Raw genomic sequence first — 72,089 nt, forward strand, 5'->3', positions numbered from 1 at the left:
AAAAAAAATGCAGACATAAGACTTGTTGACCTTGCAGCATACAAATAAGTGACTGGGCCTTAACAGAGGCCTCTACCTTTTTTTTATAAGGTTATATTAATATATAATGTGTTGGATCCCCGAAGGAAACTGTGCAGGATTGAGACTAGTTTATCAGCACTATCCCATATAAACATTCTCCACTCGATTATATGTCCATTGCTGTGACAAAGGCCTATATTATGACCATAGCCCTTATCACACTCTCCTGCTCATTTCCTTTTCTTCCTCTCCATCTCCCCCACCTCCCTCCGTCTCAGTCTCCCTCTCTCTCTTCTTTCACTGCACCAGCTGCTGCTCCAGAGCCAGAGTGAAGAGTCCCCTCACCCCCCTGCACAGACAGACAGAGACAAAAGGCCTGATTCGCCTGCTGAACACTGCCCCCTTTCTCCATCCGTCCCTTCAATGCACGGCCGAAGTGGTGGTGGTGGTGGTGGTGGCAGCGGTGGGGGCTACAGGAAAAACCGAGGCCTGGACTGGGGCTAAAATCTAGGACTGACCCAGTGGAGGGGAGTGGGTAGGAGTGGTGGGGAGGAGGATGGGGGCCAAAATGGATGGGGCTTAGTAAAGGCAGGTGCTGAGGCCTCTTCAGGAAGACGGTTTCTGCCTGATTATCTCTCAGAGAGGAAAAAAAAATCTGACAAGGGTATGCCACATTTACCTCTCTATAGTATGCATGGACTTGCATGGACTTGCATGTTTATGTTTACGTGTGTCTCTGTGGCGGCATATGTGGACAGGGGTGGCATGTGTGTTTGATGGAAATCTGGGGAGGGAGGTACAAGAGTGGCCTGTGTTTCGGTCCATGTCAGATTGTCTGTATTCCTTGTCTATATTTCCCAGTGCAGGGTGTTATGCTGCTGGCAGATGCATGCAAGTTTTTAAGTGTGGGGAGACTGGGGGTGAAAGCATTAGGGGGATCTGGTTGATAAAACAGCCAATAGGTAGCATATTGAGCTTCTACTGCCAACATGGCTACAACCTAAAGCTTTTTCCTAAAATTATGTTTAGATATCAGTTGGTTTTATGTGTCATATTTTTTTACTTTAAAATGTACCTGCTTTTGTTAAAATTGTATGACTCTAATTTACTTTACTGTGTTTCTATTTTAGTATAATGTCAAGGTAAATATGCTACCAGAAAGATTATCTTTCTGTAGCTTGCATTTTTGTGGCCTAATTTTAAGGCAGTGTTAGCGACCAGAATCTGCTTTAGCCATCTCACCACCTGTCTATAATATACTGTGTGTTCTCTTCTTATTTCACTTTATCTGAATGTATGTAGTTTGGTGAAAAATGCTGCAGTGTTTGATGGGAAGTGGGCACACTGCTGTGTGTTTCCGAGGCCGTATTGCAGCATAGGGCGTTATGTTGGGTGACTGGAACCAGATGAAACCGGTTTGAGGCAGACAGGAACAATGCTGTCTCTGTGCTCCTGAGGGATAGAGATAGCCCAGACTACTCCATGGCAACCCTTCACAGCTCAGCCACTGGCTACCATAGCACAGACCCTGCTGCTGCTGCTGCTGCTGCTGCTGCTACTGCACACTGCAGGCTTGATATCGGTGCGCTATGTAGCACGACTCATAGCGAAATGGGGGCAGGGAGATCTAGGAAGGGACGAGGGCAGGGGGACGTGGCTGGCTTGGAGTCTGTGAATCTGCAGCCTAGGGCCTGCCTTGCACACACGCATACACACACATACCATCCTGCAGACACACACACAGCCACACACACACACACACACACACACAGGAGACTGATCTAGCTGTCTCTTTGTATGTCTGTGTGTTGCTAGTGGTGCAGAGAATGACTAAGGAGGATCCCTACCAGGACCACCAGCGCTCACCAGATCCTCGGATGTAACCTGACCCTGTGTTCTAGGCTTCTAGGCCTTAGCCTGGTTGTGAAGAAACAGCACTTTTTTCCCAGGCAGGGTGGGGTGGATGGCATTTTGTGGGTTAGTAGTGTTGTGACTGTGTTTGCCAAGGGATGGAAGGAAGGAGGGAAAAAAGGTTTGGCTAGTGGCTGGAGAGGGACGAAAGCAAGAGGGTGAGGAGTGGCCGATTCTCTTGCATGCTTCCACCATTGATATTGTACATTCACTTTACTGAGATTTTAGTAGTCTTTTTGACAGTGAGTGAATTTCAGGTGGTAAAGAGGCATGTATTAAACTGCCTTTGTTGAGAGGGATTCTGTGTTGTGTAGTTTTCATCTGTGTCTGTATTTAACCTTCATTTACTCTCTATGTGAAGCTGCTGTGGCTGTGACTATAGCTGTTCTTTCCAGCCGGCCTCTCTCTCTCTCTCTGCTGCAGCTTCACACAGCTCAGCAGCCATTTTCCCCCTCACTGCATTACCTGCGTGCCCTCTCTCGTCAATAACATTCCTTCCTCAGTCTGTCATTTTATTTACGTTTCAGCTTTTTTTTCAACCAGTCCCATCATCTGGATTGTATTGAGAGCAGTTGCCCTTTTGAAACCAAAGAGGAGGGACATACACAGACGCATCTATAACGGTTGCCATGCATTTGGATCAAAGAGCAGCACTGGTTTAACTGCTTGGACATGTACAAGCATAGCAGCACCAACACCCATAGTGCATACGGACATAGTTCATCTCACCACCATTCTTTTTCGTTTGCAGAGCACATTATTTCAATAATAGAGACTTGTTTGTTTCTAAAGAGGTTTTTTGATATTACACAATACTATGTAAGACATTTTGCTTGTTGAACACCAACAAATACATATTTCATTAACATAGGTTATATTTAATAAACATTGTGTCTGTTTGGAAGACAGTACCCTTGTCTGCCTTCAAATCTTTTCTCCTGTCACCATGTTCCTTCACTTCATAATTTATGAAGCTGAAAACATTTTTTGACATGTTTTATACATCCCCCAAGTGCCAGTACACTGAAAACGACTACAATTGCAAGTACACTTGTGTTCTATATTGCATTTATAACTTGGACAAGATCCATCTCTGATGTGGTCAGGACATCATGTATAGATCCTTCACTTGTTACCAGAAACTTTTTAAGGAGTCAAATGGGTCTCTTGGCACACTCGTAGACTATTGCGCTTCTCGCATTTAAATACGTATAATTATAGCATACCAATAGTATATTGATGGGTAAAAAGCTTTCCTTAGTAGCCACATTTAATGTAATCAAAATGTCATATCCACCGTGGGGACCGGCATTTAGTTCCCTGCAATTGCTCTCATAATGCGAGGAAGAATGTGTCATAAATACTAATTGCATACTTGTAAGAAGATACTGTTCACAATTTGATTTGAAGGTTAAGGAGGAGAGACCCTCAAGCTAATTTGGCTAATGCATACATTAAACATCAAGCACTGTATGTAGACAGACACATCATGTGGTGACAAATACTCATATTAACCAAGAGAAAATATATTCCACTAAAGATATTAACCAATAAAATGTTGAAACCCTGGCCTATCGATATTATTAGCTTTCCTTCTGTTCAACCCAAAACCAAGCATCACCCTCAAATGTAAGGCATTATATAATTCTAATTAGATTTCCACCTAAATGAATAGGAATATTCAAAACCAGATCATAGACTGATCTGGTATACAAATTTAAGCGAACCTTTTTCTGATTTCTCTTTCCTATTTCATAGAAGACAGTATTTTGCAGCAGCATTAAACATGTGATAAGTAATTCAGTTTTTACTTCTTCATTATGTTAATACATGAATCACAAACAAATATTTCTAATACACATACAAAAGACAACATGAAGAGTCTGAGTCCAAATTGTGATACCAGCAAGCTGAAGAACTCACCAAAAAAATCTGAAGCTAACATACCTAATTATTTTTCAATTGTATCTGTACTCCCCAGGTCATCTCCTCGTCAGGAGCAGGAACATGGGAGATATGAAGACACCAGACTTTGATGACCTGCTGGCGGCCTTTGATATTCCTGACATAGTGGATCCCAAAGCCGCCATAGAATCTGGCCACCACGATGACCATGATCGACAGCCTAAGCAACCAAGTTGTGCAGTGACTACCAATGAGGATGAGGCCCAAAACCTATCAACAGGAACTGATGTTGGTGTTAGTGTCATTGTCAAGAACATACGAAACATGGACACTGGTGAGCATGGTGGAACCATATCTGAGAAAGATGGACATTTCCCCTGCCCTCTCCAATCCTGTTCTGTTGGCAATGGCAATGTACTTCAAAATGGCCTTTTGCCTGCAATACTATCAGGTACTCACTATACCAAGAATGGATGGAAATCTTCCAGGGAGGAAGGTCAAACTGTAAACAACCAATCATCTACCTTCAATCAGTTCAGCCCTATTTCCAGTGATGAAGAGTTTGATGATGATGATACAATTGAGGTAGATGACCCCATGGACAAGCTGGGAAGTCAGTCATTATTTAGGTCTGCTAATAAGAGAGAGGACCAGAGTCATACATCTCCTGTATCAGTAGACAATCTAGCTCGGGCAGGTTCCAAGTCAAACAAATCCCCTCTATCAAGTTTACCTGAAGAGACTGTACTCAATGAAAATGATTGCAAGGAGGCTGGAGAGCCATCAGGGCTTAATGCTTCCAGTATGTCTCACATCAAAGCAAAGTCCTCTGAAAAACTTTCATCCTGTATAGCAGCCATAGCAGCCCTCAGTGCCAAAAAGGCTAGTACTTCTGACTTGGGTGTTTTGGATTCTCCTTTTATACAAAAAGAATACATCCGGCCAAATGAAAATCCCAGAGCTCCGGAAAAGCCATGCGAGCCGGAGACAGCCCTAGAGTTCGCAAAGAGGCTGCTTGCTAAACAACCCGACAGCCCCTCTAGTGTCACTAGTGAGGGTAGCAACAAAGCTGCTTTAAGCACAGACACCACCCCGGTCATTCCAAAAGTAAGAATCAAAACAATCAAGACTTCATCCGGCCAAATCAAGCGTACTGTCACTCGAGTTCTAACACGTTTTGATCCTGAGAGTCTGAGAAAAGGAAAGAATAGCCCTTCTGTCATGGCAACTACCAGTGCAATGTTCTCATCTCCCACAAGGCCCTCTCTGTCAACCACTGTACTAGCGACCACTAGAGGTCCTCCGATTGAAATAACCAAGCAAATGACTATTAAACCTGTGGCAACAGCTTTCCTGCCTGTCTCTGCAGTCAAAACAGCTGGCGCCCAGGTCTTTAACCTCAAGCTAGCTAACAACACCACAGTCAAAGCAACAGTCATCCCAGCGGCATCAGTGCAAAGTGCCAGCAGTGCTATCTTGAAAGCTGCTAATGCCATCCAGCAACAGACTGTCATACCTGCCTCGAGTCTGGCTAATGCCAAAATTGTACGAAAGACAGTCCATCTTCGTAACCTAAATATTCTGCCTCAGACTGTAACCTCTGCAGTCTATGATCTCAAACAGGCCCTTTCCTCTTCCAAACAACCACAGCTACAACAATCACAACAAGTCAAACAGCAGGCAATTATCGCTGGTCGGGCCTCAAAGAAATTCTCTAGGGTCCAAGTGTTCACCAGCTCTCAAAGTTCTGTAGTGGATGCCTTCAATAAAGTCCTGAGTAGTATAAACCCTGTTCCTGTGTATATCCCAAACCTCTCTCCACCAACCTCAGCTTGTATCTCTTTACCGTCACGTGGCTACAAGTGCCTGGAGTGTGGAGATTCATTTGCTCTTGAGAAGAGCCTGACACAGCACTATGAACGTCGCAGTGTGCGGATCGAGGTTACATGCAACCACTGTGCCAAAAGTCTAGTGTTCTACAACAAATGCAGCCTCTTATCTCATGCCAGGGGCCACAAGGACAAAGGGTTTGTCATGCAGTGCTCACATCTAATCCTAAAACCCATACCTGCAGATCAGATGATAAGCACATCACCTTTATCAGGCCCACCCAATATCACTGGGACCATCTCCACCACCACCTCCCAAGTGCAAGCACTTCCTTGTCAAATCTCAGGGAGAATTGCTGGTGGTGCATCCCAAACGGCTGTGATTTCAGCTCCATGCAGTGCTCCTCTTGTGGCAGCCATGCCCTTGGAAGATGATGTATCAAAGCTCTGCAGGCACAACCTAAAGTGCTTGGAGTGTAACGAAATGTTCCAGGATGACAGCTCGCTAGCTATGCACTATCAACAGGCACCAGAGTCCAGTGGGCAGGTGTGTGTGTGTAATTTCCAATTCTGAACGTGATCAAGTTCTGACTTCTGCTAATTTTATTAAACTGTGCTATAGAGTTGGAAAGTGTGCGTGAATCATTTTGGGCACCTTGGGTTCCACAAGTAAAAGTCCCATTCAGTTTTCCAATTGACAATGTTACGTACCCTTTATATTCTTGGTGCCACCTTTCCAGTGCATGATAAATTGCCTGTCTGATTTTCCTTATCTCCTCTTCTTTGTGCCTGTAGAAAACATGCACCATCTGCCAAATGCTTCTCCCAAATGAGTGCAGCTTTCTGTCACACCAGCGAATCCACCAGCACAAGTCTCCTTACATCTGCCCTGAGTGTGGTGCCAGCTGCCGATCTGTCCACTTCCAGTCACATGTCACCAAGAACTGCCTGCATTACAGCCGTAGAGTTGGCTTCCGGTCAGTCTACCTAAAATCAACACTATTAATTTTAATTTATGTTCCCAAAGTCTGAGAGTAAGTTCATCCACCTTTAATTAACAAACATTTTCTGTTATAACAGATTTTTCGATAGTCAATTCTGACTTTTTCATTTATTTACAGTTGAGCAGTGTTCTTCATTTGTACTTGGCTGTACTCAGACTTAAATGTCACTTTTCATTATTGTGACATTATGTTTGACAATCCCTTCTCACTGAAAGATATATTAATCATGATGAATCGGTCACAATTTTCATGTGGAGTCACTATACAAAATATAGGTAATTTAAACTGGAAACTCAGGATCTGAACAATTATGGATCAATTATAAGGCCTTTGGTCTGTTTTAGCAGTACTTCTGAATGGATGGATGTTTAAGTGAGATGCTTACTCTCCCTGAAATGAGAGATTAATACAGTATGCATGCATCTTTGAAGACCTATATTTTCTTATTAAAGGAATAGTTTGACGTTTTACGAAATTCTGTTACACAGAATTAGATGAGAAGATTAATACCATTCACAGCAGCCAACTTGTGAACGTTTCTGTCCAAGGAATCAGTTAAATTGACTTTCAGTTAAAATATTCATAAAATAGGACTTTTACAAACTCTTATTTCTTCTCCCTCCAGCTGTTTTCACTGTAGTGTGATCTTCCCTGATGTTACAACTCTCAAATCCCACATCCAGAGTTCTCACTGTGAGGTCTTCTATAAGTGCTCTCTCTGCCCCATGGCTTTCAAGTCTGCGCCTGGAACACACTCTCATGCGCACACACAGCATCCAGGAATGAAGTCAGGAGAGCCCAAGTAGGTCTTCATCTATTATTATTCTTTAAAAAAAAACTAATATAAACCACGTATATTTTAGTTATTTTTTCCATTACACATATAATTCAGCATATTGCAGTTATTGGTGAAAGTGTTTAAGATGAATTTAATTCAAAGTACATTTACATATAATAAACATAGAAAATAGTATTAAAAATAAAATGCACAAGCAATTTCCTCCAAAAATCATCAACACGTACACATAAACACACATCTACTACACAATTTTCCTTTTACACAGTCACACACCAATGTCACCTCATACCTGTGTCTAATCTGTTTTTTGAAGGGAAATGACCCTCACTGCTTCATCAGTGACAGGATTTGTGAGCATTAGACATGGTGGCTTAACTTGGGTTTGTTTTTTTTCCATTGGCAACCTTTCACTGTCAATATTTAGCTCTACTTATGAATGACAGGTGCTCAGGAACATGTGTTCCACCATTGGTATGGTTTGGCCCGTTTGCCATCCAAGCTTAAAGCTAAACAAACATCTGATGTGAAAGAATATTCAACATAATGATTAATTCATTGTTTGTCACAATCAAAGGGTTGCATTAGAGATACTGTATAGTCATCAGGTGCCAGAATACAAGTGCAGCTGAAATGTTAAACAGCTCCTTGGGAACACTGAAGCTTTCACATTTATTTTCTTTGTAAATATTGTATTTTTTTTGTATTTCAGGTTGATCTATAAGTGTTCCATGTGTGATACCGTGTTCACTTTGCAGTCTATGCTCTACACACACTTTGATCAGCACGTTGTCAATCATAAAGTTGCTGTTTTCAAATGCCCCGACTGCTCCATGTACTACGCACAGAAACAGCTGATGTTGGACCATATCAAGGTGGGCAAAAAAGAAAACTTATTTTAGGCTTCTTTGAAAATATTATCAACATTTAAATTTATTTTATGAGCCTGTTTTAACAATAATTAACTTTGCAGTAAAACGCATGATGCAAATGAATTAGTATCTGTGACACAGTATAATTATCTTTATTTAATTTTTATTATAAAGATTAATTTTATCTTTATATTAATTTTTTAGGGCTGTTAGTAATTAGTTTAGCCTATAAATGTTTCTCAAACCATTTACTTATACTTCCAAGTTGTAATTCAAGTATGTGAATCATTTCCAGGCCATACATGGAACCCTGAAGACCACTGAGGGTCCACCAAACTTGGGCATCAACCTCCCTCTCAGCACCAAGCCAACTAACTCTAACAGTTCCAACAGCCACAGTAATAATAACAACAAAGATGTCAATGGCCAAGACAAGGGTGAAAAGAAGCCCTCACCCTCACCGCTAAAGAAAACCATCAGAAATGGCTCAGCAGACCTCAAGAACCGCCCTAGCTCAGAATACATGTGTGGAGACTGCAATACCCTCTTGGGTTCCAGGGATGTATTTGTGACTCACATGAGGCTCGAACATGACAAGGTGAATGTTTGTAACCATTATAATTAGGAAGAATCCAATTTGCCACATGGGGTGCTGCGAATGCTTCAGTGGTTGACATATTTGATAATACATTGACACTTTAGTTTCATTTCAAGTCAACATGGCATCACTGCCTATACTTTAAATCATCTATCATACATTTTCCTTATATTGCAGATACTGAAGAAACACCCATGCCGACAGTGCGATAAGTCCTTCAGCTCTTCCCACAGCCTTTGCCGACACAACCGTCTCAAGCACAAGGGACTGCGAAAGGTCTACACCTGCCTGTGAGTAGCAACAAGCCCTCGCCACAGGTCATGACTTGGTTTCGGTTTAGGTGGTCTGAGCTCCTACACTTTGATGCAACACTGAACCAATTATCAATAAGGAGCCATGCGCAGTTGGCACAGCCGCACACTGTGATGCATCAGATTTCATAAGGCAAGCGTTGGGTCCATGCTAGTGCTAGTTTGCAATGTCCATTGTGAGAATCAAGCTTTACATTGACCTTTCCTTATACAGGGTGCACTTGAAAGTGAAGCTACTGACAAAAACCTCATGCAAGGGTTTATAATTGTTATTTTATTGTCTTTTGACAGGCAATGTCCAGCTCTCTCTCAGCCATTCACTAAAAGAGTGCTGCTGTATCAGCACATTCAGCTGATGCATGGAGTCAAAGACCCAGAGGGGAAGACTGCCAACTCCAATAATATGGAGCCTTTACCAGACAAGAAAACGGTAGTTTGTCAGACAGAAGGAAATGCTCCTTTTATAATTTACTTGACCAAAAGGATTTCATGGTTCTCCTGTACTTGCTAACTGAACATTTTACTCTCCTTCACAGATCCCCAGTCCTAAAAGGAAGCCAGAAGGCGAAGAGTGTTCTCTAGCCCTGAATTCCAGGGATTCTGCTTCTCAGCCATTGAAGAGGCTCAAGGTGAATATCCTTAAAATTCACAAGTGTGCTGGCTGCGGCTTCACCACAGAGGACATCACGGCTTTCCACAAACACATTCCTCAACACAAGTCTAATGGCTCATCCTACCAGTGTCAGGAGTGTGGCCTGTGCTACACCTCCCACCGCTCGCTGGCCCGACACCTCTTTATCGTCCATCGGCTGAAGGAGCCGTCGGGTCTTGCCCGATACAACGGAAGGGGCAAGGATGACCATGAGAGTCAAAGAGAGAACCAACTGGATGTTACAGACGAGAACGATGGCGGGACACCCAATACCAAATGCAAAGTGTGTGGAAAGATGTTTGAGACGGAGGGCAACCTGAATACTCACATGAGGACACATGGGATGGCGTTCATTAAGTCAAAAAGACTGACCGACGCAGCTGAGAAGTGAGACTTTTAAACCATTCCATCTGAAACTAATACTGTTTTAAACGTTTACTGTTTGTTAAACTGTTGCAGAAAAACTACAGTGTAGGAATACTGTACATCTGGGGTACTACAAACTGTATACAGTTAAAAAAAGGAATAAATGTCAAGTTCACTTTGTGTTTTTAAGTAATCTTGTTAAAGTAATTTTAATGTTTTTTGTTTTTTTAAATATATTTTTTAGATGTTTAACCTTTATTGGATAGTTGTTCAGAGCAATCGAGTGGAAATGGGGAGAGAGAGGGGGGATGACATGCAGTAAACAGCCGCGGGTCGGTTTGGAACCTGCGGTCCACTGTTGGATTGCCCCGTAATTTTTGTTTTTGTTTTGTTTTTACATACATGGATGTTTATATAGACCTTTCATAAATATTTTTTTACAGACCAGCATGTCTTTAACTGTTTCCATTGTTTTCTTCTCACTATAGTAGGTAATGTATGGATATATTGTTCCAATGGGATTAATCCTCATACAGTCAAGCAGTGTTCTGAATGTAATGCTTATGCTGCTAATGTCCAACGAATGTCTGAAAGAAAAAATATGTATGTAAAACTTTCTCCACTACAGGACATGGCTGAGTACTTCAATTTCAACTTAAAAGCATACGATTGGCAATGGCAACAAACTTTCTTCATGCTTTAGTTTTCATGGATAATATATTTCCCTTAGCTGTCCTTGGCTTCTTCAATGATAAACCCTGGTTATGGTCCCTACATTTTTTTATCCTAAAACAATATTTTTGTATTAATTTTGAGCTGAAGATTTCAGACAATCAGAAAAACAGAGCCTATTTTCAGCTGCATCTCCTTACAAAATGTTCAAGTTGTTATCATTTACATTTAAAATGTTGAATAATTACACATTTAATTACATTTATACATTTGAAATGAGTTGTAAGCTCACAGTTTTGTGGATGACATTAAACATCAGAAAAACAGTCTTTTGAAGATAAATATGTGGGCCAAATTTGAATTTGTATAAAAAAAATATTTTGTAAAAGATTGTAGGACCTTTTTTTTACATTTCATTCCAATCTTAATAGATATGGCAGCTCTTGTAAAGTTGTAATGACTGCGCATTTTATAACAAATAACAACATTATCATTTCATGTGTTGTTCCTTTAGTTTGTCGTTCTTTGGGTAAATGTGAAATCATAGACTTAATGAATGTTTATTAACAAGAATATCACTGGGAAAAACATCAAAACAGAGGAAAAACTCTATGAATGTAAAACCTGGCTGTGAAACTGAATTATTCTTTCACAAACTGAAAGTTGTGGGATCTCATGATTGTGTTTTCTTTTTTCTGAGCTGTTCCAAAATAAATATCATTCAGTTTTGCACAGTAGTTATTCTACTCCGACAATAAGACTTTAGCAGTCTCGCACTGTTAAACAGCATGTGAGAAGCAGTCAGTGAATTGTTTATTGATTACAATGTGTCTTTCTGCTGTTTTGAGACAAATGTGTACAAAGCTGTTATCTATGTCAATAAATAATAAAAACCTGCCAGGGTTGAGATCTGATGTTGACTGCACATGAGACATCAGCTCTTCTCTACATGTCAGAAATCCTCTATTGGTCATTTATACTCTTGCTTTTTTAGTGCTGTCTGTGTCACATTATTATTGTGGAAAGTTTGTAGTTACATAGGAGTGAATTCAACCATTGGCAGTGGCCGTCTTACGAGTAATATATTCAATTATAACTTTACACAAATCCTACATAAGATCCTAAAACCTTTTCCATTGTACAAATTCATGAGAAAATATAGACCAAAATTCTGGACTATACTTTTTATCAATGAGGACATTTATTTTGAAATTGAACACATCTGCAAGGTTTCAAAACAGGTGATCAAGGAGTGCTGCATATTCATAACATATAATAACCTCCTTCTATCAAGAGCACACAACATATAATTGATCAAAGCTGCATATCAGTGGGTGTGTAGATAGTTTCTTTCACTGCTGCATGGTGAAGTCACTTTTTGTAGGTTTTTAAGAGAAGTTCCCCCTCTAGTGGCCGTTGTTTTATTTAAATTACTAGACTGTCTGTGGTGTTGATTTTCACATTTTTAAAGCTTGAGACAAATGGTTAAAATAAAAATAAACTCAGTAAATAAATTGATTATAATGGTTGTAAATGTGTAATTGGGGTTTTCCATTTCTTCTTATCCAGAACAACATTATTATCAATTCCTTATAGGACCAGAGTAGGAGAGAACAGACAATGTGGCTATTGTGGCATATTTACATGACTGCTGTTACAAGGTAAAGTGAAACATCTGTCTGTAGCAGGGATGGGACAACAACCTGACACTGATTTGCACTCTCAAATGTTAATCCTGTGCCTTAATATAATCCCATCCTGGACCTTTTTTGTGAGCCTCATCCTCAAGTAACCAAATCTTGGTCACACCTGATATAGAAAAGCAGGTGGCGACGGCCTGCAATTGCAAGAAGTTTTAGATTTTCCTTCCATCCCATGACAAAATGAATTTCACGCTCTACCTTCTTGATGATGACGTGTCCCCCTCTTATGTTATTTAAACACCTGCTGCCCTAAAACGACGCAGTGAGTCCTAAAAATGGCCCTGAGTTGGGTGGCATTCCTTGTTTTTGCAGGATATAGTGTAGCGCTGAAAAATACGCAGGCTTTATCTGTGTCTCAAAGATGTATGGAGGACACCAACACTTTCCTCTGGGAAATGAATCAAGAGAGGCCAAAGGAATATGCCATTCTCAGTAAGTGTTGATTGATTTATTACAGTATGTTAAGTTGTGCATTTGCAGTGAGTTTGGGGTCGTGGAGGTCCAGGCCCATTTAAAGACGAGAGGCGAGACTGGGACAGGTGTTCTTTTAAAGGACGGGGCCAGTAACTTTAACTTTATACTAATTGCTCATTTTAGCCGTGGAGTGGATCAGAAGCATCTAAAGTCTACTCTAGACTGTATAAGAGCCAGACCGGCCAAGGAAATGTTGAGATTTGTAGTAGGATATTGTTCCTCTGTGATGTAGGCTAGGCCTAAAGCAACACAAAAACAATAGTCTACTACAAAGCTTATGTCAGGCCTACAGCTGTACAGCATAGCATTAAAAAATGTAAATTAAAATAAAAACAAGACTGAATGAAATCTGACGAGGAACTAGCACACCTCATTCACACATATCATAACAGAGTTTTAGAAATGACAACTTATATAACGACAACACAGGCAACCAAAGACAGACATATTAGCAGCATGGAAGATAAATAATGAGCAAAGAGACACAGAGAGACAGAAAGACAGAAAGATAAAGGGTGTATCTGACTCACGTTATTAACAACGAAGATGAAGTTGTCCATATCCTTCCAGCTGTTGCTCAGATGGTCTTTCAGTTAATTTAATTTTTTAGCTAACATCTCCCTCACAAGCTGCAAGCTAACAGGTTTCACAAAAACATGTTTGCTAGCAACACTGAAAAACAAGCTAGCTCTTGTATCATTTAAATATGAAATATTTTTTGTTTATCGAGAGGTTAAGAGTAAAATTACTATATTTGTACTTTTGAGTTCCTGTACCGGAGATATATTCCAATCAATGATACAGAGTTGCGCATAATAGTGGCCCTTATTTGTTATTTGTTTACACTTCGGTAACTTGAAAACAAAGGACGCAGACTTCACCTGTATTTTCCCTTAACTGAGGGTGCAGTGCCGTTTTTGACCACACAAACCAACTGTCATTGACAAGCCGTTATACTCCAGAGGGGGCGCTGTTTCCCGCAATTCAGGAGAATAGAGGAATAATTAGAGAGACGGATAGAGGAAAAAATGGTCTTCTGACCTTTTTATTAAAATAACACAAGTAAATTTATAATTCATGAAAAAATTATTATAGTTTTACTTACTTGGATGTGTATTATTTGATATTTGTCTACAGTAAAACCATTAAAAAATATATTTCACTTTTATATAATTTTAAACTGTTTAATCGTTAACAGTGAAGGGCCTGCCCTACACTGTAAACGATTGGCTTTGCTATAGCCTACAACTTAGGCTAAAGCAAAGCAGTGTATAATTGTGCTGAATTACAGTAAGGGAAATCAAGCACTTGGTTATGGTGAAACGTATAACATCAACATCAATATGTTACTGTATAGTCTAAAATGTAAATTCCTGGCCCCACTTGTATGCTTATTTGAGGGTGGTGGGGTGTTTAAATCGGTTGCTCAACTTGAGTTGAGTCCTCCAAAGGATTATTCTAGAATCAAGGACATATAAAATGCATATTGTTCGGTCATAATTAATCATCAATATCTTTGTAGGCTACATGTTTCATTTTTAAGAATACAAAATCGATGTTTGCACTAACTTGCATTTTCTCCTGTGTGTGTCAATTGTCAGTGTATGATGCCTTTGGAAAGATGGGTAGCAATGTTGAAGGAGGCAATGCCAACCGGCCCGGCTTGCTGCGAGAGTGTCTCTCTGCCCACGGTGCTACCTTCTCTGGCCAGTACTGCCAGGTGTTCATCAGGCAGGTAACAACAAAAGAATTCATGTGAATTTTTTAGGAGATGCCTAATCAGGGACAGGGGTTGCAAATTAGTTTCGACTAACACCTGTATGCGTGGCATCTGTTTTATGTTTTTATAATATGAAACAATGTTTTTAATACATTTGTCCTTAATAAATAAAGAAATAATAAAGTAATTATAGAAGATTAAATCCTCCTGTCAGTTGGCTATTGTGTGAACATTTTTTTTGTATCCACTGTAGGGCACAGTACAGTACTTTGTGGGTATGTGTGTTCCTGAATCCTGTGAAGAAGGAGAGGTGCAAATGATGGTGCTGGATGGTCAGTTACTTTAAAAAAAAAAAAAATTTGGACTCTGCAATATCATTAAGTCCTTCCATGCTTATTTTTGTTTAACTCGTGAATTGTTATTTTAACAGACAGACTAAAGTTTGGTGAGACATCCCTCATTCCTCCTCTACCTCGTATCCTGGTCAATCAGTCTGCTCAGGAGGTGATCATGACCCACTGTTTGTCCGACACCATTGACCCTGATGCATCAGACATCACCTGTTTGTCAGTATATATTTTTTTTACCCTTTCTACTGGCCTTTCTACACATGTTGTTGAAACTTTAAATTGGACTGGAGAGATCTCTCTTTACACACACACACACATACCATACTTCCTCTCAGGACTTTAAAGGAAATGAAGATGTATGAATCTTAAGCTAAATCCGATACCTTTCTTTTCCTGCAGGTTTGTGTGTTGTGTGATGGTAGCGATTCCTCTTGCTGCTACCTTGTTCACAGCCGTCATAAGGTGGCGGCGGAGTAGAGAGGTCATTCCAGCAGCAGAGTCTTCATGTTTAAACACCGGCCTAAACCTTTATGGGACCCTGAAGACAAATGGCTCCTCCAATAGCGAAATCAATAGCAGCCCTTCAGAGGAAAATAGTACCAGTAAGTACAATGTTTTATTGTGTGAGTAAAATATTTCTTACAAATATTCTTCAGATGACACACCAGAGCATGATGAGAAAGAAAGTTTTACTGGACTGGTGCAGTATTATAAATTATATATTGTGTATTCAGATTCAGATTCAGATTCAGCTTTATTGAATATCGTCTTTATGCAGACAGCACCAGGAGCTGTGTGTACCGGTGCCTTCAGATGTTCTCTCTACAAACGACCAGCCAGGGCGTCCTCAGCACCTCCTCATTCATCCCAGGAGGAGGCTACTCCTCCCTGAATGGCATCCGTGTTCTTAGCCTGTTGTGGATCATGTGTGGACACTCTGCTCAGTTCCCCGTAATAAACAACCTGGGTATGACAACAGGACTCACAGCCACTCACTCTTTATTGGGTTCCCACAGGTCCTGGAGATCGTTGAAAGTTGAGAATCTGAAAGAAGACATATATCAAGGCATATAAACATAGGGTCAATGAAAGTGACTAAATGTATGTATATTGTGAAAGAGTAGAAATAAAAAATAATTTGTCTATGTTTTGCAGATAACTACAAAAACTGGAAGAAAACGGTTGAAAGGAGCCCCCTGTATGTGCCTACCATCAGTGGACCAGTTTTTCTAGCTGTGGATACTTTTTTACTGCTGGGGTGAGACTGAAACAACATGTATTTAAAAAAAAAGTGGTGGATTTGTCATGTGTGTGTGTAAGAAAAAAAAAGAAGGAACATCGAGATATACGTTGCCAGTTTAAGCCATTTCTAGAGCTTTTGTGTTTTAGGGGTGTGCTCAGTGCACGGTCTCTGCTGGGCTCTATCGACAGGGCTGAAGACAAACTGAGCCCCAGTTTGGTGGCAAACTACCTCTTCAACAGGATCAAAAGGTATGGTTTGTTGATATTTTCCAGCAAAAACAGTCAGCAGGTTATGATTATCTGTCTGTGCTGTATGTGTGATGTAAAACCCATTGATGTAAAGGCAAATTCTTTTTTTGTCTTTCCTTTGCTACAGGATTCAACCACTGCATCTCTTTATTATGTGTCTAACCATTGGCCTCATCTCTCTGGTGGAGTGGGGACCCTACTGGTTTCCATTTATAGATACAATGATGGATTGTAAGACTTATTGGTGGGCTAATTTACTGTTGATCAGCAATCTCCTCCCAGTCCATGAAATAGTAAGTTTAAGCAGCTATCCAGACCTATAAAAGTAGCTCTGAAGCTTTTCTGACATGTTTCTACTCTATACTGACTTTTTTCTTAATTATTTTATATTTCCCTATCTGTCCTCAGTGTATTCCATGGACATGGTACCTGTCTCTGGACTTCCAGTGCTATGCCACCACTCCTGTGTTGGTCTATTTTTATAGACTGTATGTCCTCTCATATGATTTTAAGAAAAATGTGTCCTCAGTTAAATCAAATTTCTACCATGGAGAAAGTGTAAATCAGATATACTGTATGTTGCTATACAATCTTAGTCATCCCGTCTTTCGTTGATCAGAAACAAAGGTGTGTTTGCAGTAGTTGCTGGAAGCCTTCTGCTGATGACCACCGTGGCCAGCGCTGTTATAACTGCCCTCCTGCAGCTGCCAGTTTTTCAGCCGTCTACACTGTAAGGCTTAGTGATCGTGATCTATTACTAATGCAAACAGCTTAGGAATCAAATGCACAAAACGTAATGTGCCTTACATGTCAAGCAATGTTTTTATATAAGTTAAAATGGTTAACTCACCATTACAGTACTTTAAAAGTGTTTTTTTTATTTTATTTGCAGGACATCAGAGAATTATGTCTTGTATTACTATGTGAAACCCTACACAAGATATGGGCCGTTTTTAATCGGGATCTTGACTGGAATATACTTGACAACAAAGAAAGAACAGCTGTTAAAGCAGAAGGTTAGAACATCTAATCCCTTCCCACAAACACTACAAACAGCACATCATATGATCGTTTGTGATAGTTACAACCCAAACATACTCAGTCAGTATACACACAGGAGCGACACTGATATGTCATCGTCTCTTGCTGTTTCTCCAGTGGCAGGCAGCACTCGGTTGGTTCTGCTGTCTGTCACTAATGGCCTTAATAGTTGGACTGGCCTATATCCTCAGGGAGACCCCAGCCTATCCATCTGTATCACACGCCCTCTACCAGGGACTGCACAGGCACCTCTGGGCCCTGGCCGTTACCTGGATCATACTGGCCTGTGAGGAGGGTTATGGAGGTAAAACACACGCAGAGATGTTCCAGAGACCAAAAAAAATTTTCAGTGAAAAAATTAATTGAGGATTTGTTTCTTCTGCATTTCAAACTGTTGATCAATGATCGACTACACCATAGCAACTTGCTGATCAATGATTTCATACTTCACTGAGAGCAAGGGAAAAACATACTGTACAATGGGGAGGATTGTTAACGGTTCAACTTTTTAAACCCTCACCTACACTATACAAAACCAAATGAATTACTTGGTTAAACAAATATGAATACAATTTAGAGGAGCATCTGCGTGTTTCTTGTTGCTTGACATGTGAGTAAAATACTTTTATACATTAAAGCAGAAATATGTATGATTTGTCACTCACTGTTTCTTCAGGTTTTATCAAGACCTTCTTGTCACAGGGTTTCTGGGTTCCTCTTTCCAACATAAGTTTTGCCTGCTATCTGACCCATCCTGTCTTCATCATCCTCTACATCGGCTTGCAAGAGACCCCAATCCACTACATAGACATCAACTTTGTGAGTACTACAGACAATGCATTTTATTCAATTTCATCAAGCCTAATGCAGAAGTTTTTAAGGTTTTACACCAGTTGACCGTGCCCTTTTAACTTATATTTTATGTCTACTTTTCTTCTTTAGATGTACATGTTCCTCGGCCACCTGGTGCTCACTCTGGTGGTGAGCTATGTGTTGACTGTGCTGGTTGAGAAACCCTACCTTCTAAAATGGAGTAGTATATAGAGACAAGTCAGCACACAAAAAAACCCATCCATCCATCCACATAACACCCCCTAATCTTGTATTCTGTTTGTTTGTGCCTTGTAATACAGTGCTCTTGTTCAATTAAAAATTGTTGAAAACAGAAATGAAAAAACAAAAGCTAATAAAAGTAAAGCAGCTTTTTATGGTGATTGCTTTGGTAACAACTTTTTCATTGTCACTATTAGTTTTCGGCAGTTTACAGATAGAAGGTATAGAAAACATCCTCCAGATCACACACACAAAAAATAAATAAAACGGGGGGTTAATAGTTCCAGACAGATAACATAATGTCATCTGCATATATAGATATTTTGTCTTGATTTGATTTAATATATTGAACTGATTATAGCTATGACAAACAGGAGATTGGACTATTGTTTTGTCAACAGCACTTTCATGTCACAACAATAAAACTGCCTTGTAGAATGAGCAGTTCTGTCATATGTTGGCATCAGTGATTGCCTGTGATAGCGTGCCTGTTTCAGAGAAGTGAAAAATAATTTCCAACCGTGAGCTTACAAGAAAGTATTTACATTTCTAATAATTTTCATTCTGTCTTGAGGGCCTACAGAGTCATATTTTTTTTGAATATTTGGAGATGATAGGATTTGGTCAAATAAATAAATTATAAGAATAGATACTGCTCTTAAAGAAATCAAAATACATGGCGGTGAAAGCCTTGGGCTGAAAGCTGTCATCTTTTGCCATCTCTTATAATTATATGACAAACTCTTAAGCTGTGATATTATTACAAAAACGACATAAATTCTTCAAACTTCTTTCTATGAAAGATTTAACAGGTCAGAAACAAGGCATGTAAGTGTTCCTTTCATGTAATGAGAATATTTTGGATGATTGAAGTGAGTCAGAATTTACCAGCATCACTGACTCAGCTGATGAGATCATAACAAAGGTTTTCAGTTTCTTCTGACGTTAAAAAAAAAAGCACAGCTACATTTCAGTTATAGCACTTGAGTTATGCTGGGCATGTGCTCTGTTGTGCTTTGCATTAAGTCGGGTAATCCTTGATGAGCAGCCTCAGAGGAATTCCTTGATCCCTCTGACACTGTTTATCTCTGACACTCTCACAGAAACTCCTTATGTGATCATTTCCGCTGGAGTGATGTTTTAAAATCAGTGTATAACACCAGGATGGAGATTTTTTTTTAACAATACCAGTATTTTTGCCATAGTTTCAATATTAAACCATGTTTTATGTCCAAGTTTAAGCTATAAATGAATATGTGTCTAGCAAAAGAATGACAAATATGGTTTGCTGTTTCCTTCATAACACTTTGGAACCGTGGAGATGTTTTTAGTATGTGTCATTTGCACGCTTTGGCACTCCTTCCCTTAATTGGTTGTCCAAAAGCATCCTTCAGCTGACTCTAGCTAAATCTCCCACACACCCACACACAAACAAAACATGGTTGTGACGCACTTGTTACATGTGCAGCACCATTTTCCACCTGATGCCGTCCTGGGAATTTAAGGGGAAGGAAGGTAGACAGCAGGCTGAGGCCGACTGTGCAGCAACATGGTGTAAAAATATATCTTGCTTTGGTAAGATGACACTCCTCTCACTATGACTTCAAGAGTCCAAGGGGGCCACGTCCAACTCAAAGCCTCACAACAACATGCTCAAGATGGTGTAATACAACGCAGTTTCAACTGAAAAAGACAGAAAAAATTTAGTATTCTTATAGTTCAAGAAATACTAAACTGGCTGAGAGAGACAGTAAATAGTCTACAGATAAGTTTTATATAGCCTCATTCCATATTAGTACCTGCTTTTAAATGTACACACACACACACACACACACACACAACCATGTTTCCTCTAATAGGTACATCGTATAAAGTCATGCCTTATTAAAGTTCTGTCCAAATGCTGTTTGTGACTAATTTAATGTGAAGGTTAGTCATGTAACACATTATGAGTCAATCTTTATTTTAGTGGTTTAACTACAGCACTCCAGTTGTTTATCTTTAAAACAAAGTAATTTATTACAACAATGCTGTGCTACAGTTATTTTATTTTTATTTTTCCAAAGAAAGAAAGCAAGAACAGCTCCCACACAGATAGGCATGCACACAATATTAGTCCAATAATATTCCCTCTGTTCCATTGTGGACTTACCAGGCACCACAAGAACAGGTGTGCGGAAAGTAGAGGAAAGACATGATTTTATTAGTTTGTGTTCTCATCCTCTTCTGTTTGTTAAAAGGGGGGTGGGGGATTCATTCACGAAACATGTCACTGGCTTCTTGTCCACACACACACACACACAGACACACACACACACACACACACACACACACACACACACACACACACACACACACACACACACACACACACACACACACACACACACACACACACACACACACACACACACACACACATACTACACACTAACAATGGAAATCTCACACGGTGCTTTCTAGTAGTTTGGGGTGTCAGTGTTCTCTTTGAAGTAGTAGCTAAAAATAGTCATAGTCTGATATTTTTATTTATTTTTATAAATCACACTTACGTCAGACATTGCTGTTTTATTGAAGGGACTCTGTCGTTAAACCACTATTTACAATGTGGTGTTTCTAAAGCAGTAAAGGTATCCACACCTGTCACAGCAACACTGATGTAAGTAAATTACTCATGGTTACAAAACTGTCCTTCATGCTCGTTATGAAACAACATTTACAAAGCAGTTTGCTGAAAGAAATACAGGAAATTTATTTAAATTTTTTTATTTATTTTTTTTTGACCTGCCATTTGAGTCGAGCTTGTGTTCACTGCTCAGTGAGTCATAAAACATTTGACCAAATTAGAGGCAAAGTCACATTTAATCTGTTATGCAAGGGTGGGATAATTGACTACTAATCATTTTACATAATAACAAGAAAGGTCCAGCCTCATTAGTTTGTTTTGGCCTCTGACAACATTGCATTGTTGCTTTGTCACAGTAGTTAGAGGGGCATCGATGATGCCAGAAATGTGACCCTGAATATCACGGGTGCACTGTAAACACCTGTTTAGATCACAACAAGATCTTACTCTAGTGATAACATTCAAAATATTTTTAGTTTTATTTGGATTTGTAAAAAATACGGTCTTAATACACAGCCTAGGCTCTGTAAACGGGCATGTTGCTAGCTACGTTGGCCCCTTAGTTCACATACCCTTTGTTTACTTGCCAGTTTTCAGAGCCTACGCTGTGTAAACACCAGTCTTTCTTTCAGCATGCACACAGCACAGACAGATAACAAACTGCGAGGAGATATTCACTGATTTTGCCAAAAGCTATTTTGCCAAAAAGCATTCACCAGACTCGTTGACTCCACCTTTAACTTGCTTCTCAATGCCACAAGGTTTTCAGTGTGGGGTTGCATGACTTGTCATACTATGGCAAGAGTCACAAACATTAAATTACGACATCAAACACAAGATCAGTCAGTAAAGTAGGCCAAAAGTAATACAGGCCGTAAATATAGATATCGAGGGTTAAATGTTCAAGATCGACACATGTCTACAATATCAGGTAACCGACTTTGTACTTGTGGGGGACAACACTTAAAAATAGACTCACACCCCGAGACCTGCCGTCTCTGCCTGAGCTCATACTGAAGACCTACATCATAAGTCTATATCCTCAACCACACGGCTAAGAAAAGGGTACGTACCGCATGCACAGCTTTTTTAATCCTAAAACTTGTATCATGTGTGAGTCAGCTCTGTGGGAACCTGTCAAGCACTTTCTTGTGTCCTTTCTTTGTAAAGCGATAAATGTTGTCACATGTTACAACACAGCTGATAGGTGGACAAACACTTTCTCTGCTGTGCTGTCTGACACACGTGATACACTTTGTCAAGCATCAGAATTATTTTTTTTTTATTTACAAGTTTGGCAAATACTTGTTAAGTTTCCAACTTTCTCATTTGTAGCTATCAGACACAAACGTGCAAGCTGAAAATGAGTTGTAGTGTTTCCTTTTAAAGGCGGTTCGAGTTATTATTACAAAATTTGTTCATATTTGAACTCGGGTCTTTCATGTACATCTTGTTCAGCCCTAAGCTTTGAAGATCCAGCAGGCTCTCGGGGGTGTTGTCTGGCAGATGCTTTATCTATTTTGGCACGGAGAAGTCAATATGAAATTGTATAACACTTTCTCACCCTCTGTCACAACGGTGCTGACAGCTTAATTGTTTTTTAATTTAGTTACAGATCAAACCATATCTCATGTGCTAATCAACGAACCCAGCAACATTGATTTCTGGTCAATTTTAAACCTCCAAGTGCCTTGATAAATAGGTAACAACTAAAGTTTAAGGGATATTACTATGCATGTGATAATCAGATATAAATATGGAGTCAGTAAATTTGACGATGGTGAATGAAAAGCCTGGGTTCATTTAAGGATAACTGAAATGAATCTTGGAGTTAGGATAAGTAAGTACGTGATGCTATTAACTGTCGTATGGGAACGTAAGATTACTGACCTTTCACTCTAAGTTTACCATTTAGTTTGAGTTTTAATGTTTTTGGAACCTAATAATTGTGTGAAATTGGGTTCTAATTTAAGGTGCTTGTCAATATACCTTTTGAAGTTAGGCTCTGTATTCATAGTAAACATTTCAGGCTTGAGGGCTGGACTAGGTGTCCTTCACAAGAATGTGACAAATGCAGGTCATGGGGGAAGATGTGCTGGTATTTTTCCAGAGTCTGTGCCACCGGTTCCCCTCTTGCAATCTTGTATATCACTGTGCATGTTTTGAAGCCTCCACTTTCAACACTTCATATCAGCCCTCTGCAAATAAGTAAGGTAGTAGGCAACACGGACAATGTTTCAGTGGTGAAAAGATTACCTGTTAAATATATTTCAGTAGAGTTAAGATACTTTAAAAATGAATCGGTCACAAGTTACATTCACCTATTAAGATACCTATTGAGTACAATTACAAAAGTATCTGATTAAAAATTATTTAAGTATCTAGAGTATAGCACTTATGGAATGTAAACATGCTCAAAGATGCACTATGTAGCTCTTAAGCAGGGGTGGAGGAAGTATTCTGAAAATGTACTTAAATAATAGTACACATTCTAAGTTGCAAAAATATATATATACAGTCATATGAAAAAGTTTGGGAACCCCTCTCAGCCGGCATTATAATTGACTCTGCTTTCACAAAAAAAATATAAAAGTGGTGTGTCTTTAATTTACTAGGAACAGCTAAGTACTGGGATGTTTTCCAAACAAAGATTTTTTGAAAAGCAGTATTTGGTTGTATGAAATAAAATAAAATGTGAAAAACTGGCTGTGCAAAAATATAGGAACCCTTGTGCTTTTGTTGATTTTAATGCCTGTAACAGCATGTAAAACTGATGACTTTAAACACAAAGTTGGTTGGATTATGTTGTTAAGCCTTGAACCTCATAGAAATGTCTGTTTAATCATGAGAAAATTTATTTTAGGTGCCTAAATGCAAGTTGCACTTCTCTTTGACTCTCTGCTGAAGTGAGACAGAATGGGATCATCAAAACAGCTCCCAAAAGATCTGAAAAACAAAGATTGTTCATTGTCATGGTTTAGGGGAAGGCTACAAGAAGCTTTCCCAAAGGTTTCAATTGTCAATTTCGACTGTAGGGAACGTTGTCAGGAAATGGAAGGACACAGGCATAGTGGCAGTTAAACCCAGGCATGGCAGACCAAGAAAAAAACAGGAGTGGCATAGGTGGAGGATTGTGAGAATGGTTGCACACAACCCACAGATCACCTCCAAAGACCTGCAAGAACATCTGGCTGCAGATTGTGTATCTGTACATCGTTCAACAATTCAGCGCAATTTGCACCAAAACATCTGCTTTTTATAAAGACCAAATAACTTAATTTTTGTCTCATCAGTCCAAAGCATTTTCTTCCAATATGAAGCTGGCTTGTCTAAATGAGCTTTTGCATACTCCATGCAACTGTACCTGTGGCGTGGGCGCAGAAAGGGCTTCCTTCTCATCACCCGGCCATACAGATGTTTTGGTGCAAATTGCACTGAATTCTAGAACCATGTACAGATACACAACCTGCAGCCAGATGTTCTTGCAGGTCTTTGGAGGTGATATTTGGGTTGTGTGCAACCATTCTCACAATCCGCCGCATATGCCGCTCTTGTACTTTTCTTGGTCTGCTAGACCTGGGTTTAACTGCAACTGTGCCTGTGTCCTTCCATTCCCTGACAACGTTCCTTACAGTAGAAATTGACAATTGAAACCTTTGGGAAAGCTTCTTGTAGCCTTCCCCTAATCCATGACAATGAATAATCTTTGTTTTTAAGATCTTTTGGTAGCTGTTTTGATGATCGCATTCTGTCTCACTTCTGCAGAGAGTCAAAGAGAAGTGGAACTTGCATTTAGGCACCTAAAATACCTTTTATCATGATTAAACAGACCTTTATATGAGGTTCAGGGCTTAACAACATAATCCAACCAATGTTGTGTTTAAAGTCCTCAGTTTTACATGCTGTTACATGCATTAAAATCAGCAAGACCACAGGGGTTCCCATATTTTTGCACAGCCAGTTTTTCACATTTTATTTAATTTCATAAAACTAAATACTGCTTTTCAAAAAATCTTAGTTTGGAAAACATCCCGGTACTTAGCTGTTCCTGGTAAATTAAAGACATACCACTTTTATCTTTTTTGTGTGAAAGCAGAGTCAATTATAATGCCGGCTGAGAGGGGTTCCCAAACTTTTTCATATGACTGTATATATTAAAAGCAGTGGATCCTCAAAATTGAGAAACTGGATCCATGACATTTTTGGCAAATATGGAAATATTATGAAAAAAGTCAATAGCCAATTCATTTGGTCAGTTTGTCAAGTTATCAATAAAATCGACTAATGTGCTTGTAGGTGTACAGCCAACAATATTTTATGAACTCTTCATATGTTTCGTGTGCAATAATCCAAAAACGTAAAGTAACTAGTAACTTAAGATTTCAGACAAATGTTGTGGAGTAAAAAGTACAATATTTCCCACTGAATTGTAGTGGAGTAGAAGTAGAAAGTAGCATGATCAGAAAGTAATCAAGTTAAGGACAGTGCCTCAAACTTGTACTTTTGTACAGTAATTGGGTAAATGTACTTAGTTACATTACAACTCTGGATTTTAGGATAGGTGTGTATAAGACACAGCTATTCTTTTACAGTTCAGTTTTGATTACCCAAATTAATTGCCCCACTAATCTACTTGAAAAATAAGAGGGAACACCGTCTAAATATTAAAAAACATCCTTGGTATAACTCACCAGGCGTGTCATCATTTTTGTCACCGACATTTTACAATTGAAACTCCTCCAGTTTAACTAAAATGATTATAACCAAATTATGAAACTGAGAATACCATTGATGTTGTTAGCAACATTGATAGCAAAGAAAACTCCCCACACTATAGTTTCATGAGTATCAGTTATCAGGTTGGCATTCATTTAGAGCTTTTAAACTTTAAGAAGTAAAGCGACCTGAAATGTAAAATTAAGCATTGCTTGCTCTAACCGCAAAATAATTTTCTAAAAATAATCTTTGAATCCGGAAATTTAACAGTATTTAGGTATAATGTGTATAATTTTAAGTTTTTCAGAACAGAGTAGAACTCGAACATAATAATCATAGGTATGTTTTAGATAAGATAAGATAGCCTTTATTGTCATTGCACCCATACAACACAATTAATTAGTGTATAATAATTTGAAAATAAAAGTAATTTTTACCTTAGAATGAGCATTGTATATCATGTTGCATGGCCATGTTTCTACAGAAACACAAAAGGGGCAAACTTAATGGCCTTACCCATTTTTTATAGTGGATGCCTGCCGAGAATACACCTGTTGGAAGACGAAGAAAATGTATTATAGGATAAATATCTAAATACATCTACACCTCATCACTTATGGTGAAAAGGCTTTAGGCAGTGGTGGATGATGGCCATATTAAGTTACAAACTTCTTGTCCTAGAAGGCCACCATAGATGTTTTATGGTCAATAACAAAGTTGAATCACTTTGAAGCAATAGAGATGACAGTGGAAAATAAGAAAATTAACCATTATATACAATAAAACACTGATATTATATTATACACTGTTCAAGGTAACAGAAACTTTAGAGTTTAGTCTGCAGCTGGTAACAAAACAACCATCACACACCAGACGCTTTTATGAGCTCCAAAAAACAACAACAGGAAGGCTTTCTGTTCACAAGGTATGTCTAGTGTCCTTTAAAAGCTTCCGAAATAGATGCGACATGCCGTTTTAAGGGGCATCTCCTGTAAGTAAGATAAACAGCTAGAAGATGATAGAGGGCCCTTCTTTAAATACTTCAGGTTGAGGAGGTAAATATACACATGCCTCAGATTAGATTGTACTAGACTGTCTAACTTTCTTGGTTTGAAATATAACTGTAAGATATGTTCATGTCATACTTCATGCAGGTACCGGATCCTATAACACAAGGATACAGTTGGAAACCAGGGGAGGAAATGACACCAAAAAAGCCTGGCACAATCATAGGTGCACAGAACTTCATGTCTTTTGGGCCAAAACTTTGCCAGAGGTTGCTGTTTGACAGCTGGACTCCTGCTGCTGACTCTCTCCTCACAGCACAGCTAGAAGTCTAGATGGATCAGGAATTACAAACACCACCAGCCCTTAGAGACAGTCAAACAAGGGATTTAGACTCTCTTTATCATCTGCACAGTCCCATGGAAAACACGTTGTCTGCATATGAGACAGGAGCAGAGATGGTGTCAGATCTCACAGACCCTGCTGAAAAATCCACAGAGACTTTATCAAACGTTTCAGTAGGCCTGTCTCAAGAGAAAATAACTGACTCAAACTTTTCATCCAGATATAATATGCCACTTTGCTTAGAGTCAGCACCAAATGATGAGGATTTCAGGGTTTGGAGCTCTTTTGGCTCATCAGATCATGTATTACCTCCTTTACCTCAATTCTCTCATGACCTTATTTCCTCCCCATCTGAATCTTTCTCAGACCTTAAACATGACGCAGCCCAATCATTTTCTATCATACAGGAAAAGCATACACTACCATGTTTTGTGGCCATGTTATCTTCTTCTGAGTGTTTGATAGAGCCAACTGTCACTGAACCTCTATCCAACCTCAGTTTCAGATCTAAAGACAGTCAAGCCACTTATCTATTAAGGTCGGTATCACCTCAGTCAGATAGTTTGGAGAGTGATACAGCTGAAGAACTTGTTTCAGACCTTTTTATCTTTGAAAGTGAGACACAGGACTTCACCCTGACTCCTAACGTGGAGATTGAATGTCCTGATTACCAGACATTACCAAAAACAGGCAGGGGAAAGGAAGAGTGTGATACATATGTCCTGATGTCTGATCAAAAAAATGTATTGACGCAACGTCCTCAAGGCTCTAGTGAGGAACAAGCAATGGCGGAGTATGAGTCAGATTTGAGCCATCATACAAGGACACGACCACCTGCTGTGGATAACTGTGAGGAAGGCTTGATGTCGGTAAATGATGGGGGACGAGGGAAAGCAGAGGTCACTGATGTAACCCCCCAACCATGGCGAAGTGACAGCCCCATCGAACTATGGCTGGACGCCTGCCAATATGTGGCGGGTGAGGATCCAAGAGATTGGGATGTTTCGGACAAGACAGGTCATGTTGTGATGCAAGAAGTACTCAAAGCCACTAGTGATTTGTCTTTTCCCACAGGAGAGACACAAGTGTCTGATTACGACCCTGATGGGAGCAATGTGATTGGCTGGTCCAGAAATGAGACTAAAGGTTGGGGGCCACCAGTTGAGAGGTGGTCATCAGTGGACAGCTGGGCAACTGCACTCTCAGACTGGACTGGGATCCTCACTTCTTCCCCAGAAGACTTTACAGCTGCCTTCACAGAGATAGGAGCGGAGATAAATGCTTTGACACAGGCACTAGCGGAGGTACACACTCATATAGATACAGAGATATCTAAAGAGGGAAAGGGTCAAGAGCCAGCAGTGCAGGCACAGCCGCAGCCACCCATGGGTGTCCAGGAGCAGCTTCTAGAGGCACAACACATCCCAGAGGACTCTTTCCTCTCTGGTGAGAGCTGTGTCTCCTTGTGTTTCCAATCTGCAGGACCTGCACGCCAAGAAAGCGAAGTTTCCCAGTGCAAGGAATCCTTCAATTCAACTCTAACCACACAAGGAGAAAAGAAGACAGAAGAGATCCAGAGCAGCCATCCAGAGTGCTCTCCATACCCCACACACAAGTGCTCATCCATGGGATCATCCGTTGCTATGGTGGCCTCTGCTAGAGGATTTGGTTTAGCTTTGATCCCTGGCTCTACTTCTTCTGCTGATCTGGACCTCTCTCCATTTGGTGGATTTGTCGACTCCCCGGAGACTGACAATTTAATCAGCAATGGAGACGATCCAATTGTACTGAATATTATAGAGGATACCGAGTTGGAAGGACAGAATGTACCTGCAGGGCTTATAATTGAAGAGGTAAGATGACTTATTACGTACATTTATATTTATTATAATATCTTGTATTGTAAAATTCAGGCTTATTATCCAATATCCTGTATGGTTTAGAAAAAGGTTAGAGAGGTGCAAAGGTTTTGCTCTGATTTATGTGAAAACCATGAAATATGAGATATGTTATTGTCGTGTCTGACATATACACACATGCCTACCTTCACACTTTCAAACACACACTACAGGGAGAGAGGTGTGGAAAGATTCACCCTTTACGATAGAGAGAATAACAGCGATCACCTTCACATCAGTCATGCTGGCCAACAGATAAAGTCATGCGCTTTGGAAACATGGCCAGAACGTAGAAAGACATTCCAGCTACTGCCCTTGTCGTTGTTGTCATACCTAGAGTACTGTTAGCCAGTCCTGAGGTACGTAGAGAACTCCTGAGAGTGAAACCAATGTTTGTCACCACACATCAATCTCACGAGTATTGTCGCCTTGCTTTGGAGTGGCGCCGTTCATTTTGCACCCAAGGATTGTCACCCACGTTTGATGCTGTATTATCATTAGATAAGTCCTTTGGCTCCCATCTCCAAGAATGACAGCTGTGCGTGCTTTAAGAAACAGCATTGGCTGAGAGGAAAAGTTCAGATGGACAGAAATGGCATCTAATAATAACTGAGAGTTCATGATAATAGCATGGATCCGTGGCATGTCAGGGTGGTGGGGTGAGAGGAGAGCACAGCTGAGGACTGAAACATGACCCTCCCTTGCTCTCTCTCTCTCTCTCTCTCCCTCTCTCTTTTTGTACACACCCATTCCCACAGCATCCCCTTTAAAAACCCAGGATCAGGACGACAACATGTTCTTGGGCCTAGGGGACTGCTTTTGACTAGCTTAGTAGTGTGAAGCATAGCCAGGGCTCCTGTTTGTAACAGCGATAGAGTAGGTTTCAGTTGCACGCTGGACAAATGGACTGTGGAATTGGAAATAGAGGCCTTGTGTTTCATAAACTGCTGCTTTGTGGCTCTGTGGAAAGGTATGTGTGGAACCGAAACATTAAAAGATGTGAAATTGAATGTTTTTGTAACGTCTGTGTCTGCAGAATCTCACGTGATTGTTTAATGATATTTATGCCAGCGCTTTTAAAGTATTATTAGGTATATATAATCATATAACAGTCTCAAGGACATTGGACAGTATCATAATCCACTATATGAGGATCAACATTCTTGTGAATAAATATCCCTCAGAAATATACAATTTCTTCAAATCATCTCACATTTTATTATTATATTTCTCATTACCAGACCTTTGGAGATGGCCTGTGTGAAGTGACAGATGAACACAGTATATTCCAGCCAGGCTTGTCGGCCGAGCAGGAAGCTAAAGGAAGCTGTGGGCCAACTGGGGTTGATCACGAAGGAACCGAATCTTCAACAGATTTCCATTTGCACACCACACACCATCTAACAAACTGGCACACGCCAGGTATGGACACACAACTTGGCCTGCATATTAATGTTCCCACACACGTGTCATCTGACGCCTTACCAGACCTTGACAGAGTGTGTCAGTTGGAGTCACAGTGGGGAAGTCCTACGTTTATTATGCCCTTAGCTCCTCTCAGTATCGGCTCCTCCCTCGTCTGGACTAGCAGCAGTTTAGATAAAGGCCAAACTTGTGACCAAAGGTCTGTCCATGACAAAAGAGACCTCAGTTGTAAGTTCATTCATAAAACGGAAGATACAATAGGCTCTTCTGAGAAATCTTCCCCCCAGATACAACTGGACTTAACTGCGGGAAAAACAATCATTGAGGATATTGATCAGCTCAGTAGAGAACTATCAAACTTGGCTGATGTCCCTGCAGATCATTTCATCATCTCAGAGAAGAACCGTGTTGCATACGTCACTTTAGATATAAAAGACCCATTTGTCCCCAGGGCTGCAAAACCCATTTCCTCAGCCGCAAAATCTGAGAAGGTTGTGTTCGGTCACAAAACAGCTGAAAAGATGCCTCATAAAACACACAAATCCAACCCTGATAGCAAATCACGCTCCAAAAAGGACAAGTTAGGGGGTCATCTTATTGGTGCACAAACTTCCAAGAAACAGGAGACTTTATCTCATCATGTTTCAGCCCCAGAGGTCTGCAATCAACAAGAAGCTCATCTCCTGACTGGAGAAAATCACACCACTGAGAACAGTCAAGCCGTGCTTAAGGACAAAGAGGCTAAATTGGTTATTGAGACTGGCGTGGCAAATGAGAAGGCTCCAAGCAAGCCATATGGGAAGAAGAAAAAGAAGCATGCTCAAAATGCAACAGGAGTGAAAATAGTGGCAGGGCCATTGGTTGAAGTTGAGAATGGAGCAAAACCAAAAACTGCAAGAGGAAAGATTGACATGTTTGAGGCCAAATTGGATGCTGAAGCTAGGAAAGCTCAAGAGGACATTGATCAGCCACATGGGGCTGAGAAAATGTCCCAGAAACCAAAGGCTAAAGCTTCAGAAGGGGGGAAACTTACACATAATACGGATCACAAAGACCACCAGCCAAAAAACTCCACTCTGAAAGATGATATTATTAAAAGACGACGTCTGTCACAAAATAAGTTTGGGAATATTGTCAGTGCTTTGGAGTCTAAACTACCCAAGCCAGAGGTTTCAATCAAGACAAAGAGAGAGGAGCCCAAGGTGGATGCAGGGGCAACTCATAAGAAGGCGTACAGTGAAGTGGTCAAACAGAAAGTCCCACCTAAGGAAGGTAAGGTATATTTGAATTATATTTGAATCATTGTTCTGCTGTTCTCCTGCATACTATGTAAACACTCACCTCATAATAAAATAACATAACAATGTCTGCAGAACCCAAGGTATCGCAACCTATCCAGGCAGGGTTGGTTAGCGGGGACCCCCAGAGTCTGTGCCTGTGGTGTCAATTTGAAGCTGTCCTCTCCTACCACACTGTCATCTGGAGCAGAGACGGCAAGGTCCTGGAAGAAATCAAGAGAAGGTATTTTTGTTAAATTTTACATGAATTTTACAATGTAATTTGCTTAAATATAACCTTAGCTTTACAAAATACTTTCACATAGCTCAGCTTTACCGCCCGAAAGCATTGCCCAGTTTCCTAGGGACTTACCGGACAGCCTGCTATATAACCAGATTCCCTCACGAGTATGAGTCTGATGTACCCCCCCCCCCTCCCCCTCCACAGCCCCTTGCAGACGTACGCAAGTCCTTTATCGAAACACTTTATTCGCTGTAGCAAATGCTAGCTGTGCCCTTTACCCATGACTTTGAACTATCTAAACTGACGATTATTAGCCTGGCATTGGTCTGGATTTCCAGGCTAGACGATTATCCATTACTGTTAGCTTTTATTTTAACCATTTATCTACTGCTTTTAACAAACTTTTCAAACGGTTAATGACTTATAGCTAAGTATTCAAACTGTTTATCCATTACTTTTAACATTAGCTAACTATTTAAATTCCTTTTACCCAGTGCTTTTAGCATAGGGCCTACTATTTCAACCGTTAGCCAATGAACAGTAGCCATCTATGTATTTTGACTACGTCTATTACTCAACTGATTCAACCATTTATCTATTAGCCTACTTTTAGATAACTATATGAACTGTTTATCAATTACTTCAAACATTAACTAACTTTTTCAATTCTGTTTACCCTGTGTTTTGGCACACTATTTCAACCGTTAATACATTTATTTTGGCTATCTACGTATTTCGACTACTTATCAATTACTTAACTGTTTCAACCATTTATCTAGGCTATTACTTTTAGCTAATAGCTTGTGGATTTTTACCCAACTGTTTTAACTACTCTGCTAGGTTGCAGCTAGTTTTACTTTCTCTCTCTCTTTTTTTAAAGTCAATTGAGTACTTTTACTCCACAATCTACATATTTTGCTCACAATGATCACTGTTAAAAGGCAGCAAGATTTAGCTTTAGTAGGAGGAAATAGGCAAAACATATATTATGTAATATACTGACTGCAGGGAGTAGGCTATAGTATTGTGTTACATTTTCCTTACTTCAAATCTACCAATTATTGCACAGCAGCAGTCCGTAGCTGCACTTGTGTTGTTTGTACCTTACAGAAATCTATCAATAGCTACCCTAACCTCATTTCACTCTACTTGACCTGGATAGGCTATTTGTCAAGTAGAGAAGCCCCCGGAAGAGTCTAATATCAGGAGACACGGTTCATTATTTTGGCATAGAAAGGATCATGAATTGCCAAAATTCATCTAATTAAATGTCATAGTGATTCAAAATGTCATATTATGTTCAGATGTAATTCCAGAGGGTTGTTGGGTGCATTTGTGATACTCTGTCTCTCTCTGAAGTGCAGGTGACCAGAGCAGAGTATCACTGACCATCTCCAATGCTTCTCAGAAAGACTTGGGAAAGTACCAGTGTCGGCTCACAACTTCACATGGATCAGTCACCCTGGAATACCTGCTCACATATGAAGGTATAAAACTAGCCTATAACATCTATCTTAAAGAAAAATGTACAATAAATACAAAAATGTGTAACCAAACGTCTTCTTTTTTCACTATTTCTCAGTGCTCAGTGAGATTGTCATCCCTCCAGCTCCGGAGACCACATCATGTGAGTTGTGATCTTAGAACATGCCTTATTACTTATTTCACCCCAGTTTTCAGTATAGTTTTGGATTTTGTCAGATAAGAGTTGAGACAATATGTCTGTCATTCTTCTTTCTAGCTGCCCCTGTGGAGGTGGCAAGTGAAGAAGAGGATGTCCACTGTTCCAGGCTGTTGTTCAAAGATGATTTCCTCACTGATCAGTTCTTTGGGGAGAACCAACCTGCCAGCATCATCACTGAAAAGGTCCACTTTGGGGAAGGGATGCACCGGCGGGCTTTCCGAACCATGATGCATGAGGGTCAGATACCCCTGTTACTACCTGGACATCCCTGTGTGCTCAAAGTGCACACTTCCGTCAGCTATGGGACCAAGAATAACGAAGAGCTTATTCAGAAGAACTTCACCTTGGCTGTAGAGGTAAGAACATCTCTGGGTTCTGGCATTGGGCCCAACTTTCTTCATAGCTCAAAGAATGATTTCATTATGTGCACAAAAAAACATATTACATTTAAATTCACAGCATACTTTTTAAAACAATGGAATGACATTAGAATTTAATTTGAATTGTACTTCAATTATACTATTGTTTCACTATAATTTGAAATGTTTAGCATGTTTATTGTTTTGTTTTTTTATGAATTTTTTTTGTGAACAACGTAACACCTTATAACCATTCTGTGCACACAAAAAAAATGTAGTTGTCTAAAATCTACCTTTTAGCAATTTTTATAGAAAATATAAGCATTTGTGCAAATGTACATAAATATGACCCTTGGGGTAGTTCTGGCTTAGTTTAAATATGTTAAAGTTATAGTTCGTTACTTATGTTGACCCCATGAGGGATTCTGAGTAATTAAAACAACATCAACTGTTGTCACATCTACGTGAGGTAAACCTTCGGTGATCACGCATGGATTTTATACCATCTGCTGAATGTCCAGGTTTTTTCTTAGCAGTGGAATAAACAACTAAAACATTTATTGGGCGCATCTTGGGTTTTTTCTTACCTCCTATGCCTCTATGACACCCGTTTGTAAATAATGCCATACTGAGAATTACAGAGGGAGTTTTGTGGTGCTGAAAGGCTTATTTAACTTTGTGTCAATTCATTTGGCAATGCCTCGAATGTACCCCACATTCACTTATATGACAAAATTACGCACTATAGCTTTATTCATCCAGGTCTGAGTTCAAATACTTTTTAACAATAATTCAGCAAACATAACCTTTTATCAACACATTAAGAGAGTTGAAGATGTATTCTATTATTAGCCTACAAAAGCATTGTTGGCTTTTTTTGTAAATTGATTATCATTGCGTTTTTGCCCTGTAGGAGTGTCACGTCCAGAACACAGCTAGGGAATACATCAAGGCCTACACCACTGTGGCCCAGTCTATTGAAGCCTTCGGAGAGATCCCAGAGTGAGTCACTCATATGAACAGCTGTAAACGTACAGACAACATAACGCCATAAATTTGCTTTCATAGTATTTTAGGATAATGATATATGCTCAAGCTATTTTCTTTTCTTCTGCTCCCACTAGGATCATTCCCATCTACCTGGTTCACCGTCCATCAAATGACATCCCATACGCCACGCTGGAGGAGGAGCTGATGGGTGACTTTGTAAAGTATTCGGTCAAGGACGGCAAAGAGATCAACCTGAAGAGACGCGACTCGGAGGCAGGACAGAAATGTTGTGCTTTCCAGCATTGGGTTTACCACAAGACGGATGGCAACCTGCTGGTTACTGACATGCAAGGTCCGTAAAAAAATAGAATATGTGAAAATCTAAAGTACAAAACATTTTAAGCTGCAAATTATTGTGCTGTAAATTACATTGATAGGAATAAATATTTGTCTGCTTTGTGTTTTTTTAGGAGTGGGAATGAGGCTCACTGATGTAGGAATAGCAACCTGCAAGAAAGGGTGAGTATTTTTTCTTTTAGACCAATAATAGATGCAAATTGTTGATACGTGCAAATTGATTGATGAATTCATTATTGATTTATTGATTTATTTATAGATTTAAGGGCTTCAAAGGAAACTGTAACGCCTCCTTCATTGACCAGTTCAAAGCCTTGCACCAGTGCAACAAGTACTGTGAGATTATGGGCCTCGGATCCCTGCAGCCCAAACCAAAAAGGCATGCTCCCAAACCCAGACCCAAGCCCCAAACCTCTGCTGTACCCAAGAAGAACATTTTTGGGCCAACAGTGAAGGGCAAGTCATGATAGGAGGAGAATCTTGAACTACATTTTTAATCTTTATTGAAATCGAGGGGACGGGGGGGGGGGTATGCTTCACTCGGATTGGACATTGGAGTTTGGCCCATCAAAGATGAAACCAGAAAGGTGTCCAAAGTTTTTGGTTGCAGTAGGCAATATCCTGGAGGTTGTTTAATTTCGTGTTGAACATATGAAATATATATATTTTTAATGAGATTTCTGTGTATGTATAAAGAGGAGGGAACTGTATTTCATGAGTTTTGTGGAAACTGTGACAAATTTAACAAACACTTGAAATGAAGATGAATGTTCGGACAGTGTTTGAACTGTGATGTCTTAGAGATTTGCTTTATTGATGAAATGTGAGGATTATTATTATCGATTTTTGATGATCAATGCAGATTTTGTCTTGTTTTTCTACTTCTGTGATGTTTTCCAAACTATTAGTTCATTAAATTAATGAACTTGTTAACTGATTGATTAGAGGAAATATCGTTTGAGTAGGTTGTATACAGACGACATGTATTGTTTTAGTTTCATTTACACAGCATATGAACAGAGTGGGTTATATTTTCTGTGTTTATGTCTTTGATGTTATATTAATCAAATGATTGTTCATTTGTTAAAGCCACTGATTCAGGATGAGCTAGTATTTGTATTCCGAAAGGACAGAATTATATTATATTTTGTACACATTAAGCTCGTGTTTAGTATGCCTTTGAATGTATTCGCTGAAAAATGTGAAGATTTATTGATTTGACAATAAGTTATCTGGTGCAATTCTGCCAGGTAAATTGAATTTGAATGTCTGACTTGCATAATTTCAAGAATCAATACTGTATTGCACTGGCTTAAATTACGTAAAAGATACTAACCTGAGTTCCAGAGCCAAATCCACCTTCATATACAGTCCAGTGGATGTAAATAGCATGCCAGTTGTTCAACTCAAATGTCCCATATAATAAGCGTGTCTGTCCTACTCTCACTGTTGCCCTATTTATTTTTTTGCAGACCTGGCTCTCAGGTTTCGGCTATGGTCTGTTAACACGCAGTAGATCTTTGTTATTAAAGACACGTTGCTGGTTGAAGATGTTTTATGATTTATTTGACAAGAAGATATATCAAATCACTTTGACCTACATGTGAATATGCTATTTGTTTGACCTTGTGCACAAAGGGTACGGTTGAAGGTATATATCAAGTGTGAACTTTGCCGTATGTCTTATGCAGTTCTTAGGAATAGCTTATATGTTACTTTAAGGCAACAGACCAAAAACAACGTAATAATTTGCATCAATGAAAACAATTTTGCATTAATTTTTAATACAATTTTAATAATCCGTTTACATGGTGAAAATGTCGACAGCAGCATGAAAACAAATGGGCCGTCTGTTGCTATCTTTATTTACAGGACAAGGTCTCCAGCCGCAAATTAGCGCCACGAACGCTAAAATAAGTGGGTCACACTGGGAGGCTTGAGACCATGTACAACCTATCAACACTCTGCATGTCTATTTTCATCCCTGCCCCTCCTGTGTGTTGTAACGTAAGCTATAGCCACTACCAACAACAGATGGGGTCACCTTTTCATCAAGTCTTATACAGTATGAATGAGGAAAACGTAAAACAAATCTACAAAAAGTAGAGAGAAAATATACAGAATCTAGAAAAGAAAAGGAAAAAAAACACATAAAAAAACAGGAAGCACAGGAATATATCGAGGTCCTTTTCACACTGTAGCTATTTAGTGTGATAATGGCGTTTGATTCACAGGACACAAACACCATTGTCACACTCCACAGCTCTGGAGGAAAGCAATTTACTGAAGATGAAGAGGCTTCTAATCTGAAACTGCTGGGTGGACGACCTGGCGAAAAAAAGAAAGAAAGTAAAGTAGTTTGTAATCAATACACAGCAATAAAGAGAATGAAAGTGAAAAAGATAACAATTTGAGAGATAACAGAGACAATGTTAAGGTCCTATGGAAAAATATTTAAAGGAAGGTCAGGTCAATATCAAACTAAGCTATGATTTATGATAATCCATGTGCCACGTAGAACTAAAAAGACAGAAAACCGTCAAAAATAGGGGGGGACTAAATTCACACATCTTATCCATAGTGTCCAAAGTCCAGTCATGTATTTTTCAACTGATTGTGGGGATGACTGCAGCTGTGTACATTTTTTGTGTGGGAGTGAGCCACAAAGTAAGAGAACACAATTATTTATAAAAACAAAAATTTTTGTAGTTAAACAAAGGTTTCTAATTGTTACATTTACAACCGTCCTTAAATGACCAACTTTAATTATAAAACTATCAAATGAAAAACATTATTAAAGGATTCAGAGGAAATTGCAGGACAACAAATAAAACTCACCTTGTGTTTCTAAATTGGATCCACCTGTCCATTTTCACTCATTCATACCCAATGGTCAGTCTCCTGATTCACCAAGCTACTGTCTTGCCTCTGCTCCAGCACTCTCTATGTCTTTGTCCCTCCCAAAGTCCCAAACAGCTATAAGTCCAGTAGTGCGTCCACAGCCCAGTGGTTCATCAGGTGATATGTTGGTATTTGATGCTGTGTCCCGTCCAAGTCCTTATGTAGACAGAGCAGGGTTTGGACAAACAGCCAGTTCTACATTAGTGATAAGCTACAGGGGAAGTATTGATCGGCCCTGACCAGAGGAGAGGTAGAGGGTGAGGGGTGGAGGAGGGGGGAGGCCCAAAAACTGCCCCCATGAGGCAACAGGGCCATAATATTAAGGTAAGGTTTTCACTGAAAGTCACTGTGTGCTGAATGTATAACTGAACTGTTGAATGACATAAGACATGGAGCCAAGTAGGGGTAAGGGGCTAAAACATTTAGCAAGGTACACAAAAAATAAGTCAGCACACTTGTATTGTTCGCATTTGCTTCTTCTGAAGGCTAAATAATCAAGCAAAGATTATTAAACAATATGTTTTTTTTTAATTGACCAAATCAAAACACTTACAGGTCTACATTCTTAGACGATAGTTAGACAATAGAAAATATACGCTAAAAGTTGGAATATAGAGATTCCCAAGTATCAGTTTTATAATAAAAACCTGTCACCTAGATTATGAAATAGCATGCCATGAACAGCAGGTTTGCACCACGCTAACCAGTGTTATCTCTGCTCTGAAGTATCCAGGATGTGCATGGAAATATTGTGTAGAAGCTTATTTAATAAAACGTTTTTTTCTTTTTTTTTACAATAACAAATACTGTATGTAAAGGCCTATATAACCACATTGTGCGTTCTGTTGCAATTGAAAAAAATATAACTATACTAATTATAAGCAAGTAGAGAAGTTCGAAGAGCTAAAGGCGATTAATAATTGGTTGAAAAAGTTTGCTGAAAGTAAGGTTAAAAGAGAAATGTGTGTTAAAAAAAATGTAACAAGTCAGTTTGCCTCTTTTTGTTAAATGTGTTGCCTATTGAAACTGAGACAAACTGTAATAACAGCTGTTTAAATATAATGTATAGTTGTTGTGAACGAATAGTCTTTAAAATGTAATGGTTTGTATTTGCTTACAGACGTAAAATAAAAAATAAATAAAAATGTAATTATGTTGGAATATATAATGATTTACAACATACAGTCCCCTCCAATAGTATTGGAACGGTGAGGGCAATTCCTTTATTTTTGCTGTAGACTGAAAATATGTGTGTTGACACGAAAATATGAACATGAGACAAGAGATCAACATTTCAGCTTTCATTTCCAGGTATTTACATCTGGATCTGATACACAATTGAGAAAATATCATTGTTTGTAAAGGAACACCACATTTTTAGGTGAGCAAAAGTATTGGAATAGATAGAATTAAAATAAATTAAAGTGAATAGAATGTAATATTTTGTCGCAAATCCTTTGCTTGCAATAACTGCATCAAGCCTGTGACCCATTGACATAACAAAACTTTTGCATTCTTCTTTTGTGATGCTTTTCCAGGCCTTCACTGCTGCCTCATTCAGTTGCTGTTTGTGTTAGGGGGTAACTCTCTTAAGTTTCCTCTTTGGCAGGTAAAGTGAATGCTCTATGGGTTTAAGTCTGGAGATTGACTTGGCCAGTCTAAAACCTTCCACTTCTTGCCCCTGATTAACTCCTTTGTTGTGTTTTGGGGTCATTACCTTGCTGCATGATGGAGGATCTTCCAATCAGTTTGGTTGAATCTTTCTTTAAATTGTCAGGCAAAATGTTTCTGTAGACTTCAGAGTTCATTTAGCTGTTGCCATCATGTGTTACATCATCAATGAAGATTAATGAGCCCATCCGAGAAGAAGCCATGCAAGCCCGAACCATGACGTTGCCTCCACCGTGTTTCACAGATGAGCTTGTATGTTTAGGATCATGAGTAGATCCTTTCTTTCTTCAAACTTTAGCCTTTGCATCACTTTGGTAAAGGTTCATCTTGACAACAACACAGTAACACATGATGGCAACAGCTAAATTAACTTAGAAGTCTACAGAAACATTCTGTCTGCCAATTTAAAGAAAGATGCAACCAAACTAATTCGAAGATCCTTCATCATGCAGCAAGATAATGACTTGAAAAAACTGCAAAAACAACAAGGGAGGTCATCAGGTTTAGACTGGCCAAGTCAATCTCCAGACTTAAACCCTATAGAACATGCATGTTACCTGCTAAAGAGGACACTGAAGAAAGTAAACCCCCAAAACAAACAGCAACTGAATGAGGCTGCGGTGAAAGCCTGGAAAACATCACAAAAGAAGAATGCAAAAGTTTGGTGATGTCAATGGGTCACAGGCTTGATGCGGTTATTGCAAGCGAAGGATTTGCAACAAAATATTAAGTCTTATTCACTTTAATTTATTTTAAGTCTATCTGTTCCAATACTTTTGCTCACCTAAAAATGTGGTGTTCCTTTACAAATAATGCTTATTTCTCAGTTGTGTATCAGATCAAGATGTGAATACCTGGAAATTAAAGCTGAAATGTTGATCTCTTGTCTCATATTCATATTTTGGTGTCAAACCCAAATGTTTCCAGTCTACAGCAAAAATAAAGGAATTGGCCTCACTGTTCCAATACTATTGGAGGGGACTGTATATTGTCACCCACTTTTGGTCCAGGTTGTTGCTTTAACTTGCCATCCGGGTTTCATTTAAGGTCAGTGCTGTGACATAACATTGTATCACAGAGGCCTAGGTCGGACCTTTAAACTGAAAAAACTGCCCAACCTTTCACAGAAAAAAAAAAACGTGTTTTATAGTTCTTATGATTCCATAAGGAGCTCCATTATATACAGTATGATGTGATTTATTCTCACTTGCTTTACTTGGCGCCATTTGTGTCTGGAGTAATAGGTGGAATGTTTCAGAAGGTGGATCTGGTTTCAGGAGAGTTGGCTCTTGGTTTGTTTGTGACCAGGCCGAGGGGGTAGCAGGGCTTGATAATATGTCCCGGACTGGCAGGGCGGCTTTTATTTGCACGTCCTTGGAGCTGATAACTCCTAGATTGCGACTGAGTGAATGAACTGAGGTCCCTTCACCACACTATGTGCACACGCACATAAAAAAAGAGAGCAGAGACAGGGACCGTTGGAAATCTCCCTAATTTCTCAAGACAGGTGCTCTGAAAAGTGATTTTTATCAATGAGTATTTGGATGTCAGAATGCTGCACCAGATTCCAATGATAATAATAATAATAATGATGAATTATTCATGTTTGCCTTCCTATGAAATAACTGTTAGCAGCACATATTCATAGCTATACACAGCTACAATTAAATTAGCATTCTGGCATATCTGTACATTTTTAAGCCAGAAATGATTAGTAAAAAATAAATAAATATAGAGCACAAAGGTCAGTTTAGATCAGTTCAAATGAAATGCCATTGATGCATTTTATTGAAATCTTGCAAAGGCCCCCTTTTGAGAGACTTATATTTTATTATGTTAAATTTTGATTGTTATTAATGAGGCAAAAAGAATATTCCCCCAAAACATAAATGTAAATGATGCAAATGACGGTGCTTTTGGTATGAGGAAAGTCCAGACATATTAACTCCAACAATACATTCTGAGAAGTTGAATTTTTATTGGACTGAAGGTAAATGAACCACAAAGAGTTGCAGAGAGTGGTGGAATCTTTAACAAAGGGGATATTTTCCCTCACATCATTCATTAAAAAAAGAAAAGAAAAAAGGGACTAATCTTTACCGAGTCAGTTTGAGGGAGGAAGAGGGGTTTCACAGGAAGAGAGGAAACATGAGGGAGGAACAAAAGTAGAGAGAAAACAGTCTCTGCTTCACTGCTTCTGTCAACATGTTCTACCTTAGCAGCAGCCCAGATTTACAGTATATTTATATTGCACCAGGTGAGTGCTTCGAATGGAAGAAAAAACAAAACGAAGAATCACATTCAAGTTAATGACGAGACATACAATAGGTGACATGACCTCAGAGTGATCTATAAAGTGCCCTTTGGGTTCAATGGAGTTAGAAAAAGAGGAGAAAGAGAGGAACAAATAAACATAAGAACAAAAACATTATTTATCTTTTTCTTTGTAATAAAACGTGCTGCTTTATATTCAGTGGCAATCACAGCTTTTTTTTCTCTCCAGCTCCCGCACGCACACAGCTTCATTTTAGTGTCGTCGATCAGTAATACTTCTGTTAAATGTAGTCCATACATATATTTATATATCATGAAAGAACTTAAAGTGTTTCTTTTTTTTCCAGAGAACAATGTACAGCATTATGAACAGCAACAGGCATGAGAATATTAATATAATCATGATGCAAACATCTCAAGAGAAACTATCTCGTTTTAGTTTTCCCCCCCGTCTCCACTTCGAGACCGAATATAAGTCCACATTTCTACTATGTAGTCAAACGCAAACACAAGATACAGTTTCATGCTGCTTTTCATAGCACTACAATGAAAAAAACAAACATTTTATTCAACACATTTGCTATCACCATAACAAATGATATGGATTAACTATTTCCCAGACTAGCCAGATTTACACTTCACACACACCATGTCATATTGAATTGTCAAAATAGTAAACAACATTGTTCATCAGTACAAATACGTTGGGAGTATTTTACCTGTAAGAATTATACCAATAATTAAAAAACAAACAAAGAAAAAAATCTTTTCCATGGTGACAAAAACTATAAAAATCATCTTTGGGGATTCTTTCCACCCCTTTACTTTTTGAATTGTTTACCAGTGTCTTTAAAAAAAACTGAACATAAACATTATTTTACAAAAAGGCTGTAGTGGCTATTTCTGATCACACAATGTATAGACAAGGCTCTATGGAGGGGTGTGGCCGATTTCCTGAAAAGTGACTGGCTAGCATTCCTAAGGTAATCTGGTGTTGGTCGATGGATTTTTTTGTTTTGTTTTTGAGAGTGTTGTGATCATAGTGCCATTGCAGGTTCTTAAGAGAAATAGTGCATGTAGGAGCCAGACTAAGGCCATGCTAAGACCCTTCCATTGAAGGGGGCCTCGAATACTGTGCTAAAGTGTACATAAAGGAGCTATTGAAATGCATTAGTGTTTTCCAGCACTGTAGATTTTCACAGGACGAGGGTAAGAGGGGAAAGAATGAAATGTTGGATCAGGGGGGCCAGCCTTCATTATTCTTCGCTCATGCCTGTGGATAATAGATTTCCGCATTCAACTGGGCGACGCTCCCTCTCTTTCCCCGGCACCTCTTTATTAGGGGTGACCTACCCGCACTGAAAAGATACAAAGACGTAGGCATATTGGCTGGACAAACGTCTGTACAGTCTCACACCACCGTGCTGTGGAGTTGGATCACAGTCAGACGTTACAGTACAACATGCTAGCACAGAACTGCTACAGCAGCTGCTTTTTGTTTTGTCTTTATTGTTGGTCTGTTGGATGCAGGAAAAGCTGCCAGTTTTAGTCGACCCCCTCGAAGCCCTGCGCGTTCTCCACGGCCATGAGGAGCTTCTCTCTCAGGTCCTCGAATGATTCGTAAGTCGGCAGATCCAAGCGGTTGAAACTGGGAAAGAAAAATGTTGCAAAAACTTAACGTGGAATTTGGTTTCAAAATGTTTGAATAATTTCCAAAGTACTTGAATCCACTAAGTGTTTTAAGCCATGCTAGCAGCTAGCGTTAATGTCAGCCCACTTTGGTCAATAAAGAAGCATAAAAACTGTTTGATGGATTGCTGTGAAGTTGTGTGCAGAGTCGACATTTATGATTCCCATGAATTCTAGTTTCCACTAGCATCACCAACAGGTCAACTTTTTCACTTATTTCATGTAATATTTCTACATGTACTTGAAAGATTGGCACAAACTCTGGTAAAAATTTGCATGCGTGCGTTGAGTGTGTAATAGTGACATACCAAGTGTGAGCTCTTGGCAACTTCTCTGGTGTTCCCCACTGCTCAATTGTGAAAAGCTGAGGTCCATTAGAACCTGCCCCAAAAAAATAACAACATAGTTTGTTAAGACAGTAGAGATAGAGACATGCTTTTATTAGACCACAAATGTTAAAGTCTATGGAGATGGCTATAAAGATTGAATCATTTCTAGAGAGAGAAAGGAGGAGAGCATTAGGGCAATTATTGGAAATACTGTACTTAATTTATGGATCTTACATTATACCAGTCATAGAAATCTGACATTTGTAAACCATTCCTAATCTGTCTAACATAATTATCTATCTGTATGTATTTAATGATAGTAGATTCTCAGAACTGCAACTGTTGACAGATAACAGATAATTTGATGATTTTAAAATACCGGTTCTATTTTCAAGCAGGAAAAGAAAGAGGAAACCTTTAAGTTATATGGAAGTAACGTACCATAAAGCTCGGCAAAGCCGTTCATGGGCACCCTTGAAGTTCCTGTGACAAACTGGAGGAGTCGGATCCTCTTTTCAGCATCCATCAACAGGACAACCTGACCAGTGACAATGCAACAAATACAGAATTTACTGAAAATCTGTCAAATAAAAGTTATTTCAAGTTGACACTCCCCATCCCATGAGTGTCTCCTTTCCACAACACAGGAAAGAAGAGGAAATTTTGAAAATCATTAAAACCTATGCACAGTTTTGTTTTCTAGCCTGTTAGTGTGCGTGCATGTGTGTGTGTGTGTGTGTGTGCGTGCGTGTTTGTGTGTGCGTGTGCATGCATTTAAGATACAAAATCAAACCATGGCCATGCACAGAGTCAGAAGCTGTTTGAGCCAGTTGACCTAGTCAGATGACATGTCACTTGTCTGTGTGCGTAAGCATAAGCATATACACACGTGCACAAATTATGGCTTGTGTGTGTTTTGTTTGATCTCCGAGTGTGTTTGTTTGTGTGACTGTGCGTGCGTGCGTGTGTGTGTGTGTGTGTGTGTGTTAAAGCTCAAGTCAAGACAGATGATAACCGGGGCAGGTAATACACGTTAGGCTCTTTCATCAGAGCAAACAAGCCTTGTGCTTCCAAAAAGACTTTGATCTTCCAAAGCGAGGCCAGCAAACCCTGTTGCTGGGCCGGAAGGAGGACTGGAGCCAAAGTTTATTGTGAAATATCAAGTTTGTATACTTTACTTGTTTTTTCCCCAAAATCAGTTGTGTTTGTGAATGTTTTTTTTTGTTGCATGAATGGAAGACGTACCTTCCAGAACCACTGTATAACAGGATGGTTGGGACAGTAGCCGTTCTTGTAAACAGTGTGTTGTCTCCAGTCGTTGACGTCGACGTCACCCAGACCGCACATGAGCAGCTATACGGAGACAGAGAGAGATGAGAAATATAGAGCATTTACAACCATTGGCAGTTTCAATCTCATGTTGAAAGTTGCTCAACAGAACATAGCAGAGAATCCATACCTCCAGTTCGTTTTCATCAAAGATCTTGATCAGGTCTATGATAATGAGTTCTGTGAAGCCCTGATAGATAAAAAAAAAAGAAAAGAAAAGGGAATTAAAATATTGATCTGATGAAAGTTCAAGTCAAACAACATCAATACAGGAAACCCACCTAATAAGGGAGATGTTACTCAAATAAAAATATTCAAAGAAGCATTTCAAAGACAGAGGTTGAAGTTAACTTTAATACTCAAAAAGCTTCAAGCACGTCAAACCAAAGTCTGTAGTCACATTGCCCCCAAGTGGTGACTGTTGTATTGCATGTTAATACCTCCAAGAAGGCGTTCATCTGCTTCTGGACCCGATTGACGAACCTCCACTGGATGACCAGGCTGTGACAAGGAAAGAGCATTAGTTTTAGATTAGTTGGAGAAGCCCGTAACTATTAATATAAAGAAAAAGAAAATATTTATACATCCTTACTCTATGTATTCTTTCTTGTTGTCATTGGTGACCACCATGTCTGAGCCGCTGGGTTTCAGGTCGACTTGGTACGTCTGAGAAAGAATACCGCAATAAAAAAAAATAGAATGCTAGTTAATCACGTGAAATCCAACCACATTACTTCTCTGCAATAAAAAAAAAGTGGATTTTAACGGGTTAGAAGTGACTGATTGAATCCTGCGCACCTGTCCAAAGTTGTCCTCGTCAATACAAAACCTGAGGTCCAGCTCAGTCGGGTCGTTCTCCAGAATCCACTTTAGAGAGTTGTAGTATTCACTGTCCTGCAGGGATGCAACACAAGGCAGACACAGAATGAGATGCAGAAAATGAAGTTATTTATTGGCATTTTATTTGTGTTTATTCTTCGTTTTTCCTCATAATTCATAATTGCATTTTGTGTCTCAATAATTATTATGTTATCATACCACAGACTCCATGTCTTTAAGGGAAATCTGTTTTCCGAGCATCATCTTGTAGAAGGGTCGGATGAAAAATCCTAAGAAAGCAGAAAACAGCAACGCACTGTAACTGTATGTGTGTGGAGAAAAGTCATCGATGATATGAAAAGTGTTCTTCCACACCTGAAAATACACATACAAAATAAATGTAAAATAAAAAACAGTGCAGTTTACCATCCAGTAGTTTTCCATGAAACACAGCCATTCCCGCCACACGCCCAATGAACTTGAAATAGGAGAGGTGATCTTCATTGCACAGGCCGGAGTTGGGATTGATCTGGAGGGTGTAGTTGTCCCTGCACAGACCAGAGCACAGAGGAACAAAGTCATTTCCAGGTTATTCTCTAATGCACAGAGCACTCAGTGGTACCACAGGGTTGCATAAAGCTTGAAAAGGTGAATAAACAAAGGGCGCTCCTGGTGTAGTGGTTAGAGCAAACTGCACAAGGACAGTTCTTGATGCAAACTGGGGATTTCTTTTTTTAATTCTATATATTGTTGCTCAAATATGGCTTCCATCTCAGGGGAAATCTTAGTTTGTTTTTTTCAATAGCAGATTATGTAGTCATCATATTTCTCCCTCCTTACAATGAAAAAAACCCTGCATGATTCACACAAACACCGCCACTGTTTTGGAGCACGTTAAATCTCATAATGCAAAACATTAGTTGCATATTAAATTATGTTTTTGGTTTTACTATAACTTCTCAAGAGAATGGTTACTTGTAACATCTTCCGAAAGCAAGCACGCATAAGTGGAGAATAAGTGGAGACAGAAAACTTCTCATTTAGCTGCAGCTGCATAATGATGTTAAAAACAAAATAATAAAAGTTGCCGTGATAAATAATCATAATGTAATTGAACTTAAAAAGTTAAACATTTCAAATCATACTTTCATTTATCATTAAATCAAGCAAACTTTGATTAAAGTAAGGGTTTCTTTTTTTAATTGCCAACTGATTGATGATGAGGCCAAGAAAATGAACAAAACATACAGCACTTTAATTATCCTAACATGTACTCTATGCGGGAAACAATTGTTCCAGGATGGCTTTTTGAATGAGAGGAAAAGTTAATCAAAGTAAGAGGAAACTTTTACAAGTCTCATAGGGGAACAATACGGCAGCTGCCCCTCTGTAGACAAAGCCCAGCAGAAATATGAGTGGAGATGTTTTTTTTCATTGTTGCCGTGTCATATCCTGTTAAGACTCGAGCCTCATGGTTTAAAACTAAAGCTGTGGTCATTTAAAGCTAGCACTCGTAAACAAGAGGAGACTTACGTGGCAGAGTATTCGAACAGGCCGTAGTAAGGATTGAACATCTCTTTGGATAAGAGGAAGAACCACTCTCTGGCCACGCCGCCATAGTCCAGGCCTTTCTCTGACTCAAACTCGATCCACAGCCGCGCCTTTAGAACGTCCGGCCTCTTCAGGGACATGATGCGACGGTACGACTCTTCAAAGATGTTGTTCCTGTGTAGCTTCATCTCAAACCGGTTGGGGATGTCCGCCTGGAATCATTCACAATTAACTCATTTTAATGCCAAAACAATATGGTTTTAAATACAGGCAAAAAAAAAGTCTAGGGGGTTGATTACTTTTTGGACAGACTTCCAGCCCAATGTAGTGATTATTACACTAGAATACATCAGCTTCCTCTTTGAATGCAACAGTGAAGATAAGATTTCAAATAAAAAAAAAATCAAGTAACATGCAATTCTGCACTCTTTTTTACCAAGTGTTAATTGAAAAGAAATGTTAAATGTTTGAGATGAATATTTAACAACATCAGACTCAGTCATGCGGTGTCAAGACCGTGTGAAGCAAGTTGAGTAAGCGTGCAATCAAGCATAATTTAAAAAGGAGCTAATTAGACTGTTGCTTGTGCAAGGACAAGCTGTTTGTCAGTTTGGTCCAAATTTAGCTTTGCTCTGGAATAGTTATGCAAAAGTTCCTCAAGCAGGAACCCAGAAAACAGACAGATCTGCATTTTAACACTTCTTACCGGCTTCTTCAATTTCTTCCTGAAGTAGTCGTACTTCTGCTTGAACTCTCTGGAGTAGGGAACGGCCTGCACAAACCACAACGCACACATGAGTAACACAATGTATCAATGTCCTCGTAAACATTTGACTTGGGATGTAAATGAACAGGAAACTAAATATGTTTCCTTTTCTTGTTAAAACCACATACGAGTGTAACTTAGGAAGGGCAGTAGGCAATGGGTGAAATCAATATCTAAAGTGGTACAGAGAATAACACAAAGGTGTTAGCATGTTAAGTGATTTATCTTTGTCGTACAAAGACCGATGATAGTGTGTGGCAGATAGAACCACAGTGTTTGAAGGAGAACTAATTGTTTCCGTGTAGAAACACTGCTACGGCAGAGTGGCTCTGTAGTAGTGGGGCGGTGAGAGGAAACTACTCACGGGTCCCGTGATGGCTGGACTCTGCAGACGAGGGTCCTCCCACTGTGTGTTCTTTGTATCTGGATGAAACAAACACAAACAACACAAAACGAATGACAGCTGTTTTTTTTTGTCGTTAGAAAAAAAAATCTTTGGGTTTTCAGAATAATACTCAGGGAAATATAAATGGCATTGAAATATAAAATGAAAATAATTAAAACCAAACTCTTATAACTATACATTTTTACATTATACACACAAAACATGTTTTAACAGCATGACCTGTCTAACTGTTACTGCTACAATGGATGTAGTGGTTCGCTACACAAAAAAAAACCTGAGGACGCATTGAACTAGACTACACACTGTAAAAAGAGAAATGCAGATAAGCAAGACACAGATGACCAAATACAAGAATGGAAGAGACAAAGTGGTTCTTACTGTGGTCGATGTAGAAGGTGCGTCCGTCTGAGTGAATCCTTTCTTCCCATCCAGGCTGGAAAAAAAGAGAGAGAAGAAGAGTGAGGAAAGAGCACACAGTCACCATTACGCGCCCCACACACATCCTGCGTCTACCTCTGGAGCGCGTCGCGTTACCTTACTGCTGCCTCTCTCGGACTTTTCTCGGACACACATGCAACGTCTCAGCAGCTGCTGCTGCAGCGCTGCTTCTAAAAGCCCTATCTTTCTACATAGAGTTTTCATAGATAATTCCCATTAAAAATGAAGTTCTTTCATGTCATCTATGATGCATATGATTTATATTGAGTCTGGACAGTAATCCGTGCGCCCCATTGCCATTTTTTCTCTTTTTTTTGCCATATTTTCGCTTGTTGGAAGTTTTATTTTGAAGGGGACACACCAGGAAATGGTGAAACTACAGCGAAAGCTGCCAGTATGAAGTCAATATGACTCTCAGCAGAGTATTTCAAAAATCACTTTACTGATTTATACGGGAGAGAGAGAGGGGGGTGTGGTCGGGGAAGAAGAAGGCCGTAGACACAGATAGAGCAACGGAAAACTGTTGCGCTCATCATGATCTTTTTTATTTCTTCACTATATTGGATCTCTATATGTGTCATTTATCCAAAAATGAAATGCCAGAACTAATTGAAAATTAGGTTTTAAATCCCTCGGATTTTGATTGCACAATTAAATCGTGAAATAAAGGGATTATTCGCGTATACGACTGAGGGATATTTTATTTTGAAATAAACACACCGGGTAAACGTGTAACTAGAGTGAATGCTGCTGGTATGACTGTCAGCAGAGTATTTCTCTATCAGTTAAAGCACAGAGACGCGAGAGAGACGCGCTGCTCTCAGAAAAAAAATAGGCGAGACTCCTGAGGTGAAGGGGAGCGTCGCTGCAGACGTGCCTCCGACGCGCCTCAGCAGTGCGTCTGAGGTTGGATGTGTGCTCGCTCTACGTTGATTTCACAGTCTGTGACCAAAAGTCAGACGCAGACGCGAGGTAGACGCGCAGTAGAGGTAGGATGTGTGTGGGGCGCGTTAGACAGATCATTAAAACAGGCCATGCTCAAATAGCAATTTAAATCCATCGTCTCTTTTCTTTCCTTTTCGTTATTTATATTTGATTGAACTTGACCAACCATTAAAATGCCCCGACCGCTGACAGCCTGCCACAGCGGGGAGAGGCCAGCTCAATCAAACACCACAAAAGAAACCGAAAAGGATTTTCTCTCCTATTTGAGTCATGTCTGAGACGTCAGCAAGGCAGGGATACAACCACAACATAGAAAGGTTCAGCAGCACCACCACTGGTTCAAACCAGTTACACCACCACTGACACGGTGAGCACTCAGTACAGTCTCAAGGGCCACACACACACTCGTGCGGCACCAGCAGTCCGGCAAATACAAAAAAATATAAATACAGTAGATTGAGAGTAAAGAGGTGGGGGAAAGGGACAGAGTCTGACAAACATGTTGTACCTACAGTATGTGTGGTTGAGTGTAGAGAGACCAAATTTAAAAGTTGATAACATGCTGCATACAACCAGTTCCTTCCCCTAACATACATGGAGCTCCCTTTGTTTCTCTTAAAGGTGGAGTCAGCAATTCTGGAGAATGCTTGTTATCAAAATCAGTGTATATCTCCTCACAGCACGCAACCTGTTCGTACTGTGTGTGTCCGCTGAAAAAAAAATCCAGTGTTAATACACAGCCTAGGCTCTGAAAAGTGGAATGTTTACCAAGGGTATGCAAACAAAGGGGGCCCACTGTAGATAGCAACATACCCGTTTACAGAGCCTAAGCAGTGTATTAACACTGGATTTTCTTTCAGTGCACACACTACCTGTCACTACGGACAGGTAGTGAATTGTGAGGACATATTCACTGATTGACAAAAAGTATTTTGGATTACAATGACTGAGTATGCCTTCAAAGCCTCCATCCCTCCCTCTGCCCCTTATTCAACCCCTACAATCATCCTTGTTCATTCTCCTTTTCTCTCTCTCACTCTCTCTCTTTAACAAATGGCAGGTGCCCTTTGCCTCGTTCCACTTTTCCAACTTGTCTATTTCTGCCTCAGACACTAATATAGGTACACAGACATAAGACAGGTCTGAGGGATCTCGGGAGAATGGTGGGGGAAGCTCCAAATGTTAAACCATTTACAGAAGGGGTAAGTGGTGGTGAAGGTAGGGTGCACACAGAGAGAAAGAGAGAGTGGTGTAAAAATACTGATGAAAAGGAAGGGAGAGTCCATCCATGCCGGTCAGAAAAGATAGGAAGAGAGAGAACAAAAAAAACAAAGAAAAAAAAAATTTATATATAAAAAGCGCAAGGCTGTCTGCAGGCATTTAACCGGACCAGACTGGACCGGACAGGTAGGTAAGGCAGGCAGAGGGAGGGAGGCGCCAACCAACCTCCTGTGGTACGTTCTGCCAAACAGACATGGCCAGGCGTTGAGGAAGTATCATATATTAGATCCACCAGAATGGAGAGAAAAAGAGAAAAAAGGAAAGAGAGAACAGACACACACACACACACATGCACACACACCACACAAGCCTATGAGATGTACAAACACCATGAATCTTTGATTATTCATTCAATAGCTGCCTACAGTAACGTTTAGCCCACTCGTTGCAAGTTTGTCTTTGTCAAACAGATAATAGCGCAGGTGACAAACAGTCTCCGCCTCCTAATTAGAGATTATCACAGCCACCCGGACTCCTACTTTTTCATCGTTGCCTGTTACACCCTCCCCCCCTCAGTTCTGACAGGACTAAAAAAAAGGAGCTCTCTAACGTAGTCTGTTCATGTCTCATTTTCTAAAGCAGAAGCCACTTGATTCAAAGTACAAAATTAAACATGGACTATTGAGATAAGCTTTTCAAATGGACCTTCAGACTAAAACAACACACAAAAGAGTCACTGATAGATAGGCTTAGTGCATCTCTCCAACGGCATTTGTGAATGAGTGTAACAAAGGTAAAACAATTCTTGAGGTTATTAATGTGGGTTTGTGGGCCAAAAGCTAAAAATGCCATGGGTGTAATTGTGACTTACAGGGAGAGGGCCTAGCTCGCCGGGCTCCATTGAGGTCTTGGTCCTCATATGGACTGGATATTTCAACCTGGGATCCTCCTGGTTGTCAAAAGAGAGACGAGAGGTGGAAGGAAGACAGACAGAGATGCATGTGAATTATTGCACATCAGGGTCAGGAGAGGTTGTCTTTGCACCACCAGATGTCACTAAAAGATCAACAGAGATAAACACTAACCACTGCCCTAGATTTTTAGTGACGCAAACTGTCACGTTATCCTCGTCATCACATACAGTAACAAACAATTAACCTCTGGGGTAATTATGCTATAAAAATGTATCTTTATTTTGTGGTCCTGACAAATTTCCAGGAAATAACTATGTAAATTTAGTCAGAAGACAGTTATTTCAGTTTAGTTGTGTCTCTGCACAGCTGTTGATATTGAGAGGAATTACAATACAACCAAATAATAATACTAATATATCTTCATATTATGCTGCATCGTATGCTTGTCGGTAGACCTTGTGCACTGCTGTTATTGTAGCCATTCACAGGAAATTAAAAGTCTCGTATTTCCCCTATAATTATTACCAAATAACATAGTTCTTTCCTGGAAACATACCAAGATGTGGTGAGGAAATTACAGTGCTGTCAAAAAATGTTTTACTCTTCATTCATATTCCAAAAAAATTATCCTCTTACTTAAACAAAAAAATAATCAGCGTGTTAGTATCCACAGTGTGTTAGCTCACCCAGGTGGTGTTTCTGCCGTTGTGGTCGATGAAGAACGGCCGTCCATTGGGGGCTATCCTCATCTCCCAGCCTGGGGGCAGGAAGCTCTGCTGCGTCTTATGCTGCGACTTGGGGGAGCTGTAGGGGGACGGCTGGGGAGACTGTGGGTTGGACAACGTGTCCTTCACGGCCCTCCGCAAATGAATGTTGTTGGCTCCCTGGAACCAAAAATTTAAAAAATCAATTAGAGAGTAAAATAAGTGCAATGTTATCGCACCCATCTGACTTAAAGGAGGGGATTGAAGTTGTAAAGGAATGTGGATGACCGACAACGTGAAACAAATCATCACTGATCGTTTGAAACACTAGGAGCAATGCCAATAAAGGGAACCAGTCTCCTCGGCATTCCGTTCTAAAAAAACTGAATAAAATTAGAGAAGATCTAGGAAATACCACGATCATAAACATCACAATCTCCACAATTTCACATGTGAGAAAAGCCAAAGGAAGGTATTTTCTTTTGATTCCTATTCAAATGGGGGAGGGAGCTTATGAACAACAACGCCGAGAAGTCCACCTGCCTGTCAAGTTGTCAAAATGTCAAAAGAAAAGGCATCAAAGTTTGAGACGGAACCTAGCATTTCTGGCGTCTTAAAAGCTCATAAAGCAACATAAGACAGACTTAATCTGCTCGGGCTAATGAGTGTCCCTGCATTTAATTACAACTATAGCTTATTTCTTTATTTTTAACAAGCAACTTTCAACTGCATTAATTAATCCACAGACCTGAGTGTTTTGCTATCTCCAGCTTCCAAAATGCCTCATTAACACACACACACACACCTTAATTAAACCTCCTTCACCCATGTTCCCTCGGTAGTAGCACCAAAACTTCACCACTGAGTCCAAACACTAATGCAGTTTTACAGGTCAAGAAGAAACTGTTCCGTTTTAAGATACACTGTGATCTTAATTAGCAAAGTATTGTGTGTGGGGAATTTATAGATACACTGGGTCATTCTAAGTTCAAGCTTAAAATCTACATGGGTGCGATTGTCTACTACAGACAATAAATGACTTAATTAAAGTTTATTGAACGTCAGACCATCAGCTGCTTTAAGCTGCAATCGCACACGTAATATAACATAACATTGCCAACACACAGAGTTATGAGAGCTTAAGACCTGACAGATGCAACAAAAGCCAACATTTTTGAGAGTTAGCCCTGAACGCTTACTTAGTCCTTCATAAAAGTTAACACAAGCATTTCATAGCTAAATAGCATTGTGTAGCCACTATGAAAACAGGAAAGGGTGACTTCAAGAATTAAATGTTCAGGGCTTGTGTCCTACATAAGCAGTGAGTAATAGGGGTGGGAATCTCTTGGCACCTCACGATTCGATTCCGATTCAGAGGTCAACGATTCGATTCAAAATCGATTATCAATGCATCTGGATGCAAATAGTTTTATATGTACATACCCATTTGTGATTTTCAAAAATATATTTATATACACATCTGAGTTTGCTACTCAGAGTTTGCTAATCACTTTCTACTTTAGAAATTATCATTAAATACAATCAACAGATGAATGACCTTCTCTAATATTGCATTAGATTGAAAGCTTTTCTGTCACAAATATGACTTTCTATGCACAGTGCAAAAATCAATGCAGCTTGCATTTCAACACAATATGTAAACTAAACCGATTCAGTTTAATTGTCTTTCTACTCTTGTAAATCATGTTTCTATAGTGCAAAAAGTATGGCTTGGAATTCAGCTCTCATACAAAAACGTAAACAGAAACAAAGCCGATGCAGGTCATATGGGTTCGCTGCTCTCTGCCCTTTTGTTTCAATTTTAACAACTCGCACTTGTGTGGTGTGCATGTGCAGTGGTGCAGGAAATACTAGTAATTGCAAATCGAATTTCAAATTTAAATTATTTTTTTATTTTATTTTTTATTCCGATTATTAATTTATATGAATCGATTCAGAATCGTTCGAGAGAGAATCGCGATGCATCGGAGAATCGATTATTTTTCCCACGCCTAGTGAGTAATACATAGATTAAATTTGTTTTTCCTTCAACAAGGAGTTCATTTACAAACGAGATCTAATAATAGATAACTAAAATGGCCTCTGGATTCAATTTCCAAGATCAATATCATCGATTTGGATAACCCTGGGTTTACTTTGGCAAATGACAAATCATTGGGGACCCGTGATCGATTCAAACAATGTATTCATCCAGCAGTAACTGAATCTACCATCTTGGATTCACCACACCAGCTTCATTCTGTTGCCGTGAAATGCTGACTGCGCAAAGGCTGCATATTGTTCCCATAGAAACTCATACATAAGAAAGAGGGAGTAAAGCTCGGTCCATCTCATGTGACTAATTGCTGTGTAACGGAGAGCCGTCATAGCCCTCAGTTATCAGCGTATTCACCCGTGAAGATGTATGAAGAAAAAAAACAGTATGAACAAATAAAATCCTCCTCTATAAAGAGATGAAAAGAAGAGATGAGAAGGAATGACCACAAAGGAAGAGATGAACCCTTTCCGTACGGTTTGCAAGGATGAAAAGAGAGAAAAGCAGGATAAAGACAGAGTTAACCTGAAAGAAGGAGAGATAAGATTAGAATGGCGTAATATAGGAGACGGAAATATAGGATGGGCTGATGGGTAGATGGGTGAGGAATGGATCATGATTTGGTCATCCTCTAGTGGATGAAAATGATGATACAAAAAAAGAGTTGCATGACAAGAAAGTGTGGAAGACATGGAAGAAAAAAAAAGAGGAAAAATAATTTAAGAAATAAAACGTCCTTAGGGAGTGGAAAGAGGAAAGGAATACGTGTGTGGCGGAGAGAAAGAAGGACGGTACGGGTGGCTAGTTCTCACCTCCAAGGGGGTGGAAAGGGTGACAGTGGGGGAGCTGAGGCTACGAGCTCGTCGGACTTGGGGCTCATGGAGGTGGTTGTTGGAGGCATTGGAAGAGGAGGAAGGGGTGGATGGGGTTGCCAGAGCCGAGGCCCCTCCCGATGCTGCTGCTGCTGCTGCTGAGGGGCTGGCTCCGTCTTCAGTCAGCTGTCAGTGAGAATAGCACTTTTGAGGTTAAGCGGGGTCGGAATAAGGCAAATTATGCTGTTTGCGTCAAAAAGGAATGGTCTGGATGCAAGCTCGTCTCTCAGGGAAATGACTTCCTAAAATGTCAAAAGCATGGGTCATATCGGCCCAAGGATGTAAACATTTAGGTCGCTTAAAATATAATTATTAGTGATTAATAATATGGATTATGCATACGACTGGAAGACAAGGGAAATGAAAGTTAGTGTTACTTACAACCCTAGCCAAAGTGGCTCGGTAAAGCCATATTTAGAATAGGACAAAACTGTGTGTACCAAAGACAAAGCAATGCCATGTTATCGTTATGTAATTTTTTTGGCAGTGACGTCTCAGAGAATGAGAAGTCTGTGTGATGAAAGACAACAGATGAACACACTTTCATTTTGATGAACGCAGACATGAAGGGGTATAGACTTCAAAGAGGAGAGACACGAGGGTTAAACATACACCCAGTGCCGCCATGTAGCACAATTCAGACTACGTGGAGCTGCTTCTTTTGTAGACACAAGAAAGACACAGGGGAAGAGGACAAGTGGAAAAACAGGGTAGAAATGGGGGGGAAAGGAAGGAAAGAAGTGGTGGTTGCAGTCCCATGCCAGGGTTTTTTGAAAGACGTGACCGAATACAGGGTTTGCACTTCATCCAGAGTATCAAACAAAATGCTAGACGAGAGAAGGGGAAGACACACAGAGTCAAAGTTGGAAAGAATTGGAAATCGGAGAGAAGGAGAGAGAACGACAGAAAAGAGACTATGAGGTCTCTTTCCATCATTCTTAATGGGCTGGACAGAGGAGAAACACAGGGGGAGTGGGGGTTGGGTTGAATAGAGGAAGAGGTCCGATACAAAGTCCTAAAGGCAATGACAGAGGGGCCGAGGAAAGGTCCAGTCCCCATGCATAGGGTCCAGCCAGCCTTCAGACAGACCTGCTGTACCTGCACAATTGGCCTAGTCCAGGTAGTGGTGCGGCTGTTATGGTTGACGTAATAAGTTCGTCCCTTGCCGTCCTTCCTCTCCTCCCATCCAGGGGGCAGGCCGGGTGTGGTCAAGGCGTAAGCAGGCGACGAGGGAGACTGGCCCAGTGTAGAGAGAGAGCAAAGCAAAGACAGCTAAATCAGTACATGCGGTTAGTGTGTATAGGGACATGTGTGTGAAAGGGAATCAACATCCAATATTTTCAAGTGATTCAGCACGTACAGAAAGTTTGGGGCATACATTACTTTGTGCGGATAGTGGATACAAGCTAATGTTTTTAACACAGTCAAGTTAAGAGTTACTCCAATATACAACTTTTCCAGTGGTAAAAGTGCAAAACAACCTTTAATATAATTTCCCCCTTTGAAGCTGACACAAACAGTTCAGGAACAACATATGACAAAAAGAAGAGAATACCAATGAAAGAGTGTATGACTGTGTATGATGTGAACCTACACACACAAAAACACAATGAAACAAAGAGCAGAACTAAACCAGGGCCTCCTCCTCCAGTATTTGGATCAAGTAGCTTGTGAAAAATAAAGTGTGCAAGATTAAATCGTCTACAGCTGTTATATCACTGTGTCGAACACGTGTTTGATCAACACTGTATGTGGGTTGGATAAGGACTTGTTGGATCAGGATCAGGGCCAAAAGAACTTGATAAGGACATTCCTATTGGGCACATTTTGTAATGCTTCTTCATGGCTTATATTTAATGGCTGATCAGCATTAGATAATACTGACCACCAGGTTTCACACTCGCAGCTGCAACACACACACAAACACACACACACACACACACACACACACACACACACACACGCTAATAACACATCCACAGCAACTTTAGGACAATTGTTAATCCAAATAAGAATTTCATTACATAACATAACATCAACAAAAATATATTTAAATAATGGAATCATATTGCTAGGGACGACTTTATGAGCTGATTGTTTTTAGATGACCTGTCAGCAATGATGTACATTTCAATTGATATTTTAGGGAAGCATCATCAGTCCATTTAAAAAATAATGTTTCTTGCAGCATCATTTATGTCATGGAAATGATACCACATACAAAGGATCATTCCAAAGGGGAAAAAAAACCTGATCACAGTACCCTAACCCTCACGTGACTTTATTTTTATCAAAGTGATTCACAGGGCTAGTCAGGGGACATCTGGGAAGTAAGAGGTGTATAAGGTTTGAACTATATAAACTGTGATATTACCATAGGATCCTCACCACCTGAGACAGTTTGAGCACGTGTTCTTCTGGTCCTGACACTCTGCTGGTAGGTAGACAACAGGGGAAGACGCTCTTTAGTTCACAGTATGTTATGTTTTCATTGCCAGGTTGGAAGCAACGGGGCACAAGGGAGAGTCTTTGGACAGTGGTGCAGGTTGAGTGAGGAAAAACTTAATCAACAAAAAGGGTGGGGATTGTTTCTCAAAGTAGGTGAGGAGTGACAGAGAGGGAGGCCATTGTTGTGATCATAGGGCCATGGTGGGAAAGTGTGGTGGTTGTGAATGTAGGAAAAAGAGAAGGGGACATCCACTGGAGTATGATTTGAGGATGACAGGTATCAGGAAGGAGCACAACTAATTTGGGAAAAGTCAGTGCAGTTGTGATTGGTTGACATGATTACACAACACGGAGGGTGACAAAATGTGTAACAGTTTGGCCGTCAGTAACGTTCAAGTAAAGAGGGTGGGGGAGAAATCAAGAACAGTCTGAGCCGTTTGAAGTGATCAGGTTTTGCGTTTCCCTGTTGGAGGGAGGACACAGATTCTCTTCACTGGAATGTCATTGTAATCCTGAGCCAGTGCAGCATCTTTAATCAGCATCTCAACCCAAGTAAAAAATTATGTTAAAGCTACAGTAGCACCAATCAGGGGAAAGCAGATCTAGGTCCTGAAAATGTTAGAGCAGCTAAAGTGAATGACGGTGCTGAAGTTCAAAGAAAGCTCACGAAAAGAGTTTGAATCTCAGAATACAAAGAAGAAACTGTTTTGCATCCAACATAATTAAAGCAAGTAGGAAGACAATATTATTGTAGTTCAGCCGACAGCTCTTAATGTTGTTCTGCTTATTCTAAACAAAATAACCCGAAAAAGAGTGTAGTAACCTGATTTGCAATTAACAATATCATCACTACCAACCGTATAGTGGTAAAAAGCCTGACAATAAAGAAAGACCTCAATATGTGATTTATATTTTCCAAAAAACATCAGGGAAAGCAAAAATACATGTGGACACTGACATGCTAGGATTTGTATTTAGAGTCAACCCACAACTTAACGCTTGGTGTGAAGATGTTCTAAACTTATTATTGTCAACAAATCCAAAGACCAAAACCAACAATGAATCGACACGTATACAGAGCAATATAGAGCAGCTTATTCCTCAGTGCCCTACGCCTCCATTGTTGTACTCACTAGAGCCCAATATGTATCAATCCACCTTAAAATAGTCCAAGACAAATGCAGTATTCCTCCTACTTGAGTAAAGTTTGCTTAAAACTACAATACCCAAGACCAATTTGAGATATATACATATATATATATATATATATATATATATATATATATATATATATATATATATATATATATATATATATATATATATATATATATATATATACATACATACACACACAAAGAAGACCACAACCAGCAACGGTCTGTGGGACTTGAAGCCAAAATGAATATGAAAAATATATCTATCTATCTATTAGGGCTGGGTATCGTCAAGGACTTCGCGATACGATACGTATCACGATACACTGGTCACGATACGATATATCACGATATATTGCGATATATTGCGTATCTTGATATATCACGATACATTGCAATATTCCATAAACAAGTTGCCTTGTCAAACATAACAGCACAATATAGTGATAATTGTACAGACAAATGAAGTCAAAACTATTTCATTCACAACTTCCTTTACTATTTTTCTTCCTTTTTTTTGGTTTTGGCAAATTATCAAACACGGCTGCAGCTGCTTAACATCAAAATAACAAATCCAATTCACTCTTGTACTAACTGTACAGGACACACTGAAAATGAAAACACATCAGTGTGCTTTTGTGACACAGTGAATCTTAAGTATTTTTTATAAACAAAACTGATCTAACTTCAATAGTCAGTATCCTATAGGCTCAGGCCTGACAGCAGACATGGGTTTGAATCTGACCCGTGGTTGTTTCATTCCCTCTCTGCCCCATCTCATATCTGTATCTCTGCACTGTCAATAAAGCCTTGAAAAGCAAAAAAAAAAAAAAAAAAAAAAAAATCATAAAAAAATCAATAAAAAAAAATCGATATTTTGATATAAAAATCGATACTGATATCGGGAAACTAAGTATCGCGATATATCGATATTTCGATTTTTTGACACAGCCCTACTATCTATATACAATATATATATATATATATATATATATATATATATATATATATATATATATATATATATATATATATATATATATATATATATATATATATATATATATATATATATATATATATATATATATATATATATATATATATATATATATATATATATATATATATATATATATATATATATATATATATATATATATATATTTATTTATTTATTTATATATATATATATATATTTATATATATATATATATATATATATATATATATATATATATATATTGTATATAGATAGATAGATAGATTTTTCATATTCATTTTGGCTTCAAGTCCCACAGACCGTTGCTGGTTGTGGTCTTCTTTGGAGGTTTGATGACAATAAGAAAAATATAAAATAAAGCCAGCTTTATCCTTTATGTTAAACTAACTTCCAATCACAATTTAAGGCTACCATTATCCAAGATGTATAAAAAGGTGCAAACAGCACCTATCACCCTAGTACATATGCCTTTAATATAATTAAGAATTGTGCGACTTTAACTAAACCATTCATATGAAACTGTTCAAACTTTAGCGATGTGTCATTCAAGTGAAAGGTTGACATTGGCACGTGTACTTTTTCCTTTGCTTGACAATGCCAAGCTCACTGCACTGTGCACTGAGTGACTCAGCTATGTGACAAACGTCTGACTCAGATCTTGTGACAGTTTGCTCAGCTGAATCTCCACTCACGCCATGACTCAGGACTCTCTGGGCAACTTCTGATCTCATGTGGTTGTGTCCTTAATCTGACTTGCCAATGGTAATTCTATAGGGACGATCATTCTGCTAGCACACAGCGGTAAAGCCAAGGTTTGCACAATACAATCAAACAAAGCTGCGAGTGAATCACACAAAGGGTAAGCAGTAGGAGAGGAGAGGAGGTGAGGAAGAGGTGCGGTAATCCTACAGAGACGCTAGAGTAAAAAAAAACATTGAGAGACGGAAGGAACCGGTGAGGAGGAAACAACACCTGCTTAGTGCGAACAAGTGCCAATTTTAAACGCTGGTGATTGGATGTGTGGTACACCTACATTACAGAGGCATGCCAACAGAGAGGAGGTAAATGAGAAAACATGGCCTGCCTGATTGAGGCATTCCGAGAATAGAGAGAAAGGATGTTCACTATGCCAGAAGCAACCAAGCAAGAAAAGGAAGGACGTTTAAGAGAAGGAGCAAAGGATGGAGGGAAATGTGGGGGTTCAGAAATATGTACCATAGGAGGAGGAGGAGCCTGGGCCTGATCACTGACACCATCCGTCATACTCGAGGACCGGACTCTGTTTGACAGCTGGCTCTGTTAAAAAAAAAGGCAAGCGTGGACAGAAGAAAAATATTTTATTGTTAGCACTGGCTGTCACTTTGATGTCTGAAACCAACAACCCACTGCCTGGAAATCAATTTGACTGCCTGCATTTACACCATTAAAGGTGAAGTCAGCGATTCTGGAGAACGCTTGTTGTCAAAATCAGTGAATATCTCCTCACATTCTGCTACCTTTCCATACTGTGTGTGCGCTGAAATTAAAATCCAGTGTTATGACACAGCCTAGGCTCTGCAAACTGTAGCACATAGTACAAACAGGTGGCGGATCATTTAGGATTTTTACAAAAAGTAATTTTGACAAAACGCATTCTCCAGAATTGCTGACTCCACCTTTTAGTCATATAAATGTGGATTGAGTCTCACCAGAGCAGAGCTGGGCCCTGGCACTTCGCCGTTGGTATCGGGAGTGAGTGACAGCCTCAGATTAAGATCTTCGGAGAACTCCTGGGTGACGGGCGTGGGCGGGTGCTGCGGGGTGGAGATGGAGGAGGGTCCGGGAAGGGACTGGTCCACGGTGTCGATAGGATCCTCTTCCTGAATGAGCTCCCAGGACTACAGGAGCAACAAGGTCACCACACCATTTAAACATAACACAATGTCAGTGATACTTTTTCTTGAGAAAGATGTAAATAAGTAAGAGTATGCTGCGTTTATGCACGTGAGCGTTCTGTTCTCTCACATTGTCCAGGTCCCTGGGCTCCATTTGCTCGTTCTCTAGGTCTTCACTGATGTGGCGTCTGGAACGGAAAACGCGGTGCGCCTCCTGATGGATCTGCCTCTGCTGATTGTCACTCTCAGTCTCTGATATCACGTCCCTGAAAGCGAAAACAGTGATTTCATATGAAACAAACAGAAAAAACTATGTTAAAACTGAAAGACACAAGGAGAAAAATTGTGAGCGTACATGTTTGAGGGCCGTTTCCACTGCGTGGAGCGTCTGTTGTGGTTGACAAAGTAGGTGCGACCCAGGTTGTCCACCTTCTCCTCCCAGCCCTGAGGCAATGCAGGCTGCACCTGCTGGGGTCGCTGGTTGCCCGAGTCCGCAGACTCTTCCCATCCCTGAGAGAGAAGAGTGAAGAAGTGTTCAACAGAATGGAAGAGGAATGACTCACTTGTTGTAGCTAAGGCCAACACGATCCTGTGGTCGCAGATATCCCATTGAGCTGACAGCTCGTCGGACACGCATGAACATAAGCAAACTGGTCCCATTAAAGAGGGGGCTTCAAGCATGGAAACACATTAAAGATGTTGGATTCACTTGTGGCTGGTGAAAACTTTTCAGAGCGCTGTGTTGTGGTTTTAAATTGTTTTGTCAACATTTAGTGGGGTTTATTTTTGCCTGACATGCTGCCGGCTGAGTGGGATATCTCCCTCACCACAGGATCAAAAAGTGGGCTAATGTGCATCAGATGTGCATCAATATCACCACCAGGGCTGACCATTTTAAACTTTCTCTCAGATAAGTAACCATGAAAAAAAAAACAGTGAAGCTGGTGTAATGCATTTGAGTTTAAAAGTCAGTGTATAGAGTCAAAAAGGAAATCTGGGGGTGTGGAAAAATGAGGGAGTTTTGAGTAGCACTGAAGTTTAAAGTATAACATTTATAGCATCTCTCTAGCTCTCTTCCACAGTCCACACTTGAAAACACATACAAATGCAAAAAAAAAGAAAACACCAAGAAAAAAAAAGGAGAAGCTCCTATTTCTCAAAATAACAGGCAGCATTGTAGATGGTTTTTCCATACCCTGACTTGGAAAAGACTTTCACCAGATTCTGGCAGCAAGATGCTGCCCGAATTCTTAAGAGAAAAGAATAAAAAGAAGAGCCTTTCTTTCTCCTTTCACTCTTGCCAATAACCACCCTCATATTTCTATTGGTTCAAATTAGGAAAGTAATTTTCATCTTTAGGCTAAAGACTATTTTCTGTGTGTGGAACGGGAATTTGGTTTGGAGTTATTATGAACAGTGATGACGGTGAAAAAGGGTCAACAAACTCACTAACAATAGTGGCAAAGACCTTACCTCAGCCTCCTCCCTTATCTCCCCAGCGTCCTCCTCGGGTCCCCCTTGTTTGGGCAGATAGGCCATCTTCAGACGCAGGTAACCCTTCACCCTGGACTTGTGACTAGAAGGATAACATCAGCAAAAATGGATCCACTTAAAAAAAAAAACATATCACATGAAAAACCCCATAGCCCCCTTGTACACTAATGCTTAGTAATGCAGGGGAGTTTCCAAACTGCCTATTAGCACCAGATGGTTCCACCTTCAGTGTTCAACTGACCGGCACATGAACTTGCTGAACTATGGAGAAATTGTCCCAGTCAACATAATGTTGCAAACCATAAACGATGTCACTGTGAGTGTAATAATCTGTGAATGTCTATTCCACTTTCTTCCGTAGTCAAAATAGCCATGATTCAACCTTACAAAGAGGAATTAATGGTGTTAAATGTCACTGTGTTTACCGTTTGTCACATCCGGTAGAAACTGACCTTCTGGGCCGCAAGAGGAAGTCTTTGAACGTGTAGGGACGCTCCATGGCCGGATCCTCTGTCTACAAATGAAGAGGACACATTTGTTGACAAAAATCCATTCAGCACACGAGCAAAATACACATGTTAAACAGCATCAATAATACATCAGAGTCATGAGTTTAAAGCATGGCTTGAGCCCTCTGCACAGCCATCCCAGGATCATTACGCAACATTGAGCTTCTCCTGTTACACATTGAACAGCAGAAAGGTCTTTGGTAATAGACAGCAGTCACACTGGCTGCTCACCACATTCTGCTTCGTATCGTACCCCTGAATCAGACTGCATGTTTCCATATTAAAAGTATAATCTTGAAAGATTTGTTATAAAAAAATAATGACAATAAATAGAAAATCATCATCATTACACTCGTTTAAGATGTAATGAAGCTGTTGTGACCTGATCATTTAGAATGTATATAATTTTTTATTTTATTATTTTTTTTAAATACAAATAATTACCACAAAACATCGGGCCTAGAGCAACATGTATGCAATGCTATGTGTGACTCAAGTGCTAGGTACAAGCTGGCACAAGGTTCTGCGCTGTGCATGAAAGCAACTCAAGCTTCCACTAAGCAAATAAAGGAAAACATATATGACTAAAGTAATTTCCAGTAACTATGAATAGGGCTGCAATTCCTACCAGATGTAGTCATGCATAGACTAATGAATCAAATCAAAACACATGTAAAATGCAGCTCACTGATTACTACATGTACTACAGCAATGCAGCAGCTTACTCACGCTCTGAAAATTTGTTTAATGCTTAAATTAAGATTTTCAGCATTTGGCAGCCAATATTTCCTGTCAATCAACTCACTATATCTCTTAACATGACTCAGCTGTAGCTTTTATCTGCTGCTAATTTCCTTGACCGCTGGGAGCCAAAAAGGACATTAATAATTAACCCCAACACCTTTTACTGATATGCTTTTAAAAGGTTCATAACGTAGAACTTTCCAGAGCCACAACCAGTCTGACAGCACATATCTCAACAAAGCTGCTTTAGTGGAGTGCTTTGTGGGCTTGTTTGTTTGAGTTTCAGGTCGTGTTCACTTATATCAAAATCTAAAACTGTCCATACAGCTGAGCAGCAAACAATGGTTCTGCATGTTATTGTTTTTAGAAGCTGTTATCTCATTGAATTTGTGAATTTGGCAAAGGAAGTATTTTCCATTGGTTCTGAGGGTAGTAGTCACCTCTTGTTTACCTCCTACACAGTTTGTGTTTGTTACAACAACAACACGCCACTTGTGTGGCTAGCACTTTCTCACACTCAAGACACACAAACGCAAGCACACACACACTCTGCCTGACCTTCACAGTAGTTAATCAGGCAGAGCACTACCAAAGATAAGAAACAGCTGAGTATTCAAAACAGTGTTATAACAGTCAGTCTTGTCACACGCAAACACAAAAATCACATACATGCGAATAACTCACCGGCAAATGACTGAGAGGAACATCGACTTGGCCCAGGAAATCATCTCTGGTCTAGGGAGAGAAAATACAAAGGTCACCTTCAGCAGATTAATTTTAGAACTAACAGCTTTTTTGGGGGGGGGGGGTTTGTCCATGGAATACCCAAATTTCCAGCAGGGGTAGAGACAAGGGAAAAACCTCAATGTGAGCAGCAAAATGTTGTGTTTATTTGCCCCCAGACAGAGTGAGAGAGACAAAGATTTTAATTTCATGGAAAAGCCCCATCCAGAAATAACCTCTAGCCTTCTTTTATGAACACCTGTAGTGATCTGAAAGAAATCGCAGGTTGTTGAAAATCAGTGAGGTGTCATGCTGCTTGAGCAATTTCTTACACGTGTTACAGAAATTATAATGCAATGTTTGCCCTACTTTGTTGTGGTTTATGAGGCAACAACGCTTTTGTCTTCCCTGCCACAGATTTCCCACATGTGTCCAGGCAGAAGGCTCAGTCTAGGGTTTGTATTTCTGGACAGGCCTTTGGTATCATTTCATAGGAGAAGAACCCGTGAGCCCAGCAAGGGGAAAAAACATCCACTGCCACCAGAATGAAGCCAAGGCAGCCAGACAGAGGAGGAGAAGGAAAAGAGGTGACACCAGGGGGAGAACCAGGGAAGGTTTGCGTTTCAGATTTAACAGGCCGGTAGATTTGTCCATCCTTTTGTCGTAATTAATGCAGACTGAGAGGAAAAAGAGGGAGATTGATGGATGATTGGGCTGAAACGACAGCAGCCCCATAAGCAGTGATTACCTGTGTGAGATGGAAAATGCCATTCTTGGAAGAAGCCTGTGTGTGGGACACAACTGATTTAGACAACAGGCATTAACTAACAGAATGTTTGTTTGTAGACACTGTTTTGGCAGGAAAGGCCGAGCTGAAGAAATACATGATACTTCTGTTGGTCCAGTGTTTTTTCTCAGTTTGAGTTCAAATGTACCTGTGAGTTGTTGGAGAGTTAATGGGTTGCCCAGGGAGCAAGAATAAAAAATGAACCCAGTGTTGTTAAAGGAAAACTCTCTCTGTTTTATTAAACTGACAGTCTGCTATGCTCAATCTTATGATTCTTTTTAAAGTTATTCATTCATTCTTCAATTGTTAATGTACAACATAATTCAATTTAAATGTTGTGGCATGTGTAAAAGTCTCTTCACTGGTGCACTAAAGTAGTGCAATCATAAAAAAACAGTATTATGTAGTTCTGGAAACAATTTCCAGTTGAACCTTAGGTGTGGGGAACTCTGCATACCAGCTTGTTTTGACAATGAAAGTTAATGATATTCTTGGTACCTTTTTAACTTTGAGTCAGCAAAGAAGAGCTTTGAAGCAGATGTGTGTGTGTGTGTGTTAAAAAGGTCCTTAATCCTCACCGCTTCCTTAAACCTCATCAAAGGTATTTTTACAAAGCCAAAAATAAAGTACTATAATAAAAACAAGAAATACCTTTAAAGGCCTTTCACGTTTGTAGGTCTGCATGGTTAGTCATTTCTACCAACTATGCTGGATGAATCCTAGTTTTTCACACCGATACAACATTTAGGTTTACAGCAAGCCTAAGTCTATTCTGACTATTGGAAGGGAAAAAGTACTGTTAAAGCAGTGTTGAGAAGAGGGTGCATTGGGCTCCTTCCACAGTTAACAGACCTGAAATTCGATGATGAAAGGTTGCAAATCAGTCACATAAAAACACTGATTTATTAATGCACAGACATGTAAACAGACACTTGTGAAGCGTGTACACACACACACACACACACACACACACACACACACACACACACACACACACACACACACACACACACACACACACACACACACACACACACACACACACACACACACACACACACACACACACACACACACACACACACACACACACACACACACACACACACACACACACACACACACACACACACACACACACACAACTATTTATTCTTGGAAAAGCCAGAGCCACTGCTGTGTAAATTACGGCTGTGTCGACTTTCATTTCCCAAACCAACCTGGCAATTCATTTACTGCTTGCTTAACTCCAAAGTGATTCCAAACATTGAATCGCTTTCTGAACTAGAAGTGAGCAACCAAAGCAACCCGTTCCACAGCATGATCAAGACTATTTCTCTTTCAAATGTGTTGATAACATACTAATAAATGAAACCCTTTTTTGTAACTTTGAAAAGTTTAACATATGATTAATGTTGCAAGGAATTCTATCACCAGTCAAGACTTTCAACACCAATAAGACATTATGAATACCATGCTTGAACCTTTAAAAAACAATGTCACTGTAGCTAGTAACCTATGAAATGGTCAGTGACATTGGCAGTATCCCATGGGACACAGGGCTGTTTTTTTCTATCCTTAACAATAACAAGCATTTTAAGCTGTGGGTATGTGTATGCAGAGGGATATAATTGCAGAGTCATCAAAGGGTCACAGTTGAGCCTGCAGCTGCCTCTCAGGGCCAGGTTACACTCGGAGAGGGAGGGCGCCACTTATGACTGAAAGGAGGCAGCACGAAGAGTAAAAGAGCCTCGTGTGGGATGAAGGATTGTAAAGCTAGCTCAAAACAAACTCAGTCCTCCTAAATCACAACACAGCTACACTTACTTCTGGCTGTGTGCAGATAGTTTGGTGTCTTATGTTTATGCCTCCAAGATTCCTACCCAATACAATGGAGGTGAATGTTATTTAATTAGTGGTGTTGACATCACTGAAGCAAAAAAACAAAAAAAAACAACATTCCTGTCGAAAATAATGTAATCTGTTAATCTCTGATAATCCGCCGAAGACTTTATCAACTATTTTCATAGCATTATTTTGTAATGCTTATCTTATTGGACCTGAACAATTAAAACCAAAACTTTCACTATGTCTGGAAACTAACTAATTGTTTAGAACAGTAGGAGAATATCTTAAATCAAATCAGTTTTATTTATATAGCCCAATAACGCAGATAGCCATTTGACTCAGTGGGCTTCACACTCCGTACACAATATGACACCCTCTTGTCTCAAAGGAGGAACAACCCCCCGGCCTCCCCCTAAAAAAAATACTTTATCGGGGGGAGAAATGGATGATTATTATTTTTGTTTTTAAAGAGTTGAAGTGATACATTGGCAGTGCTAACTGTAGCTGTACTGAACTGTCTTGGAGCTACATGAAAAAGTGTTAACAGACTGACATTTTTATGATAATGATCAACTTGGAACAAGTCCAGGCTGGCACTGCAGTGAGAAAAGGTTGTCTCACCTACTGAACAGTCTCTGTGCTGACATGACTGAAATACAATGCCATGCAACTCTGAGAGATCAGAGCTGGCAGAGAAAAGTCCTTCACAACAATAGCAATATGAATCCCTCTCACATGCTACTGGACCAAAATAAAAGGAGAAGCCCTCCTATCCGTCTGCAGTCTCGTCTCAGGTAAATATAGCAATCCCAGTAGCCTGCAAGAGGCTCTTTGTGAATGACAACTGGGAGGCGTCGAGGGTCGGGCTGTAACGAGGGCATGGCACGGTGGCATAGCTGTCTGCAGACAGCCTAGCTGGAACACACACTCGTAGTATCCCATGCAAGAGTTTAAAAAGGGGGCACTCCAACTACAGGCTACCAGTTGGGGAAGACCTGTCATTATGGTCTAAATGAGGATTTCCTTGTTGCAAGAGAAACAGGATGCACTGGGATGACACAACACCACATGTCTTACAAAAGGGAAAGGAGAAAGTGTGTACGATGCATTGAAGTATGTGCTGTCCAAACTATAATTAAAAATATAATAGCAATACTATATGCATTATTGCGAAGCCAAAAGTTTGGGTTACAACGCTGTAATAAAAATGTAGATATCCTTTCTATATAGCCATCATGGTCAGAAAGACTAACGTAACTGGTTTATCAAAAATGTTACTCAACTGATAAAAGCCTGGCATAGCATCAGCCTCTTGAAACATTTAACAAAATTAATCCCATATCCTTATTGTTGCCAACATTCCAATAATTAGGCAATATGATCTTGTTACATTATTAAAAAGGTGCACTGTGGAGTTTTAAAGTAAAACAAATAAATTACTCAAACATATAAAACACAGAAATGCATTGTGTGTATCGTTGAGGTCCAACTAACATGTTTAAGGCAATTTACTTAGATTTTTTTTTAAATATTTGTATCTTTAAGAACTGCTCATCTACATCCATGCTTTCTTAATAGAAGTGTTTTTCATCACAGACTTTATTAGGGCATTACTGTGCATCTTGGAAAATGATTTCCCCGTCGATCCTCCCTTCATGAGAAACTACTGAGAGTAATCCTTATATAGTCAATGACAACACACATTTTTTAAATATCTACAGTATATATGACTGCTAAAAAGTCTAAGTCATTTCAGAAGAAGATAGATAAGTGAAAGATGAATAATGTAATAGATAACACTCATTATCTGTTGCTTTCAAAGCTTGAACAAGACAGGAAATGGGAACTGAATGTCACGTCAAAAGACTTCAGGCTTTCAGGAAATGTTTGATTTGATGGCTTGTCAAGCTTCTTGATCATTGCTTGGGCCTTAACTACATCTTAATCACTCGCGGAGCAGCTGTGAGGATTCGGATCCATACCAGCCGAGAACCAAAGAAGACATGCCTTCTGCCTGCTCTCAAAATCAACAACCACAGTTGAAATGGACTAAAGATAGAAACAGTCAGGTCTCAAAGAGCACTGGCTGCAGTTAAGGGTATTACCAAACTTTAGTGTCATATTTCTGCAAAACAGAAGTCAAGTCAAGTCAAGTGCATTGGGAGAAATTGTCCATTCACCCAAAAGCCTTTTCCTGTTTTCCTTTCATGACTGAGTTGGCCGATGTGTGTAAAACTTAAAATGCCTGCGGTTGTGAAGTGAAAAAAGCCAGTGTGCTTGTGACTTAGCTCAGTAGCCATGTCTGTGCTGTTCACTTCCCAGAATGTCACCACCCTCTTCCCGTACCATACAGATCTCTCCTCATCTGGGCTGATTCAGCGATTGAAATACTAGCAACTGCAGAAATTTGAGTAAAAACACTGGAGTAGCACACATTTCCTGGCCCTACTGAATTCCTCTTCTTTTGGCAACACTGCAAACAAGCCATCATGTGTCCAACTAAATGTCATTTGAGTGAGATGACCGATCCACTATTTGTTTACTATTCATACTCAAATGGATTTCTCACTCATTAAAACTTAAAACCCTGCTAATCTTTTTGTCAAATGTCTAATTTACAAAATCCTTTTCTATTTAAAAACTCTTTCACTAAAATTCCTACTTTTCCGATAATCTTTACCTTGGGATTATTCCTCGACAAGTCATTGCCAAGACTCACATCCTGATCTCCATCTCCGCCTTGGGTAAAGTATATCTTGAAATGAGGCTGCCTTCTGGAAGAATCCCCACTGATTTTAAAAGTACAACCATTAGATCTGTTTCTAGTTTCCATTTTCTGTGTCTGCGTGTCCATTTTGTTCTCCTCTATAGATTGGCTTTCTGCGCCACTTTCCTGATGCTGATTCTCCAACAGCGGCATCT

At 39.7% G+C, this 72,089-nt stretch overlaps 4 protein-coding genes across 11 annotated transcripts in view; 3 read left to right on the top strand and 1 right to left on the bottom strand.

Moving 5' to 3' along the window:
* Positions 1-3,939: 3,939 nt before the first annotated feature.
* On the top strand, positions 3,940-10,290 carry znf532 (zinc finger protein 532; the record flags this gene model as incomplete). Its single annotated transcript, XM_080046593.1, has 8 exons — positions 3,940-6,213; positions 6,462-6,643; positions 7,296-7,472; positions 8,179-8,341; positions 8,634-8,936; positions 9,114-9,226; positions 9,539-9,677; positions 9,784-10,290. 8 exons carry the CDS (start codon positions 3,940-3,942, stop codon positions 10,288-10,290), a joined length of 3,858 nt encoding a protein of 1,285 aa, XP_079902719.1.
* Positions 10,291-12,978: 2,688 nt separating this feature from the next.
* On the top strand, positions 12,979-18,760 carry oacyl (O-acyltransferase like; the record flags this gene model as incomplete). Its single annotated transcript, XM_080046594.1, has 15 exons — positions 12,979-13,072; positions 14,716-14,849; positions 15,088-15,166; positions 15,265-15,400; positions 15,584-15,811; positions 15,967-16,151; positions 16,340-16,442; positions 16,574-16,675; positions 16,803-16,968; positions 17,084-17,163; positions 17,295-17,405; positions 17,568-17,691; positions 17,834-18,020; positions 18,393-18,535; positions 18,659-18,760. The coding sequence occupies exons 1-15, from the start codon at positions 13,006-13,008 to the stop codon at positions 18,758-18,760; spliced, it is 1,947 nt and encodes a 648-aa protein (XP_079902720.1). The 5' UTR covers positions 12,979-13,005.
* A 9,486-nt stretch (positions 18,761-28,246) lies between these two features.
* alpk2 (alpha-kinase 2) lies at positions 28,247-36,162 on the top strand (the record flags this gene model as incomplete). Its single annotated transcript, XM_080046596.1, has 10 exons — positions 28,247-29,314; positions 30,601-32,056; positions 32,158-32,305; positions 33,665-33,792; positions 33,888-33,932; positions 34,047-34,345; positions 35,262-35,350; positions 35,473-35,690; positions 35,809-35,857; positions 35,955-36,162. 10 exons carry the CDS (start codon positions 28,247-28,249, stop codon positions 36,160-36,162), a joined length of 3,708 nt encoding a protein of 1,235 aa, XP_079902722.1.
* Positions 36,163-42,235: 6,073 nt separating this feature from the next.
* Positions 42,236-72,089, bottom strand: part of nedd4l (NEDD4 like E3 ubiquitin protein ligase) — a 44,442-nt gene continuing 14,588 nt past the window's right edge. Inside the window, exons 6-32 of one of the 8 annotated variants that reach the window (XM_080046866.1) lie at positions 67,281-67,316; positions 66,494-66,544; positions 65,009-65,070; positions 64,536-64,638; positions 63,418-63,572; positions 63,193-63,328; positions 62,877-63,065; positions 62,404-62,484; positions 58,955-59,011; positions 57,679-57,816; positions 56,521-56,706; positions 53,635-53,832; positions 52,906-52,983; positions 49,809-49,863; positions 49,389-49,447; positions 48,965-49,030; positions 48,241-48,470; positions 47,134-47,255; positions 46,927-46,997; positions 46,687-46,782; positions 46,481-46,554; positions 46,329-46,389; positions 46,019-46,078; positions 45,805-45,912; positions 45,001-45,097; positions 44,539-44,611; positions 42,236-44,189 (exon numbers count right to left, since the gene is read on the bottom strand). In XM_080046866.1, coding sequence (XP_079902992.1) covers positions 44,087-44,189; positions 44,539-44,611; positions 45,001-45,097; positions 45,805-45,912; positions 46,019-46,078; positions 46,329-46,389; positions 46,481-46,554; positions 46,687-46,782; positions 46,927-46,997; positions 47,134-47,255; positions 48,241-48,470; positions 48,965-49,030; positions 49,389-49,447; positions 49,809-49,863; positions 52,906-52,983; positions 53,635-53,832; positions 56,521-56,706; positions 57,679-57,816; positions 58,955-59,011; positions 62,404-62,484; positions 62,877-63,065; positions 63,193-63,328; positions 63,418-63,572; positions 64,536-64,638; positions 65,009-65,070; positions 66,494-66,544; positions 67,281-67,316 — 2,745 coding nt within the window. In that variant the 3' untranslated portion in view covers positions 42,236-44,086. Of the gene's footprint in view, positions 44,190-44,538; positions 44,612-45,000; positions 45,098-45,804; positions 45,913-46,018; positions 46,079-46,328; positions 46,390-46,480; positions 46,555-46,686; positions 46,783-46,926; positions 46,998-47,133; positions 47,256-48,240; positions 48,471-48,964; positions 49,031-49,388; positions 49,448-49,808; positions 49,864-52,905; positions 52,984-53,634; positions 53,833-56,520; positions 56,707-57,678; positions 57,817-58,954; positions 59,015-62,403; positions 62,485-62,876; positions 63,066-63,192; positions 63,329-63,417; positions 63,573-64,535; positions 64,639-64,981; positions 65,071-66,493; positions 66,545-67,280; positions 67,317-72,089 lie in introns of all 8 variants that reach the window. The other 7 variants (XM_080046865.1, XM_080046864.1, XM_080046863.1 and 4 more) reach the window with 7 other exon arrangements.

The sequence above is a fragment of the Ammodytes marinus genome (assembly GCF_949987685.1).
Source record: "Ammodytes marinus genome assembly, chromosome: 18".
NCBI classification, from domain to species: Eukaryota; Metazoa; Chordata; class Actinopteri; order Uranoscopiformes; family Ammodytidae; genus Ammodytes; species Ammodytes marinus.